The 72089-nt window shown below is 44.1% G+C and overlaps 1 long non-coding RNA gene across 1 annotated transcript; it reads right to left on the bottom strand.

Annotated features, from left to right (window-relative positions):
* Window positions 1-15524: 15524 nt before the first annotated feature.
* LOC102025076 lies at window positions 15525-28288 on the bottom strand. Its single transcript, XR_259413.2, has 3 exons — window positions 28109-28288; window positions 26858-26926; window positions 15525-16182 (listed from the first exon to the last, which is right to left on the bottom strand). It is a non-coding gene; the product is annotated as an uncharacterized LOC102025076 (long non-coding RNA).
* Window positions 28289-72089: the final 43801 nt, after the last annotated feature.

Below are 72089 nucleotides of genomic sequence, written 5' to 3'. Positions count from 1 at the left end.
CTTTGGTGACACTCTTCACTTTCGAGGAGCTGACCTGGTTCCAGCTTTCTCTTTCGTATCCCTTGGTCTCAGTTACCTTCCCTACCTTCCTTACCCCACCCTCTCTTTCTTTGCTGAAAGAAGTTGTGCTTCATACCTCGGGCCAGCAACATGCTAGAGATAATCTTTAAAGCACTTACCTGAAAGTTATTTCCTCCTTTCCTGTCTCCCTCCCTCCTTCCTTCCTTCCTTCCTTCTTTCCTTCCTTCCTTCCTTCCTTCCTTCCTTCCTTCCTTCCTTCCTTCCTCTCTCTCTCTTTTTTTGTCTTTTTGAGACAGGGTTGCACTATGTAGTTTAGGCCGGCCTTAAACTTACTTGGTAGCCCAGGCTGGTCTCAAACTCACAGCAGTCCTCCTGCTTCAGCCTCCCAAGTGCTGGGATTACAGGTATGTGCCACCATGCCCGGTTTCCTTCCTTCCTTCCTTCCTTCCTTCCTTCCTTCCTTCCTTCCTTCCTTCTTTTTTCCTTCCTTCCTTCCTTCCTTTTTCTTCCTTTCTTTCTTGCTTTTTTCTCTTTCTTTTTCTTTCTTTCTTTCTTTCTTTCTTTCTTTCTTTCTTTCTTTTTCTTTTCTTTTCTTTTCTTTTCTTTTCTTTCTTTCTCTCTGTCTCTGTCTCTGTCTCTCTCTGTCTGTCTGTCTCTCTCTCTCCCTCATCTCTAAACTCAGAAAGATGGATGCTGCATCAGTTTTCTAGTGCTGCTGGAAGAAAGTACCACAGATTTGGTGGTTGGAGCTAGAGCTCTGCTGGACAGGGCCCTGTTGTCTTCAAGGCCCTGAAATTCCTTCCTTGCAGCTTCTTGGCGGTGGCTGGCAACCTTCAGAGCTCCTTGGTTTACAACAGCACAACTCCAATTTCCTCCTCCGTCCTCACACAGCTACCCTCCCTTGGTACAGGTCTGCACCCAAATTTCCCTCACCTTATAAGGATGCTGGTCACCAGATCCAGGTCACCAGGCCTCATCATAACCCAATAAACCATTATTTACATTTGGTTATGTAGGGTGCGGCAGCACACACCTGTAACTCAGTACTCTGGGAGGTTGAGGCGGGAGGATCATAAGTTTGAGCCCAGCCTGGGCAAATGAGTCATCTAACCAACCCTGTCTGAAAATAAAACATAAAAAAAATGGCTGAGGATATGGCTCATGGGAAGGTCCTGTGTTCAGATCCAAGACTTGCAACAAACCAAACCAACTAAAAACAAATCAACAAGGAACTTGATTATTTCTGTTAAGATCTTATTTCCAAAGAAGGTCACATTCACAGACACTAGAGGTTAGGACTCTAGTGTATCTTCTTTGGCGTCACAATCCAACTAGTAGCAGATGCCCTAAAATTTTGCTTGTTTGGTATTTTTCAAACTACACTCACAATGTCTATGGAACACAGCTTTAGAACATCTGGTTGAAAACACACATTAGGTGCAGATCTGAGTTTAAGTCTTTCCTTTGCCCATAGGCCATGACTTTGGACAACTGACTTAAATTCTCGAAGCTTCAGCTGCCATATCTTGAACTGGCCCCACCTGAGCCAGGTGTGGTGGTGCATGCCTGTAAACCTGCAACAGCAAACAGAAACACCGAAACAACACCCAAGACTTGGAGGCAGATTTATCTACATTGATGGGCACTGATTTGGGATCATTCCCAAAATATCAGGCCCTGATCTCTGGTGGTCCAGGGCTTCCAGGGATAAGCAAGCAGGAAGTACAGAGGCAGAATGGCTTGTCAGTTGGGGACTGGTACTTCCAATAGGCATCACAGTGACCAGCAGTTTCTAAGAAACAAAAGTTACGGGAACTGTAACCGGAACCATTACCTGGGCAACTAGCAAACCGAAGTATACTGGCTGGGGGGTTGGGGGCATCTTCTACAATCCCAGCTCTCGGGAAGCTGAGGCAGGAGGATTGCTGCAAGTTTGAGGCCAGCCTGGATTACTTGGAGAGTTCAGGGCCAGCCTGAACTACAAAGTAAGACCCTGCCTTGAAAAAAAAAAAAAAAAAAAAGAGAAGGAGAAGGTCCTACCCATTCCTACCTACCGCATGTTTGCTACATGTTAGGTTAGGTTTAACACAAGACCTGGCCAGTACGACAAAAGATAGGCTTCATTGTTATGTAAGTAGACAGTCTCTCCTCCTCTGTTACAGTTTATATCTCTTTGTTCTCCCCAAAGCCTCATGGGTTTATAGGTGGGGCTTCTGGGAGGTGATTTCATGCGGGGGGTGATACCTAGGAGTGGATTAGTCCACACATGAGCTTATAGCTGCATGTGATGTTAGGAGGTGAAGCCTGGCTGGCGGAAGGGGTCACTGGGGAAGTGGTCCAGATCCACCCCTTCCTCTCTCTGCTTCCTGCCTGCCCTGCCACGGACTGTTCCTCCTCTGCCTCTGCAGCCTTGCCTTGGAACCTGCCAACTATAGATGGAAACGTCTACGAACTATGAGCCAAAATAAACCTCCCCTCCTTTAACTTGCAGGTGTCTTTACTGTGTCTCGCAGTGGGAAAGTGACATAGACAGCCTCCCTTGCGTGCAGTCGCAGGGACTCAGCAGGGAGTGGCGTTGGACCTGAGAGTTCCAAGCGCGTACCTGCCAGACACGGAGGCCCCCGCAGCCAGCACCGTAGACCTCTGCACCGCAAGATGCCAAGTCAGCTCTAGATTTACCCAAGAGACAAGCGGAGATTTCCTTTCCTTGTGTCCCTCCTTGAACCCGTCTTGTCTGTTTGCCGAGCTTAAAGTGTTGAATTCCTTTAAAGAGGAAATGGTAGGAAAATAGGATTTTGGGAATGAGAGGGGGAGGGAGGGAGAGCGAATCATCTCCGCGGGACACTCTGCACACGGCCCCTCCCCACGCTCCCCGCTGTGCACCTCGGGGTGGGCTGGGACTCGCTCCTCCAGAGTCTGGGGATCCCATGCTCTCTGAGGCTGGCTCTGAAGTAGCTGCTGCTGAGGACAAACCATCATTTGTTGTTGGGAAACAAAAAAAGGACAAAAAAAAACACCCCAGTCTTTTATCTCTGTGTTCCTCTGAGTTGCCGGAGCTCTCAGGGTGGAGAGAGGGAACAAGCGGGGTTTTATCTTCTGCTCTTGCTGGGCAGCATGTGACATCAAAGCGCTCAGAGCCCTGGGCTGGGGGTCAGGCTGGTGCTCCCAGTGAGCCGGCTGCTTTTGACCTTGGCTGAGGAGGAAGTGGAGGAGCAGGAAGTTTTGGTGGAGCGGAGGCTTTAAGGAGCCTGGTGTCAAACTGAGGCCACCCCTCTGGGAGGGGGACAAGCTGCGCTCTTCCCATTCAAAACGGCAGCTGCCTATCGGAAAGGAGGGAAAACAACGCATGGCTCAACAGGACAATAGTCGCAGTGGTTGCCATCTTTTCTTTTCTTTTTGTCTTTTTGAGACAGAAAAGTGTGCAGTTCAGGTTGGCTTTGAGCTCCCTTTATAGCCCAGGCTGGTCTCGAACTCGCAACGATCCTCCTGCCTCAGCCTCCCGAGTGCTGGGATTACAGGTGAGCGCCACCACGCCACATCTTTTCTAGGTGTGGAGGAGGCGGCAGGACCCATGACCAGCACTGTACCTATATAATTCACTTAGTCCTCACCTGAGCCTGACTTTATAGTAATCGTTACCTTCATTCCACCTACAAGGGTAATGAAACTTAAAAATATTAATTTTCCCAGTTGGTTTGCTGCATGCTGTGTTGAATTATCACACTGGACTCCATATATTTTTACAATTAATATAACAATAAAAATACAAATTGGAAATTTGGAAAGTGTTAAGTACTTATAATACATTCAGTGAAAGAATCCAGCTAAGAAAGCCATAGAGGCTAATGGATTTCGTTCAGGTTACACTGAAGCAGGATTTAAGCAGAGGTCTGTCTGACACCAAAGTTTTCTTTTAACCACAAGTTTAAGGGGTCTCCTAAGACACTTAATTTTTCACTTTTAATTGAAGTACACAGAACATCTTAACCATTTAAAAATACACTGTTGAACAGTACTAAATGCATTCCTTTTGTACATCCATCACCAACACCCATTTCCATAATTTTTGCTTTCGTAAATTGAAGCTTTGTATTCATTAAATAATGGTTCCCTTTTCCCTTTCTCTCCAGCCCTGGAAACCACCACTGCTTTCTATCTCTATGATTTTTGACTTCTCTAAGTATCTCATGTAAACAGAATCATATGGTATTTTTTTTAGGACTATTTTATTTCAGTTAGCACAATATCTTCCAGGTTCATCTATATACTATCACATGTCAGAATTTCCTTCCCTTCTAAGGCTATATAATATTCCACTTTACAGCTATTCCACTTTTTGTTGGTCTGCTCATCTACACTTAGGAACTTTGTATGATGCCTCTTTTAAAATCTATTGAGTCTTAATTTGTGGACTAATATAAGGTGTGCCCTTAAAAATATATCTTAAGCTTTTGAGACAAGAGTTACCCTTATATCTACTATATTTAGTTGGTTTATTATATTAAGAATTCTATTTTCACTGGGTGTGGTGATGCACGCCTGTAATCCTAGCACCCAGGAGGCTGAGGCAGGAGGATCACTGAGAGTTAAAGGCTAGCCTAGACTGCACAGTCAAACCCAGCCTGAACCACATAGAGAGACCCCACCTCAAACAAAGAAACAAACAAACAAAATAAAACAAAACAAAAAAAGGAATTTTATTTTCTAGCAGCTAGATGTGCTAACACATATGTGCAGTCCCTGCTCTGGAGAGGCTGAGGCAGGAGGATTGCAAGTTTGAGGCCAGCCTGAGCTGCATAACAAGACTCTGTCTCAAAAAACATTCTATTTCCTTACTTATTTCTTGTGTGGCTGTTCTAGCCATTATTGAGAGTGAGGTATTTAAATCCTTTAGTTTAGAACTATTTTTTCTGCAACTTTATGTTGGTCAGCTTACGGTCACTGTCACAAAATGCTTGAGAATAAATTTGTAAGGAGGAAACACTTATTTTGGCTCAGGGTTTCAGAGAGTGTGGTCCATGGTTTGTTGGTCCATTGCTTTGGGGCCTGAGGCGAGGCCATCAGCTTCATGAGAAAATGCTGTAAGAGACTATGGACACAGGTGCTCGATGGGGAATGCTATCTCCTTGAAAAAAAAAATTGGGAAGTAAATTTGGGAGTTTTATCTCCCCATAGTTCATATTCCTGACATTCTTTGGCATTTTTACTATATAATTACCCTCTTTTTTTTCTGTAGTGCTTTTTTTTTTTTTCTAAAAAGAGAAAATCTTTCTGGAGAAATCCATGCCAAGTTGCAGGCCCATCTCACCAAAGGCCAAGAGCTTTCCAGTAAGAAAGGACTCCATCTGTAAGGAGGGAAGCCAGTGCTGTGGGCTGCTGCTCAATCTTAGGAAGGGCCTAGAGGGTCCTTTTGTGTCTCTTATCCAACTCTTTAATGTATTCCCAAGTATTTAAGTTCCTGCCAATTTTTCATGCACCTGTCTGGAAGTTCTCCAAGTAGATGTCAAAGTCTCAATCCTAAATTCTATTTCAACATCATAGGGCACTTTAGTCAGAACTCACGCTATGATGCCTGGGTGGTTTTTGCCATTTCTTTTTTTTTTTTTTTCTTTCTCCGGTACCGGGAACCGAACTCATGACCTTGAGCTTGCCAGGCAGGCACTTTGCTGCTGAGCTAAATCCCCAGCCCTGTTTTTGCCATTTCTTGTCTCTATCTGTGGATAAAATTTTCTCACATGTCTGAAATGCATAAGAAAAAATAGAATAGAGCTCCTTCAATATTGTCCCAGTGCTACTGAGCTTTCCATTGCTATAGCAAATACCTGAGATAATGTATCAAGAAGAATAGTCTACTTCAGCTCATGAAATAATAGTCCATGACCAATTGGCCCTGTTGCTTTGAGCTTGTGGTGATGGAGCACATCATGGTGGGTGCCTGTAGTAGAGCAAACTGCTCATATTATGGCAGCTAGGAAACAGGAAGAGGAAGGGATAAGTGTCCCATAATCCCCTTCAGGGGCACATGTCCAGTGATCCAAAAACCTTCCACCAGGTTTCACCTCTTAAAACTTCTGCCACCTCCCTAGACAGATAATTGGATTCATCTTTCTATATTAAAGTTAGTAGTCTCACCTGAACTGTCTAAGGAATAAGATCATCCAAAAAGAAAAAGCTACTCCTGTGCACCTGTGGAAGACTTGAGAATTCTCTTCCAAAAACAAGGCTGCAGTGCTGCTACAGATAAGTAAATAAGATCTTGCTAAAGCTATGACATTTAGATGCTTGATAATTTATCCGGCAAACCTCTCTAACATATATTCTTCTCTTCAAGAAGTGTGGAAGTCTGACCTGGTCTTCACAACTGGGCTAATAGTAAAGTTTCTTTCTCCCATCAAACAAGCATCTCAAGGTCACTCATTCTTTTATCATTATTTGCTGACAGATTTTACTTCTCTCAACCCAGCCACAAGCCACAACACCCCAAGGTACTTGGAGAGTATATAATGCCTTGTAGGTAGGGACTACCGTCCTTTCCAGCTTGAAGAAGCCACAGAAGACAGAGACCACCAGCATTCCTTCAGTACTCCATAAAGATCTGTGGGATTTGTTTTCCCAAGGGGAAATGATATAGGCAATAGAACATGGCAAAGCTAGCCAGGAAAGTGGGTGGGACCTGTCAATCACAAGATCCCAGGGCAATGCCAGGACCCCTGTGTAGAACTTCTCTTGAGCTCTCATGAGATATGGATAATGTAAAAGAACACTGGATGCTAGAGGAAGCTCGATACCATGACTTCCCATGGTATCCCACTGTGAGTTTCTCAGGCATGTATTTTATTTTGCTTTTACCTTCTGTTTCTCTTGTTCCGCCCACGTTCACTCTGCAGAGGTGATTTCTCCCATGTCCATTCATTCCTTGATTCTATCCCACACTTTTCACCTCCTAAGAGTGCCCTGGGCCAAGGATCAGGCCTTTAACACATAGACCTCCAGCCAGGGGGGGATTTGATATCCAAACTATAGCACTCTATAAATCCCATGTCTGTTTCTCCCAGGATTTTAATTTCTTTTGAGACTTTGGGTATGTGCAGTTTCGTCCAAGTACTTCATCACTCGGCAGCCCATGACACTTCTGTTTCTGAGAAACTATGTGCCATTTCTAAGTCTTGGCCAGTTTCACCTATTCCTTCATCTTCAGTCTCTACCATTATGAAGCGCTTGACTGTATGATCGGCCCTCTGCTAGTGTTGCCTTCAGAGAAATTCTGTGGGATAGGAACAACAATGGTTCCCAGTTTAGAGTTGAGAAAACAAAGTTCAGGGTGGTTCAATGACCTGTCCATGCTCACATGGCTAAGTAGAAGGGTCAAGATTTGAACCCAGGCCTAACCGACTGCAAAGCTCATTTAGTTTATGATTTACTTCTGTGGCATAAGGGAGAAAGACCTGCTGTGAATTTCTAGGAGAAAAATACTGCAATAAATGTATTTTGTCAGGTGTGAAACTCTTGAGGATGCCTGAACTGGAGAGAGTGATTTATGGCTGGGGACTCAGATGAGACAAGCTAGGCCGAGTTAGTGACATTCTCACAAGGTACTATTTCTTTTTTTTTCATTTGATTGCTTTTTTTTTCAAGGACTTCTCCCAAGGTAGAGACTATCCTGGGGCCTTCCTGGTATCTCTAAAAGCAAGAAGTTGCATGCTTTTCTGGGAATCATCCTTTTAATGGACTCTGTCCTGCTGGTTTTGGGATCAATATAGAAAAATATGACATTTGATCTTTAGATCCCCCTCTCTGCCATTTTTGTTATTCTTTTTAAATTAAAGCTGCTGGCTGAGGACATAGCTCAGTGGTAGAGCATCTGTCCAGCATGGTCATTTGATTATTGACCATCTCCTTAGTCTAGGAAGTAAGACCTAAGAGTGTGGTGGTGATGCTAGATCTTGGTCATTTGTACCATCAACACCTGACACCTTCCTTGGGTCATGTGGGCCTCCAATAAGTAGTTCCTGACCAAAGAGACCAGAACCCCTCGGTGACTTTTGGTATCTTCCTTTCTGCTCCCTCCACCCCGCTGCTCACCGGGGGTCCAGAACATGCATCCTCACACTTCTGTGGAAGCCTGTAAGTGTGAAATCCAGCGAGCAAGGCAAAAGATGCTCAATGCAAAAGATGTTTTCCTATTCCTTCCCTATATTCCCTTTCGGTGTTCTGTATGGACTCTGCTGAAAAGGTGTGCAGGGTGCCTCCCTGGAGAGAAGCCCTCCCAAGCTTGTCATAAAACTTCTTGGGACTCACCTTGGGTAGCATCAGCATAACTACTCCGCGGTCAAACCAGTGGAACTGAACTTGCTGGTCAAGATGCACAGCCCCAGGATGTTGCTGTCCTCAAACTTGATGAGCAGGATTTGAACCACTGAAGTAGGACTCCCTACCTCTCTAACCAAAGTTTCCTCTAGACTGTTTCAGCTTTTGTGTTGGAAAAAGAGTTGTCCAGCTTTTGCAGCTAGGATCCTGGCCATGTATGAAGGCCTTTTATTACTCTTCTGCTCTTCCCGGCAGGCATAATGGCCACATATTGGCACTGGAAAGTTGGCCTCCCCCTGCAAAGTCTTTTCTAAAAGCCAAAAGACAATAGTTGGCCTCAGACCAAATGTGGAGTGGAAATGGCCTGGCTTCTTGGCAGCTGCCTGGTTCCTCTGACAGTGGCCCTGCGGTGGAGATATCTGGCATCAGGAATGTCTTGAGCTCACATCCTGAGAAAGTTTTTCTCTGCTGCTTTTTTTGTTGCTGTTGTTTACGGGGTGATAGTTTTAAAGATTCTGTGTGCATCTAGGACATATTTTATGTCAAATTTTTAAAACTCTAGAACTAACCAAGACAGATTTCACTCTAGAAACAGCATGTCACTTGTAATTGAGACTTTTTATAACTCAAGGTTGAGGAAGAGAGATTGAGTTACATCAAGTGTTTTATAACCGCAACTATTTTGGAGGAGATCTTAATTTAAATAGCCTGCTGGACATTTTCCATGAGGCTTAATGGGAAGGTTTTATGGCCGGGATTTGGAGTCATCAAGCCACATAGACCTCATTTTTCTTCCGAGGGGGACACACAATAAAGGACAGTGATAACAACAGAGATTAAGTGTGTGGGCTCAGGTCCTGGTTCAAAACCGCAGGTTATGGGTTGTGACTTCAAAAAATTATCTCTCCGAGCCTATCTGTCAATGGGAAGGGCAATTTTGCTTTGTGGAGTTGTAAGGACAGTTTCTAGTATTCTATAAGGAGTGATAGCAATATATTTAAATTTAAAACTTTATTACAGTAAACTCACATTGCCATTAATCCCCTTCAAAATGCTTCCCCTCACTTCACACACACATATCCCATTTTTATTGCCACTTTCTGAAGCAGTTTGGGAAGTCCTTTTTCACGAGTATCTTTATGAGGTGTGTGATCAAAAATACAGTGGAAGCTGCTGCTGAGTGTCACACACCAGAGAGGCGGGCTTCTGAAAAGGACACCATGTCCTCATTCACCTTATGCACCTGACCCGGCCCTGGTTGACTTCTGGATCTTCCTCAAAGTCATGCTTTTCTCGTGTTAACCTATCTTCTGCTGCACAACGTCAGCTGTGACCATTGTAATGGGTGAGGAAGGGTGTCACATTTCTCTGTGCCCACAGAGCAAAGACTAGCAACCTGGGACATTAGTCGATTTATGTCTAGTGCTCGTAGGTGTGGGAAAAACTTCAGGATGTTGACAGACTAGCATGATTTTTTGGGAGAAGGGCTGGAACTGCCTGACCACAGCTCAGGGCATACAGAACTCATCACTTAAAAGCTGGCAGGACTCAGGCTTAATCTGAGTGCTAAGACAGCTGGACTGATTCATCTTCCTTTCTCACTGTGTTCTCCTGTTGTAGCTTGTGAATAAAGGGCAGGGTGCAAAGTTAAATCAAACTATCCATCAGCCTTGCTGTAGTCCATGACAATCCAGTGAGCTGCTTTCGGACAAAGCATTCATATGAACTTTGCAAAGGCTGTGTATGAGTAACTCCTTTTTGGGGGCATTTTGACCCCCTGTAGTATATGCCAAAGGCCTTGAGAAGGCCTGCAGGGAAGAAGTCCTGGGTTTTATCTTTAACTTAGCAGTTCTCAAACTGTTTGACCTGGGCAAGTTTTTGTTTCAAGCAAGTGTAGGGGCAAAAATGAGGTTATCTTTTGTTCCTCATTATGATGGTCATGGCTGACCCCTCCATAACAGACGACAGGCTAATATGAGGAAAGCTTCACAAGTTTGCTTACTCATAGTTTGAGCGGCATAGAAAACTTCAGAATGAAGCCCCAAAGACTCGAGGAAAACTCTACTTTATGGGTAGTTTCAATGAAGCATGGACTGCTATGTAGAATTTCGACTGGACGAAGGAGTGAGAGGTAGAGGGAATAGAGCAAGGGGGAATTCCAGCAGGGCCTGTCTCTCCTGCTTCTGCACCCCTCTGTGCAACGCTCCTTCCTCCTGGGTATGGGGTCAGGCTCCTCTGGAATGAGGGACTTATCACCTGTTGTCAAGCATGCTACCTTGAGAATTTCTTTACCACCTGCTCCAAGACAAAAAGGGCAGGGAATGGAGCAGTAGTATTTGTACATTTCGCATCTTGACTGGGAGGACAGGGGCTCCGGGTTTTGTAACCCACCTTGGGGTAGAGGAATTCTGGTTTCTGTGAGTCACTTTGGGGGGAAATGAGGGGCAAGAGACTGGAGGGCAGAAGATCGGAGAGAACTTGGCTCTGAGCCCTTTCAATGTCTTTTAGTTCGAAGTACTCAGCATACAAAAGTGGTACGCCTTGGGGTGTCCTCTTCTGAGCTCTAGCATAAGTATCACCACCAGAAAAAACATGGCGGCAATTCATAGGCCTGGAGATATCAAAATATTTAGTGTCTAGATATATAATTATTTAGACATCAATGGCCTCTGACAGGGAAAAATAGGTTAAATGCCATATATTAGTCTCCAAATCTTTTAGTTTATTGCCAAGCCCAACCTAAGCTTGTGTCATATGCTGGCTCTGCAGATATCTCCAACACGACCTATGGGTAACACAAGCTGCAGCTCTGGTGTATAGTGGGAAGGGAAGCCACTACCTGCACACAGCTTAGAAGATGGCTCCAGGAACAAGGCAAGGTTGGATTTTATTGTTTTACAAATAATTTTATTGCAAGTTTGGTTGAAGGTGGTCTTTCTGGGTGAGTGGGTGAAGATAATGATACAACAATGTAGGGTTGGTCGCATAGGTTTGGATATTTTATTTTAGTTGCTTCTGCTGAGTGAGATTGGATATGATCACCTGAGGACGCTACACGTGTGTGGACACTACTACTTTCTCACTGTTGAGTGCCCATTCTATGTCAGTGCCCGGGCCACGCCCACCCTGCGTACTTGGAGTGTGCCTCACTTCAGGAAGCACAGACGAACCTCACACCGTATAGAGCTGCAGAACTTCTTCTGAGACTGCTGAGGACGTATCATCAGGAATGGCACCCACTCCTCTGCTGGATTTTAGTATGTGGCAGAGCAAGGACAGACGACTCCTCGGAAATGGTGATGCCATCTGGCAGCTCCTTCTAGAAGTGGCTCACCAACTAAACATTACCGGGTTCCTCACTTGAGATGTTAGTGAGAATTGCCTCCTCAGTGTTCTATAGCCGTGACGAGGAGGAGGCCAAGGAGAGAAACCATTACCGGGTTTGGGGTGCTCATCTCTACCTCTGGAGTTAGATTCCGAGTTCTTCTCATCTTGAACAAGAACTGAACAAAAAGCTGTAGCAAAGTCTGTTCAAGAAAGTACAAATGAAGAGTAAGGGAGAAACTGGCTCTGCAGAGGGAGCTTCGGCCAAGTAAAACAAGGAGAAAAAGCAAGAAAAGGACACCTTGGAGAAAGCCCTGCGGGTGGCGGTGAAGAACGTATGGTAGCAAGTTCTTTTTGGCATCTGTACCTTTTATGCCATCCGGATCTCAAGGAAACCCCTGAGAACTTCTGCATACGGGTCCAGGGAGGCGGTGCTGGGATCCCAAGTCTCAGGCTGGCGTCAGGTCTACGCCATCCTGTGGAAAACCAGCTCGCGTTCTTGCGAGAAGTCCAGGTGTGGGGCTTTGAGAACTATTCTGCCAAGTGTTCTGGGATCTGTAATTAACAGGTCACACCTACTTCCCCGACAGTTTTACCGCCCTAATCTGCTATCTCAGCGAGGAAGGCTGCTTGTTTCCTGGGGACAGCGCCTTCTAGAAGTGGCAAATTCCTTGGTAATGACCATGGTGAGCAATGCTTTGCTGTGCCCTGCTTCTAACTGACTTAGGAGGTGGAAATGTTTTGAATGTGTTTATTTTACAAGTAGAAAATAAGAAATGTCACCAATCAAGTTTTATATTTTAGGAAAAAAGTGATAAATTTTGTTTCCACAAGTGCTCAGTGCAGAATGAACGGCAAGTTCAATCATAAAGTGGAACTGAGATCTTTGATAACAATAAAGGTATAGTTCATGAATTAAACAACATGGGTTAAAGAATAAAACCTCTACTTTAATCCTAATTTCTGAAATTGTGCAACCAATTCAGGCAATATTTTCTGAGATTTTTTTAAAAACCCTTTCCATTGGAGAGGTACGTTTATCTCCAGATTATTTGATTCTATTTGGAAAAGCCCCAGATTAATGGGACAGTGGTTTTGAAAGAAGCTGAATATCATTACCTTACCCTGTATTTAAACTGTTCTGTTAAAAGTTGATATAAATTGGGTGTGGTGACCCATGCCTATGATCTCAGCCACTACAAAGGGTGAAGCGGGAAGATCACAAGTTAGAGGCCATCCTGGGCAATTGAATGAGACCCTGTTTCAAAATGAAAGAAAAAGGACTGGGGGTGTAACTGAGTGGTAGAGTGTGAGAATACATGAAGTCTTGGGTTTGATCCCCAGCACCAGCCCCAAAATCAAAGTTCTTACAATTCCATTACAAAAGTTAAAAACAATCTAAGATCTTGGATAGTACAAGTTTAATATTAATGTTAATATCTAAACACTAGTTGAATGAAAGCAGGCCTATTTATTTATTTATTGTTTTTTTAAAGACAAAGTCTTGCTATGTAGTTCTGGCTGGCGTTGAATTCATTATGTAGTCTAGGCTAAACTAGAACTCCCAGTGATCCTCCTGCCTCAGCCTTCCAAGTGCTGTGACTGTAGATGTGTGCCATCACACCCTGCCAGGGTTAACTGTTTTAAATGGCAAGAAAACCTGCATTCATAAAAATCTGAAACCTAGACTATATTTTAAGGGAAAAAGGCAACATATTGCAAATGAAGATAGTTCAATAACATACACTTACTGAAGTCCATATCAGTTGCAGTATGAGCTGGGTGTGGTGGTGCACGCTTATAATCCCAGCCTTTGGGAGGTTGAGGCAGGAGAACTGCCTCAAGTTCAAGGCAAGTCTGGGCTACATAGTGAGTTCAAGGCCAGCCTGAACTGTACAGTGAGACCCTGGTTCAAAAAAAAAAAAAAGAAAAAGAAAACCCCACTGCAGTAAGATATTAGATCCTGGTGTTAGGTAAAAGTTCTTTGTTTTGGACTAAACTGTTAGGCCCAACAGAGCAGGCTAAGAACAAAAATGGACTCATGAACTCATGAACAAAATGGACTCATGGAGCAGACCAAAGTTCAACTTAATTGTTTATCTGACCTCAGAAATCAGGATTAGGTGATAAGAATCAAATTTCCAGAAGTAGTCAGTTTCAATTGATTTGATAATAAAGTTCCCTCTGCCTTAGTCTTTTCACACACACAAAAAATAATCTAAAGTAACTTGCTGTTAATTAATCAGTTATTTTCTCTCTTGTTTTGTCTTTCTCTTCTCCCCATACAGGGAAAGTGATTTTGGCGTTTGTTTGTTTGTTTATTTTTTAACTTTGAGATGGGGGTCTTGCTATGTTGCCCTCACTGGCCTTGAACTCATAATCCCCCCACCTCTGCCTCCTGAGTTGCTGTGATTACAGGCACATGCCGCCTGTCCTGGCTGCAAGCAAAGTAACTTTAGGATGACCAGTTTGCTTTTCGTTTTCTGCTTCTGCTTTCTCTTGTCACCAGTGTGCTCTGCTCAGCTCACTGGAACACTTACTGCTTCCTGGAATGAAGTGCTACTCAACTTTAGAATCATAAACAAGGCCAATTAAGAGCTTCAAATTTAGCTTCTGTTATTCTGTCCATTGATACTGGAAATCTAAATGGTAGTATGAACTGGTCCTTGTCCTTGAGCTCACTACCCAGAAGGGGAGACCACGATGAGAGCATAAGTCCAAATGCAGTGGGTGCTGTGATTGCAGAGGTGCAAATGCTGCCATCAATAGGACTCTAGAAGAGAGGATGCATTCATTATGTATCGCTTTGCAGTAGTGACCCACACACAATGGCTTTGGGAAATAAATATTTATCATCTCCCATAGTTTCAAAGGGGCAGAAAGCCTGGCGTGGCTTACCTGGGTAACTCCTGCCTCAGGGGCTCTCATGAGGCTGCTGTCACAGTGTTGGTCTTGGGTATAGTCACTGAAAGTTTGACAAGCCAAGGATCCACCTTCGTGGTAGCCCATTTGCATGGCTGTCGGCAGAAGGCCTCAGTTCATTGCTACAAGGGCATTATAAGCTTATATCTAGATGTCCCCCCAAAGCCTTTGTGGTCACAGATGAAACATTTTGGAGGTGGCTGGATCTAGAATGTGTCATGGTGGGATTAAGAATGTGATGCTGGGATTGATTCATGGTGTGATGCTAGAATTAAGGGTGCCCCACCCTGAGTGTGAATGATACTTGCCCTAAGGGTGGATAGCGTGGATAGAATATAAGGGACAGAAAGAGGGCTGCTGTTGTTGCTTGCTGCTCTACTGCCTTCCTGTCTTCTGCCCACCATCAACTGTTTTTCCTCTGCAGTCCCCCTCTGCCAAGCCACCCTGCCTTGGAACCAGCTGACTGTGGATTGAAGCATCTACAAACTATGAGCCAAAATAAACCTTTCCTCCTTTAACTTTAGGTACTGGGTATTCTGTCTCAGCAATGAGAAAAGTAACTAAGACAGAGGGCCTTTCCAAAAAGTTACAACATTGTGGCTAACTTGTCCCAGAGAGAGTGATGAGAGAGAGAGATAAAGAAAGAGGCATAACCCACAGGGGTGATGGTCCATTGATTACACAAGACAACCCCAATTCACTGTGGGAGAAGACCCCATGAGGCCAGGATCACGGATCTCAGAGTCTACCACAGATGTCACCTAAACCTAGGGAATGTGCTTTGATAAATTATTACACTAATATTTAACATGTTTTTTACTTAATTGATAATCAGAACTGGTACTTTTAACTGGAATACAAATGTCTGTATATGAAAGGAGAATGACAATAGTACTTAGTACTGACGCAGTATTTTTATTTGGCAGACAGTGCCAAAGCATGCTTATCATTTCACTGAGAGTGTAGGCAGTGTGGTGTTTAAACATCTGGACCCTACAGTTCCCAGGTGAGTTTTTTTTTTTTAATACTGGCAGGTTAAGGAAGATTACTTAAGTACTCTGTGTCTTGGTGTTCTGTCTGTAGCAAAGGGAATAGTATGTCCCTCATAGGATTGTTTCAAGGTAAGGCAAACTGAGCCACCAGCCTCCTACCTGTGGGAACACTGAGGTTCACATGCCCCCCTTTCCTTTCTCCTTTCCTCTCTCCCCCACCTCTTTCCTTCCTCCTTCTCTCCTCTCTTCCTCCTCCTTTTCTTTTTTCTTTCCACTGGAAAAGGTAAAGCACAGGCACTACTAAAACTGACGCAGTAGGAACCCTAGAAATCCTAGCATAGCGTTCAATGTCCTCCACTCCAGTGGGTCCTCCAGCTGTAGTTCATTGGTGGGTGCTTGCCATGTGCATGGCCCTGGGATGGATTCTGAGTCCCACAGAAAACCCAAACAAACACGAGTGGGTCCACTCCCAAGGCACCAGTTGGTGAGGCTGTGTCAAGTTGCTGTTATACTCTGCCATCATTACTTCTGGGAAAATAAAAATTATGTGGGGTTGGGGAGTGTCACTTATTGGTGGAGTGGTTGCCTGGAATGCACAAGGACCTGGCTCAGAGCCCTGTATTGGGAAAAAAAAGAAAAGGAAGTGAGTTGTATATTGTAATTTTTGGACTCATGAACTATTAGACAAATACAATAGTCCCCCCCTTATCCACAGAGGATACATTTTAAGATCCCCAGGGAATGTCCCAAACCAAATACAGTTCTGCACACTACATATTATTTATGTTTTTTCCCCTAAAAATGCATGCCTATAATAAAGTTCACTTTAGAAGTTAGGCATAGTAAGAGATTAACAACACAAATAATAAAATAGAATAATTATATCAATATACCACAATAAAAGTTATAATTATATCAATATACCACAATAAAAGTTATTTAAAATGTACAAACTATTTATTTCAGGAACTTTCCATACAATATTTTTGGACCAAGATTGACCATGAGTAACTGAAACTACAGAAAGTAAAACTGTAAACTGGGTTGGATGGGCTGGGAGTGGGGGTCAGTGAGTCTGGTTACTCCCTGCCTGGCCTGGATCTGCTTAATGGCTTGGAGCAATGCATACTTTATCCATGGGACACGAAGGCTGACCAGTAGGCCACCCCTGGGTGTCCCTCTGACCCCATGCCATAACCACTGAGGACATGCCCTCGTGACCCTCGCACCCTCTGAATCCCACCTGTTCTTCTATTTGGTTTAATGTGGCTGAGCTTGTGGTGGGAGCTCCCGTCCTCTTGACTTCTTTAGCATTGGTCAAAATGTCCTTGCAACCCCCACCACCAGCTCTCTCTATCTTTAGAAGAGAGAGGGCTTGGACGCCAATGCTGGAAGATTCTCAACCAGGTCATCTGCCCAGGCCTTTCCAGGTTACTGTGGGCCTGTGCCACAGTACTCCTGAGTCGCTGGTTGGCATTGTGAGAACAGATTCTCATGACTAAACAACTGAGAGCCTTAGAGAGGTTTATCTAATGCTGCACAGTGAGATAATGTATCTCTTCTTCTTGTGCAAAGTTTTAAAAAAATAAATAATAAGGACTTGGGATACCAATGAGAGGATGTATTAGTCAGAGTAGACTAGAGAAACAGACATAACACAAAATATGCAAATGTAGAAGAAATTACAAGATTGGCTTATGATGGTCAGCCACAGAGTTGGATGAGGAAGTGTGTGCGTCTGCAGGCTGAACTGCATGAAGAATTCAGTCCAGGGTCTGGAGCTCACTGCAGTGTCCATGCAAGTCAGTATCAGGAGTCCAATGAGTCTGTGATAGAAGGCTGCAGAATCTACACCGGAAGGCTGAAGCTGAACAATCTGAGCTAGAAGCCAGGAGATGATGTCTAAGCTGAAGGTGAAGACTGGAGCAGCAATCAATCCTTTCTCATTTCCCTTTTATTGTAAGCAGGTTACCTGCCCTGGGAGAGGGTCCTTTACACCCACACTATCTCCGTGCCCTCCTCTTGCACAGGCTGAAGATGTTTACAAAGTGAGGACCCTGGCTCCCTGCTGAGTCACTTAGTTTAATTTTTAAGCTTCTCAAGTTGATATAATGAACAACATCCTAGAGGGTTAAGGGCATGTCCTCTACACCCTAGGATGCAGAACTGCTGAATTACTTAGTTAAGCTTCTAGACTTCTCAAGTTGACACAATGTATCAGCCATTACAGAGGAGCTGTGTTTAGAATGATGCTTCTCCTCCTACTTTCCCTGCTTCTTTGGAAATGGCACTGTTAAGGCCTTATAAATACAAGCAGGCCTGACATAGTGAGAAATGTATGTTTCCTTGCTAGCCCCACCTCTGGCATATGCTTTTGGAGACCCTGGGAAGCCCAGAAAGGAGAAGTGTTTTTGGAGGCTAATGAGATGACTGATGCCTTGGATACCCCTAGAGTGGGGCTAGTTCCACCCTGACTTCTGACCTCTGACCTCTGGGAAAGGGGTAAGGCTGAAAGTTGAGCTAATAACCAGTCACCAATGATTTCACCAGTCCAGCCCTTGGTAGTGACACCACAGCCCCCATAAAGAACAGTTGTGGAGGGCTCCCTGGTTGTTGAACAATTAATCACCTGTATTTACCTTTCCATGAGAATGAGAGACTTCCCATAAGCAAGATAAAGAATGTTCTCACAGTTGGAGATTCCAGGCGTCCATGGCTGAGGGGGACTGGGGTCAGAGGTGGCAAGACAGAGCTGTGTTTTATATCTTCCAGTCCTCCCTTCCTTCATTGAGACCTCTTTGCAAATCTTTTCTCCTTAGAGAAACCTGCTTAAAATGAGGAATTAGGTATCCACCTTCTATCTGTCCAGGGGAAAATACATTTATTAAACTTGCCATTGAAAGAACACCACTAACCAATAGGCAAAATAATCTCCCTTTGTGTGCCACTTGGATCTATTTACTTTGTTTTTTTGAGACAGGGCCTTTCTATGTAGTCTAGGCTGCTTTTGGACTCACTATGTAGCTCCGGCTGGCCTCAAACTTGTAGTGATCCTCCTGCCTCCGCCTCCCAAGTGCTGGGATTACAGGCGTATGCCACCACTCCCAGCTGGATCTAACTGTTCACTTAGTTATTTATTCAGAGTGGTGCTGGGCATTGAACTCAGGGCCTTGTGCATGTGAGGGAAGTACTTTATCACTGAGCTACATCCTCAGCTCCTTCACTTCTGACTCTTTTAGGTGGCATTGGAGAACAACATAAATACTGGTCAGATTTTAATTTTTGATGAAGGGAGCATGGCTTCTCAAGCATTCTGCAGCTAGGAATCATACAGTATTTGATGATCAGAAACCCTGGAAGTCAACTTTTTTTTTTTTTTTTGCCCAAGGTGCAGGTAATGTTACCAATTTGCTGAGGTTCTTTTGCTCAATTTAGATAGAAATCACAAACTGGCAAATTGCAGCTCCCTCAGCATCAGCCAGTCTGAGCTTTGAATGCCTGCAGCTCTGGGCTCTGGATGTTAGCTTCCCTGAGCCCGAGTGCTGCTGGCTCTTAGTTCCCAGTGCTAGCAGCTCTCCTCCCTGCAGTCCTAGCAGCCGGAGCCAGCAGCCTCTGTAGCTCTCCCTTGCTCTCTCTCTGCTCTAGCAGCCCTCAGTGCTATCAGCTTTAGCTGCTGGCTGCTTCAGTACCAGCAGCCTCGGTGTTGCCAACTCTTACTGCAACTGCTCAGCCTGCTGTACTCAAGATGGAAATCATGGACAGGCAAAATAAATCCACCTGGAAAAGGCTTTGTTAGGATTTAAGCTGCAGTGTAGGGCCAAGCAGTATATAACCCGCTCTGATAAGAGTGTTAGGAACGTTGCTTATGTAGGCAGAAAGGGCAGATTCATCACGTGAAGCGTCCTGCTGGTTAACTGCACATCTTCTGCTATCATCCCAGCCGCAAGGGCATATGGGGTCTGCCTTCCCTGGCAATTGTGGGCAGGGTGGCAACCTGGACACTGAAGCACTTGTAGAGGGGTAGAGTCATCTGGAGAGGCTGCAGCACATGCAGAACTCTTCAGGAGAATCGGTCCTCCTCGTCTGTGTCCATGGGGAAAGAAGCGTGGCATAAAGCTGAAGAAGTGAGTGGTGCACACCTATAATCCCAGCACTTGGGAGGGAGGCTGAGGCAAGAGGATTGCTGTGAATTCAAGGGAGGCCTGGGCTATCTAGGGAGACTCTGTCTCAAAATCCCCAAATAAGAAAAATAAGTGAATGAATAAATAAATAAATAATAAACTTGAAGAAGTAAAACTGAGGAAAAATAAAAGCAAGTGGTAAGGAGGAAAATGTTCTTATATTTTCCCCTTCTGGGACTGACAAGAAAAGTTGATCTGAGAATGCCATCAGAAGGCAGTAACGCTCTCTGGCAAGGTGTTGTCGCGGGCTGGTTCATCTCCCACATACCACATCCCTGTGGTAATCGCCAAGTTGTGCTGTCCGAGGCCCTGGGAAGGTGACTGTTAGAACATAACCTTCCTGGAACTTCCAGATCATGCCAGTTAGAGCGCTCTGTGCGGGTGGTTGACAGGCTGCTGCTTAGCTGGGTGCAGTGGCACAGGCTTGTGACCCCAGCACCGAGAGAGGTTGAGACAGGAGGATTGAAAGTTTGAATCCCGCCTGGGCAACCTAGTGAGACCATCTATTAAGTAAAAATTAAAGAGGCTGGAGATACAGCTTAGTACAAAGGCCTTAGATTCAATCCTCAGGAGGGTGGGTGGTGAACAGACAGTATCTAAGAAATGCCCGCACAATCCATCTCAGTTACATCAAGGTAGAGAGAATTCTGGGTGGGGCCCCTGCATATGTTCATATTAGGTGACAGACTGTCCTGCAGGGCTCATAGTGCAGGCAGCATTGCATCCATTATTATTTTTACCTGTTTACTCACATTTTAGTTGTGGACATCTGCCCCAAATTGTCTCATGTCAAAACTGGGACTCAAACTGATTTCCTCCAACTCCTACTGAGCTGTAAGCTCAGATTTCAGTGTTAAATTGTTGCTTATTTTTAGCAGGGAACATGGGTGCACAAACAAATAAGCAAGACAATAAACCATAATACTTAGCATGAATGCAACGAGCAGTACAACAGAGGAGCATGTAGATGGTGTTAGCAACTCAGAGTTGACCTGATGCTGAATGAGAGCTAGAGGTAGAATGGGATAAAGATGGAGAGGCTCAGAAGAGTGATTACTGCTCTTATTTAAGTGTACTTCTGAAAGAAGAGGCCACAAACTGGGCTGCCTGAAGACACCTTGAATTTGTCCTTCACGGCGTTTACAATTACTTTGAATTAGCTGCAGTATTCACTTTCCTGGTGCTGGGACAGAATACCCTACTCCTGCAATATGAAGGAGGAGAGGTTTACTTTGGCTTATGGTGCCAAGGGTTCAGTTCATGGTTGGTTGTCTCCAAGGCAGAAGCAGTATAGCAGATGGGTGTGGTGGAGGAACGCTGCTCATAACACGGAGACCAAAAAGGGTAGAGAGAGAGGGGAAGAACTGTATATAAGAACACAGCATTCCAATCCAGGCTTGGTAGTGTATTCCTGTAATCCTTGAACACTGGGAAGCTGAGGAGAAAGACTATAAGTTCTAGCTCAGCCTGGGCAACTTAGTGACTTAGCAAGACCCTGTCGCAAAAAAAAAAAAAAAAAAAAAAAAAAAGATTTCATAGAAGCATCAAGATTTTTTATTTCTCTTTGAAATTCAGAAGATCTGTTAACATGGGATTCATGGTTTCATGTTGTGTCAGTCAGTTACCCCACACAGCCTGGGCTTGCTGAGCTCCAACACTGGGTCCACCAGGCCTGTTCTGGACCCAAGGAGTTGAGAAGATAGGATTTCCATAGCCATAGAGACCTGTCAGCAAATACATCTACAGAGTTAAAGGGGGTAGAAAAGCCTGGTTTAATTCAGTAGGTTAAACACTCAAGGAAATGCTATTTGTTGCTCTCCTTTACTACTTAGATTTCATGTGTAGTGTGCAGTGAATTCAGAAAGAGCTATGCTTCTGACAAGAGAATAATAAAGTAGCAGCACTAAGGACTTGGATTCTACTTGGATTCGCTGTGCCCCCCGACACTGGAAGATGTATGCCAGACAAATTAACTACCTTGTCATTTACTTCCTTTTCCAATCCCCATAACTTTGACTTGTGATCTCATACAGAGGCTTTCCAACAATTTTAACTCTCAGCTGCACTATAAAAATTTTCATCACATGTGTATGCATTTGTAACTAAAAATTTTCAAAATTCAATTCATACTTTTATTTATAATAATTGAGACCATCACCAAGGAAGGCTTGAATTAGGCCCAGCACCACAGAAACGAAGACTATTCTGACATGTATTTTAGAGATATGTTAGTGACATATATGATGATGATGATTTTTAATTTTTATAGTTTTTTAAAAATTAGAAAATATATGACTTTTAGGATGCTTTACATTTAAAAAAAATCTTCATTCACTGCTCTTTTTGGTTATTTATTTGTTTGCTTTGAAACAGGGTCTTGTGGTCTTGTTTTGTAGCCCAGGTTGGCCTCAAACTTCAGGTGATCCTCCTGCCTCAGCCTGCCAAGTCCTGGGATTAGCAGCGTGTGCCACCACGCCTGACTTTGTTTTAAATATCTTTGAAGTGTACAGTGCTATTCAGATTGCTGGACTGATGTCACTGCCATCCATCTTCATTTTCATTTTTTTAATTGTTTTTTCTTGGTGGTACCAGGAATCAAACTCATGACCTTGCGCTTGCCAGGCAGGCGCTATGCCGCTGAGCTATCTCCCCGGCATTTTGCCATTCATCTTCAGAACATTCTCATCTTGTGAAAACAAGAACTTGTACTCATTAAATTCTAATCCTCCGTTCCTCCTCCCAAGCCTCTGGCAACCTCTGTCCTTTCTGTCTCTATGAATTTATCCCCCCAGGTATTGTGTCTGAGTAGAATCAAAAAGTATTTGTTCTTCTGTGGCTGACTTAGCTCACTTAGCATAATGTCCCCAGGATTCAGTCATGCTGTGGCGCATGTCAGAATTTCCTTCTTTTTTTTAAGACCGGCTATTTTAAGAATGGATATTTTGTTTATCCACCACCCACTGATGGACATTTTGGCTGCTTTCACTTTTAACTATTGTGGATAATACTACAATAAATGTGGTATACAAACCTCCATACAACACCCTGCTAGCAATTCTTTTTTATTTTTTTGAGACAGTCTATATAGTCGAGGCTGGCCTTGAACTTGCTATGTAGACCAGACTGGCCTTGAATTCATGGCAATCCTGCCTCGGCCCCCCAAGTGCTGGAACTACGTATGTGTTCTACCATGCCTGGCCCTGCTTGCGGTTCTTTTGGGTCTATACCCAAGAGTGGATTTTCTGGATTTTCTGGTAGTCCTGTTTTGTAATTTTTTAAAGAAAAACAATAACTTTTGTGAAGATACAGCTCCCATGAAATAATGTGCTGCCTTACAACATTCACCTGTGTCCTGCACCGGGACTCTGAAGCGGTCTGCTGAGTTTGCAAATAAGAGTTCTTGCAGAAATCTTGTTACCAGGGATATCAGGAGCACAGATCTACAGAGGCATTGTTAGGGCAGAACCAGCCTCCAGGGCCAATTTACCTCCATGACCAGGGTTAGGAAACCCTAATATGCGGTTGAGAAACGATCTCTTCCTTCCATGTTAGGATGCTTATGGCCTACATGTCTTACAACGCAGCTGCGTAGTGGAGCCCTTCTCCACATATGCTTGCAGTATGAAGCCAGACAGCAAAGAACAAAGTCCTCAATCCCAACTGCAGCCATCCATATTTACACTAAATAAAATAGAATTCCCCGCCGAAATTAAAACCCCGTTTTATTTCTAAAAATTACATGTAATGAAGGTTCACTATAAGATAATGAAAAATATAGATCCATACAAATAAGAAAATTAAAATCCTTTCTAAAACCATGTAATACTACCCAGTTTTTGTTAAATCTATCCAGGATATCTCCTAAGCATAAATAAATATATTTAATGCAATTTTCACTGTAAAATAGAGACATATTATAATTTATTATTTTTTAACTTTCCCACCAGGTTTTGCTGTTGTTTTTTGAGACAGAGTCTCACTATGTAGTTCAGCCTTGCCTTGATGTCACTACGTAGCCCAGGCTGGCTGTGAACTTGCGGCACCCCGCCTCCTTCAGCTTCCTGAGTACTGGGATCACAAGCAGGTACCATCACATTTGGCTACACTGGAGTTTTGCAACAGCACTTCTTTTCTTTTTTTTGAGACAGGCTCTTACTGTGTAGCTCAGGCTAGTTTTGAACTCACTATGTAGCCCAGGCTGGCCTTAAACTCACAGTGATCCTCCTGCCTCAGTCTCCCAAGTACTGTGATTATAGTTGTGCACCATCACGCCCAGCAATAACAATATTTTCAATTTAAGGGAGAGTCCACTTTCTCATGTCATCAAATACTGTGTTAGAGTATCAGTTTTGATGGTTTCCGTTTCAAATTTATGTGACCCAAATGAATCCCAGTTTCTGAGCTGCTGCCAAGAGAAATTGGTCCACCAATGGCCTCTGCTAAAGGGTTATTTCCTCTCCTGCTCCCTCCTAGCTGATGGTATCTGTCATATGGGCAGTAGTAGGCTTCAAGGAGGCAGTGAGGGGGCAGAGGCAGGGCGAAAAATAAAATCCCTGCTCAGGGAAGAGCAGGACCAAGGATGATCTCATTGCTACATCTGAGCAGAGAATGAGCAGGAAGTCAGAGATCACAGAGGGTCACAGGAGAAAGGAGGTAGATAAAAGCTCAACAGGAGTCAGTGCCTTGAAAGGTCATAAACAGATCCACTGGTGTGGGTAGCAAAAAGCACGAGTATGGTAAGCTAGGCAGTTGATGCAAATATGTAGAATAGTGTTTTCAGGTAAAGACTTTGCAGATAGATGACCATTTGAAAATTGGAGCTTAGACATGATATAACTTGGATTGGTTAATCTTCTGAGCTGTAATTTCCTTGTCAGTAACATGTGCACAATAATACATCTGTCACTGAGTTGCTGGAAGAATCTATTGAGATAACACAGGCAAAGTTCTTAGTATAGGCCCTGGCATTTAGAAGCACTAAATAATGCAGTTTCTATTATTGCTATTCCCCCCAACATACCTTATATTGTATTCCATTTGAATCTCCGGGCATATAGTTTGTGAGCTTATAAACACGTATGTTGTATTCTGGAAGGTTTTCATGGGTTTGGATTTTTTATTGACCAAACTTCTGAAGTAACTGAATCAGTTTTTTAATCTGTGATTTTCTTCTAAATTAAGGATAATTTCCAGCTTATAGAACTGAATTTTCTTTTCCTTTGTCTCCTAAAGTCTTGAGCAGTTATAAGAACCACACACTACAAAGGAGCATTAGCAGTAGTGTATAAATTGGTGCCTCAGGAGATAGTATTCTCACAGTATGTGAGAAAGAAAGGAAGCATCTCGAACTTTCTCTCTTGCCCTGACGGTACAGAGGGGAGAGGGTGGGCTCACTTTTTAGTCATGTCAACGTTTTACCTCTTCCCGTGCCCCCCTAGAGATGATCAAGGACTACGTGGCAGGTATAAATAGCCTTGCTGAGAACATCCTCATACCTCGAGCGGGGCCCATAACTGATGTTGCAACGAGAGTCCTGATTTAGCTCTGAGAGAGGCACTGCAAAGGACTCTCAGGAGGACGGTATTTATATCCATACTGACAGATGAGGACTGTCACTGTACCTCTGGCAGATGGCTCGAAGGCACACCCCTGGGTCAGTCCTCTCCCCGCCATAGCTGGCGACCCATGCAGAGTGCTTTCTGAAACTCTCATCTTACATGGGCAGCCACGACGTGGAGCTGCTCTGGTGAAACACTGGTTACTAGGGAAAGAACCCAAGGTACGAGGGTCAGCAGACAAGCTGTAGAGGGCATGTCCTTTAGGGGCTTAGGGGCACAAGTCTTTTGGCATCACTGAGCCAACCGCAGTTCGAACTTCTGTATTCAGTTGCCATCGTCTACTCTGACGTAAGAAAAAGGAAATGAAAACTGACTATTACGATCCCTGTAGAAGAGCCGGGCAAATTACAGTTGTCTCTTTTCATTTTTTAGATGCTTAATTAATTCAAAAACCTAACATATGCCAGGGATGGTGGTGCACGCCTGTAATCCCAGCACTTAGGAGGCTGAGGCAGGAGGATCACTGTGAGTTCAAGGCCAGCTTGCACTATACAGTGAACCCTGTCTCAAAAAAACAAAACAAAACATTATAGAACAAAACCCTAACACATTCTCAGGTCAAGTAATAAGGAACCAGAAATTCTAGGATTAGTTTGAGTTATTTGATTAGGGTTAAGAGACAGTGACTAATAACACATATAAAATAGACAAACATGTAAATTATATATTATTAATTATATACTATATATGGATATATCTTTGTGAAATTTGAAGTGTAGTAGAGACAAGGGTCCAAGTTTATGCTCTTCCTTTCTTTATGTTGGTTCTTTTTGAGACAGGTCTCACTGTGTAGCCCAGGTTGGCCTTCAACTCATGGTGATCCTTCTGCCTCAGCCTCCCAAGTCCTGGGGTTACAGGTGTGGGCCACTATGCCTGCCCCGTGGTTTTTCCCATTTTGCTCTTGTGCCTGGAAGGCAGATGCCACAGTTCATTAGCTAAAGCTCCACCCAGGTCCCCTCTCTGTAAGGTGACTGGTATGTCTGGGCCCCGGACCATCTCTGTTCCCACCTCTGAAGGGTCAGGGGCAGCCCGTGGGAGGATAAAAACCAAGAGGAAGTTAATATGCGACTTAGGACTTGTATTCGGAATGCATAAAGAACTCTCAAACTCAAAGGTAAAAAACAAAACAAAAAACCACAAGCCAATCAGAAACAGGCCGGCAACTTGAAACCACCCAGATGAAGGTAATCATCATGCATCACAGACATACATTAATCATAAAAAGAAAGGAAACTTAAAACAGAAAAATGCTCAGTAAACTCATGAAAAGGTGTTCAACATTGTTAGGGAAATACAAATCAAAGCTACAGTGCGATGTCCCTACACACGTAATAAAGTGGCTAAAACTTAAAGATAAACCCGAAGTGACAGTGCCAGGTGCTGATTAAGATGCAGAGTGACTGGAACTCGTCGTTACTGGCGGGAACACGGAATAACAGAGCCATTTTAGCAGCTAGCTCGACGGTTTCTTCCAGAGGTGACATGTACTCACCCTAAGACCCAGGAGTGCCGCTTTGGGTGTTTATCCAAGTGAACTGAAAACTTCTGTTCACACCAAGACCTATATGCAAATGTTTAGAGCAGTGTAAGTCATTAATACTGGAAACTGGAAGCCATCCAAATGTCCTACAATGCTGAACGGCTAAACAAACTGCAGTGCATCCAGACAGTGAAATTCTACTGAGCAAAAAAAAAAAAAAAGGAACTAACTTCTAATACGCATAACAGCACGGATGAGTCTCAGACACATTGTTATGGTTTATATTTCGATGTCCTCCCAAGCCTCCTGCACTCCCAGGCAGGGCTTTTAAAAAGTGATTAAATCATAGCAGCTCCGTAGCACAGTGTGACGTTTGGAGGGGCAGTGTTACCTGCTTAGTTTTGTAGGGAGGCTCAAGTCAGATGGCTGAGGAAAAATGTCCAGCAACTGGTACATTTCCACCCCTCTTCTCATCCCAACTCAGTCTCCTTCTTAGTGTTTACTGATTGTGGGCTGACAGCATTAATCTTTTTTTTTTTTTTTTTTTGGAGGCAGGGTCTCACTATGTGGTTCAAGCTAGCCTTGAACTCACTATGTAGCCCAGGCTGGCTTGAATTTGAGGCTATCCTCCTGCCTCAGCCTCCCCCACCACACTCAGCTAGAATTAACAATTTGAAGATAATTGTATTTAAAACTATTCTTTTTTTTTTTCCTGGTACCGGGAATCGAACTCATGACCGTGTGCTTGCCAGGCAGGTGCTGTGCCTCTGAGCTAAATCCCCAGCCCCTTAAAACTCTTCTTAGTGCTTACTATATGCCAGACACTGTTTCAAGTCCTTTGTATTTGTCAGTCCATATGTTGGCTGGAGGTGGTGGTACACACTTATAACCCCGGCATTGTGGGAGGCTGAGACAGGAGGACTGCAAGTTTTGATGACTGAGACCATGTCTCCAAATGAAAAATAAGAAAAAGGCTAGGGATGTAGCTTAGGGCAAAGGCCCTGTGTGCAGAACTGAAAAAAAATTAACAAAAATCTTATGAGGGAGGCATTATTATTATTATCTCCATTTTTTGGAGCAGGGTCTGCATATGTACCTTAAGCTGGTCTTGAACTCAGTATGTAACCCAGGTTAGCCTTGAACTTGCAGTGATCCTCCTGCCTTAGCCTCCCAAGTGCTGGATCATAGGCGTGTACCCACATACCACCATTATCTTCATTTTATTCACAGAGACACTGAGGAACGAGTGAGTATGTGAATTACCAAGGAAGCTGAACTTGTATCTCCTGGTTGAGAAGCCTTTTTTCATGAGGCTGTCTTCCTTTCGGGTGCCCCTTTTCTCTTAGCGGCATTCGTTCGTTTATATTAACTTTCATAGTTGACACAACACTTTTGAAAGCCCGACGGGATGTGCAGCCGTAAGAATTTGGGTGCGAAGTAGTAGCAACGTGTATGTGTCCGCGTGGGCGACACTGTGTGTGGGCGACGCTGTGTGCGAGCACCTCTAGCAAGTCCAGGGCAGTTAAATGCTGCTCTTGTGAGGCTAGTGTGGCTGTGCTCTGTTTCCACGCATGTGACACAAAGCCCTCTTTTCCGGTCTTGATCCTGACTGGCCTTTGGAGGTCCAGCGAACATCCTGCCTCTCCTTCTGATGACCTTTAAGCAGCACCCACCCCATGCTGAGCATCGCCCGGTCTTCACTGACTTGAGGGCAATGTGTGGTGGCCCGGAAGTGGGGTTCGCCAGTCAGGATGGAATAGGAGCAAGTCCGAGGGTGCTGTGTGCTCTAGAAATATAGGAAGAGCAGGAGAGAGAAGAGCTAAAGGTGAGAGAAAGGTGGGTGTGGCGGTGTATGCTGTAATCTCAGCACTCTGGGAGGCCGAGGCAGGAGGATGGAAAGCTTGAGCCCAGCTTGGACAATTTAGCAATTTAGTAAAAAATTGTTCCAAAATAAAACATAAAAATGGCTAGAGTTGTGGCTCTGTGAGAAGGCTCTGAGTTCAATCCCCAGTATGGGGGTGGCGGGGAGGAAAGGTGAGAGAAGATGAGATGAAGTCCTGCGAAGTCTTCGGAGGCCAGGAAGAGTCAGAGGCGTGGAGAAAGAAGTTTGAACAGTAGCTGTGGGGAGGAGTGGACTTGGAATGGGGTACGGTGGTGACTCTCAACGCGGTAGCCAATCACCTGGATTTTAAGAAATACGAATGCTTACCTCCTGGGTTACTGAACTAGTAGGTTTGGGTTGGCATCCAGCTACTGGTGTTTTTAAAATCTCCCAGGCGGTTCCAACGACAGTGCTGCTGAGAAATGCTGAAAATAATTGCTAAATAACACTGGAAGGCTGTTTTGATTATTCCAATTTACATAATTTCCACTGGCTTTTAAACTTTTTCAGTACTGAGTGTCAAATTCAGGGGTCCTGTACCACTGAGCTATACCCCAGCCTCTTTAATTTTTTTTTATTATTATTATTGTTATTGCTATTATTTTGTTTTGACACAGAGTCTCACTAAGTTGCTGAGGCAGAACTTGAACCTGTGATCCTCCTGCCTCAGCCTCTAGAGTGCTAGGATTACAGGATATGTTCAGTTCTATAACTTTTTGTGCATCCATTTGTGATAGGTGAATGTAAGAACCACTACACTACGGAAACTACCCATGTTCATCCGCTTGTTTGTTCAAACACACTATTAAGCACCTACATGGGTCAGTGACTTTGTACACAGTGAAAAAGTCATCTTAGTGCATTGTTACTATTTGGCTCCCATGTTGTGGATTAAATCCTTCTCAGGATTTAAGTGTCATAAAAGTTAAGATATTTGGATATTTGCTATATATTATTGAAACTTTATGATGCTTGTAAACGGTGGACCTTGTTATAGCCCACATTTTATAGGGGAGATTGAGGCACAGAGAGCTGATATAATTTGCCTAACGTCACACAGCTGGTATCTGCCAGAGCTGGGCAGCTCCAGAGAGAGTGGTAGCTTTAACCACAAAGAAAGCCAGGCACTGTGGTGCACACCTGTGATCTCAGCACTTAGGAGTTCATCTTTCTCTCATGCATTCTTATCAAGTGTTCCACATTTCAGTAGATAATGTACACTCCATTATAATTTCCTATTTATTTATTTATTTATTTATTCATTCATTCATTCATTCATTCATTCATTCATTCATTCATTTATTGAGACCAGGTCTCACTATGTAGCCCAGGCTGGTCTCAAACTTGCAGTGATCCTCCTGCCTCAGCCTCCCTAGTGCACCACCATGCCTGGCTCATCATCAAATTACTGTCAGCCAGTATTATTTCATGGCACATTTTCCCAGGCCAGTACTGACAATGATCAGTCAAAGACACTGATGTCTTCCTTTTGCTTCATGGTGATGAGAAGACTGACCCAGTAGATCCTGTGAAGGACACAACTCTGGTCTCTTTGGAAGCTTAGAGCTGAGCCTGGCTGCACAGTGGGTCCTTGTCCTTCTGGTCCTGTGTTTGGGGACCCAGGAAGCCTTTATCCAGGCTCCTCAGGTGTCTGGGGTTGGAGGCTGGTGGAGCAGGACATGGCCTCCCTCTTCCTCTACTCAGTCTTTCCTTCACTCACATGCACTTCCCAGCTCACATGCCAGGGGCGTGAGGATCGCAGGTGTCTCAGCATCAAGGACCTGCGGCGCAGCGCAGGACAGGGGCGTGGGAGGAATGGGCTAGAGAAGACGGCTCCTATGTGCCTGTGGAGGGCGCTGCTTGGTTTATTCTCTTTTGTTTTGTTCCCACTGTTCCCTTGATCTGCAACTTCATTTTTAACTTCCAAAAAACTCTTTTATTTATTTATGTATGTATTTACTTATTTATCTATCTATTAATTAATTATTTATTTATTTTGCCTCTGCTGTTTCTTCTTCATAGCACTTTGATCTTGTTTTATTGATGCATTTCTTCCTTCCTCTGTCGGGGGGTCTTGGGTTCTCCCTGTACTTCCTGTTTCCGAGAGCTGCTGGGGTCTGTTGTGTGTCTTGCTGTCTCTGCCCACAGAGGCCTGGTCCCCTCTGGCTCTGCGTTCCTCCTTGAGCACGAGCTGCTGCAGACCCCAGAGGGCTCCCCCTCTGCCGGTGGCTGCTGTGGGACGATCAACCAAAGGGGGCTTGAATACAGAGAAGCGGCCAATCTCTGTTGCGATTGGGTTTCTCTGGATAGAAACCTCATCATTCCTGTTTCTGGGGCAAAAAGGGCCTGTCGTGGTTACTTTCTCTCGCTGAGACAAAATATCTGACACCCAAAATTAAAGAAGGAAAGGTTTATTTAGCTCACAGTCTGTGGAGATTTCAGTCCATACTCGGCTGGCTCCAAGGCAGAGTTGCACATGGCAGAGGGCAACAGTTCATGGCGGTGGAAGACAGCAAAAGCCGCAAGAGTGAAAGGGAGGAGTGGCTGAGGGAAGCAGCCTTTTTCCCTCCTTACACTGTATGCAAACTACCCGTCCCAGGGCAGGTGTAGCGCTCCACCCATAATTCCAACAATGGACCATGAATCAATCATTACTCTAAAACCACACCCCATGACTGCATGAGACTTTGGGAGGACATGCAGACACAAACCGTAGCAGGGCCTCCCTACCAAGAGATTGTTTAGGGATATTTGGATACCCCGTGCTCACTGACTAAGCATTCTGAACACAGGTCTTTTCAGGCACCCCATACTCAGTTGCAATACTAATAAAGGCAAGGTCTCATATATCATTTCATCTATCCACTTCATACTGCTTACCTAATCCTCTCAATGACCCTATAAGATAGATTTTTTTTTTTTTTTTTTTTTTTTTTTACTATTTTCTTTTTTAGTATCAGGAATCGAACTCAGGGCCTTGAGCTTGCCAGGCAGGTGCTGTGCCGCTGAGCTACGTCCCCAGCCCAAGATAGATATTATTCTTATCCCAGATTCTTTTGAAGAGGAAAATGAGGCATAAAGAGACTGAGTAACCAGCCTGAGATCACACAGTTACTAAGCTGTAGAATCAGGATTTGAACCCAGGACTCTTAATGGATGATATATTTCTGTGTTACTGCTTCCTTGATAGGAGAACAACACAGGCTGGTATTTGGACAGCGTTATGAAGGGATTTTGTCTGTTTTATGCACTATTATACACTCAGATCCTAGCACAGTTCAAGGCAATACATTTTGGTGGAATGAATTTATAGTATCTTTCCTACAGAAATGGGACTCACCTCTCCTGGGAGTGGGCTATCTATACAAGGGTCTCTCTCTCTCTCTCTCTCTCTCTCTGTGTGTGTCTCTCTTTCTCTGTCTTTCTCTGTCTCTCTGTCTCCTTCTTTCTGTCTCTCTCTCTGTCTTGCTCTGTCCTCTGTCTCTCTGTCTCTCTCTGTTTCTCACTGTCTGTCTCTGTCTCTCTCTCACTCACTGTCTCTCTCTGTCTCTCTGTCTCTGTTTTTCTCTCTCACTGTCTCTCTGTCTCTCAGTCTGTTTGTCTCTGTCTCTCTCTCTTTCACTCACTGTCTCTCTCTGTCTCTCTGTCTCTGTTCCTCTCTCACTGTCTCTCTGTCTCTGTTTCTCTGTCCCTTCCTCTCCTTTTTGCAGTGGTGGGAATAGAACCCAGAGCCTTGTGCATGTTAGCCAAATGCTCTATTTTTGCATCCATTTTTGTGATACTAAAGATTAAGTTTTGCAGAGTCACACCCCCAGTCCTTTAAAAATTAAAAAAAAATTGATACAGTGTCTCACTAAGTCATGAAGTTGTCCAAACTGGGCTCACATTTGCAATCCTCTTGCCTCAGCTTCCCCAAGTGCTGGAATATCAGGTGTGCAACACAACTGGCTGGGACTCGAGTCCAGGACCTTTACACTGAGTTATATCCCCAGCCTTTTTCTTTTGAGATAGGGTCTTGCTAAGTTGACCAGGGTGACTCCTAACTCTCCCTCCTCTTGCCTTAGCTTCCCGTGTGGCTGGCGTAACACCGTGCCCGACGTCCTCTTGTTTGTCACCGTTCATCTTTCCTTTTGGGCTGAGGTCAGAGAGTAGATCTGAGGCTGAAGGAGAAGTGATAAGGGATACTGTACTCATAACGGGCTCATAAGCTCATTCTTTATTCAAAGATCGTTACTATTACTTAGTGGGAGGGAGCTTATTTAATTTTTCTCAATATTGTGCACCATGAATCAGAATTCCTGTTAGTGTCTACGATCTGAAGTTCAGAAACCACCTTTGACCCCCGTTTCCCATTAAAAATAATTTCCCAATCATTGTTCTCCTCACAGAATGGCCCTTAGTTGACAATGAATACTTAAAGCATGTGTTTCCTGAAATGAAATGAAATGACCGGAGGACTGTGGCAATACACTTGTTTTACATGTTTGAATGGAAAAAATTCTGAGGCATATTTCAGGACTTTATTGCCATTTTGACAATCTATCTAGAAACACTTTTTTAAAAAATGGGTCCCTGCATAATTAGAACCTGAAGCTTTATTGCCAGTGTCACTAATATTTATTATAGACTATGGAGCAGAAATAATTGCCTTCTATTTTGTTTGTTTGTAAACCCAAACTTCTTAATAGGTCATATATTTATATATATATATATTTTTTTCTTTTTTTTTTGTTTTAGACAGGGTCTTGCTATGTAGTACAAGCTGGCCTTGAACTCACTATGTAGTCCAGGCTGGCTTCAAACTCGTAGCAATCCTCCTGCCTTCTCCTTCTGAGTGCTGGGATTACAGGTGTGTGCCACCACATCTGACTTAGGTTACATTTAAGAAAAACCACTTAATTTTTTTTTTTTTTTGCTTGCTTTATAAGAATGGTGACAGTAGTTTTTTCATTTTAGCATTATTAAAGAAAGCAATTCATTGGAAGTAAATATAATATAACGGGTAAATGGAACAAATTCTTAAAAGAAAGCAGCAGCTGTCAAGAATTGCTTGGTTGTGAGTTGCATAAAACCATTCCATCTGTGTTAAACAAAACAGGAAGTTGCATGGAAGAGAACGGAAGCCCAGTGCAGAGAGGACAAGAGATGACTGAAACTAGGAACCTGAAAATCAGGGCCTGAGTTTGCTCTCCGTCCCTCCCTTTCTCCTTCCCTTCTTTCCTTTCCTGGCTTCCTTCCTCCCTGCCATAGTATTTAAGCACCTCCTAAGACAGGGCAGGGCCCCATGGAGCCGGTGGAGAAATAGCAGGCAAGAACCCTCTTATCAAACAGCTTCTAGTCTCACAGGAGATAAACATGAAGCAAGTCTAATTCAAACAAGCAAAAGCTGTGTTCTTATTAGTGAGTAACCCTAAACTTTGTTGCTCCCTTTTTCTCATTTTCTTTCTTTCTTTTGTGACGTTCAGTCCAGGGCCTTGTGCACGCCAGGCGAAGGTTCTACCGCTGTGCCAAACCCAGCCCCTGAGAGTGAGATGCTGTCATAGCCATGCTTGACAGTAGATGTGAAACGGTGCAGGCACAGAGGAAGGTCTCGGGCACAGGGCTGAGAGAGAATTAGAATAGAGCGGCGAGGACTTGGTGGGGACTGGAGGCTGCTGTGAGGGGCGTCTTCATGGAAGCTGAGACCTGAACGCCAAGAAGGAGCCAAGCACAGGAAGACAACAGTGCCAGCGACCAGACTGAGGGCTCTAGCGAGAAGTGATCGGGAGCGCTTGAGCTACAGGTTGGGGGCCAATGGCTGGGGTGTGGTGGTCAGTGAGAGCTGATGGGAAGGGGACCAGAGACCAGGCAGGGGCTGTGAGGTCGGGTCTGAAGAGCATGGCTTTGTGCAAAGCACTATTGGAAGCCCTTGGAATACACTGAGCAAAGAAGTGGCTTGATGTTTTGGGGAAAGGTTAGGAGAATCAGCCCAGGGATGCTCTAAAACTGAGCTACACCACCAGGTCCCCTCCCATCATCTGCTCCTTTTCTGAAGCATGGTCTTGCCAAGTTGCTCAGGCTGGTTTTGAACTTGTGACCCTCTGGCCTCCTGAATCACTGGGATTATAGGTGTGTGGCACATCACTCAACTCTTGTTTACTTTTTCTTTTTTTTAGATGACCACACTGCACTGTGATGTGCTTATGGTTGAAAAACAAGTTTGCAATTTTTACTGATCTGTTTTTTGCTGTGATTATTTTTTTAAAGTCCTTATTTTTACAAGATGAAACCTTATGCAACCATCATATCATTTATAGACCAAATGGTATGTCTGAGATTTGCCTCAAAATTAGAGCTAGAGGTGAAACAGGGCTGGCCGTGACTGGGTACTTATGCACGGTACTTCTACTTTTGTGTCTGTCTGAACTTTCTAAGTAATAAAAATGTTAAAAATAAACAAGATGAACTACAAAGGCTCCCTCTGCCTGCAGCTGTGTGGAGATTACAATGTAGAGGGGTAAAGAGCAGGAGACCAAGTAGGCCAAGCCTACCCGGGTTGCAGTAATGGGTGTGGTTAGGTTGTGCGGGGTAGACAGAGAGAAGCAGATGGATTTGGTACATGTTCTGTAGCTAGTGCCAGCGGGGCACACTGATAGACTGGGGGGGGCACGGTGTGTGAGGAGAAAAGGGGAACCGGTGGGGACTTCACTGTTTAGCTTATCAACTGGTTGGTTGCTAAAATGCTAATGACCTTGATAGAGAAGACATAGGAAGGGAGGGAGGTGTGAAGGAAGAAATGCTCTCTCGGCTAGTGGGACTCCTGTGAGCAATCACTGCACAAACTCTCCCTGCGCAGCTAAGGTGCTGGTCTCCTGTCTTCAGAAAGAGCCAAGGGCCATGATACCACCCAGAGGAAGAAGCACACACACCAGTTCGTTCTGCTTTTCCTCCTATTCAAAGTCTTCAGAGTGGCTGAATTCAATAGGAGAAGATATTTCCTCCCGGCAGCTATAGGGAGGAGATGTTGCCTACGACAAATCAGAACACAGACTGACTAGGACCCCTACGCGCGCAGTAAAAGTCCCCCAGGAACCACACATATCCAGAAGTGCTCTGCCGTTCTCCAGGCTCTTCTAATGAGCACAAAGTCCAGACAGTGAGGGAGGCTGTGGGAGCTCGGGTAAACACCTCTTGCAGTAACTGCCTCACCCACATCCCGTTCTTTTATAGCTTGGGCCCACCCATGACCTCGCCTCCCCGCTGAAGCTCATGGGACCCGAAGTGTATGCCCCCTCGGGTGTCTGTCCTGGCATCCTCTCAAAGACTGGCGTTAGGAAACTCCTGCTCCTTGTGAGTGCCTAACAAGGGAAAATCCTGGAGAAAAAGTCAGTCTTGGGGAGCTGGGGTGGGAGCAGAGCAAAGCAGTCTCAGTGAGAAGAGAGACTCAGGGCACCACAAACCTCACCACAGGCGCATCTTTGCGACGCGTCCCCGGCCCATCCTTGCCCATCCTTGGCATTTCCGCCTCCTTATTTCCAAGTGCACATTCTCTCTTCAAAGCCCAGCCTCCCACGCCCACTCCATCCTTCATTTGAGTCTTTCATTCTATTCCCAATGGGTTTCCCCTTGACTTCACTCGGATCATTCCCATAAGACGCAGTACTATTCCCACCTTTAGAAAACAAAACTGCTTTCACTTCTGTCACTGTCTTGCAGCACTCCTCCGAGATACCCATTCCCTCCTTCCCCAGGCTTATTTTGTTACAGCACCGCAAAATGCAGAGAGGGAGACAGGAAAGGAGGGAAAGCAGCTGTAAGGGTGCGTTACCAAACTGACTTCCTCTCAGGGTCAGGCGTGAATGGTCGCTGCGTCTCCCAGGCGCTTCCTAAAGAGCCACCTGGATGACTTCATCTCAAGACCAGCTGCCCCAGGGGAAGAGGGGCGAAGTATCCACTGGTTCTCATCTGGATTGGTCGGAGGTTTGTTCACCCCATGGCTTGCTAATTTCCCCTCATACTGCAGTGGCGCCTACGTAGGCAGTGAATGGGCCTCTCTCATCAATAAGGAATCTTCACAGTGGAAAATGGTAGACATGTTGAAGCAGGACTTTCTCAGGTTGTACCCACAAAAAGTCAGCAGGAGCCCACAAGAGGAAGCACAGGGGCAGAACAAACACACGAGGCTCCATTCGAGCATGTGGAGGAGCTCCTAAGGGGAGTGAACAGCACCCCCACCCTCTCTGACCTGCGTGGCGTCTCCACACGAAGCGCTGAGAGGCACAGAAAGCTGAGCAGCCCACTGCGGGTTGTGTGGGGCAGTCTCTTCCGGGCCTGTGCTCCTGGCAGCACGGGGTGAAAGGAGCTCAGAGCTTCATGAGTCAGTGTCTTGGCCTTTACTACTGCGAACAAGAATCCCAGTCACAGCCAGGCTAAAAGAATTTTGTCAGGAGCAAGGGGTTGAAGTCAGATATCGAGTGGACCCTCCACATGCCACCTCCTGAGTGACCATAGGACCTGGTGGTTGTTGCCAAGCGTCGGAGAGATTTGGTGCAAGGCCTTTGACCGGGGGCCTGGCACCAAGCAGATGCGGCAGGGGGAATAATGGCTGTAATGTTGGAAGGCCCTGTTGGCATACAGTGCAGCCCTCCACCTCCGGTGCAATGGAAAAGGAAGCCATCTAGGGTGTGAGGTGCCGGGGGAGGGAGCACGGAATTTTGGAACTCTGAGGCAGAGTTTGGTTCAAATCCTAAGTTAGCTTCTTGGGTCCTCGGGGGAAGTTACATGGCTAAACCTCAGTTCCCCACCTTGAAAAGTGGCATAATGATGTTTTTGCTTCATGAAGTTGTAAGAAACGGATCAAGCCCCAGGCCCGACAGGTATTCATTAGCAGATGGCTGTGATGGTGAATCCTAATAGAGAACATCGCTGCGCACATAACAGAGACTGTGTAGCCGAGGGGGAAGGGTGGCCGCCTACATTCCTGACATCGCACCAAGTTAGTAATTACCCGCTGTGTGAGGGCAGAGGCTGACCTTGCCCCAGTCTGAGTTCCGATGATTCAACAAAGGACGTTAGATCTGCCATAACAAGGGCCCCTTTCAAACCTATACAAGTTATTAATAATCCTGGACACTAGATTAGTGTCATTTTTTTTTTTTTCATTTTGTCTTGGACATCCTACCCTTTTGTTAAAAGTAGTATATACTAAATTCCCATTACAAAAAGACTTCTTTTCTTTTTCTTGCTTTTTTTCAGGCTTGGTAAAATAGTTCTCGAGTTTGTTCAAAGTTCATGGGAACGGCACCACAATGATTCGTTCTTGCCAAAATTGCTTGAAATTGCTTAAGTGGAGTTGAGTCACACGGAAATAATCAGATAAATCAAGACCATGGCACACTCTGTAAGACAATTGCCCCACATTCTTCAAAAAACTTGAAAAACAAAATAAAAATGACAAGGTTGGAGATAAGTAGGCTCAGATGGAAAGAGAATAAATATACACGATAGCAAAATTCATTATATGAACCTTGAAAAAACATGGTAGCTACTCACAAAGGAAAAAAAATCCATCTGTGTAATACATTATTAGACAACTGGGGAAATTTGATTATGAACTATAAATCAGATAATATATTGAATCAATAGTAAATTCCTTGGGTATGACAGTGCTATTGTGGCTATATAAGAAAATACTCCTTATTTTTAGGAGATACAAGTGTAAATATTTCAGATTGCAATATCATGATTTCTGTAACTTCCAAAAAGATAGACAAAAATATATAAATGTGCATATATATAGATATCTATATATCTATATATATATATATATCTACACACACGCAGATACAAATATATAAAGAGAAAGCAAATCTTTGGAAAATGGAAAATGAAAATGTTAACTATTGGTTGATCCATGTGAAAAGTTTGTAGGTGCTCATTGAACTGTTCTTTCCACTGTGGGTCTGAAACATTTCAAAATAAAAATCGAGGGAGGAAATATCAAGGGAGGAAAACAGGTAGCCAACCTGCAGGTCTTCCTCTCGCAAACGTTCTGCTGGGGGCGAAGCCCTTGAAGCAACGTTGCGAAGACAATTGGTGCCACCATCCTTATGAGACTGAGAGCTCACCCAGACAGAGAAGATGTACCAGCCCTGGCCAATGCTCACTTTGGGACATGCTCCCCTCTTTACAGGCCTGTGGCTGAAAGGCTAGATTGGGAGAGAGAGAGATGTGGAGAGAAGCCCTACTATAAAAATGCATCTGTGCAAGGTTAGTAGAAATCTCCCCTGCCTATGTGGTGAGCACTCAGAAGTCTAGGGTAAAAGGCTTCTGAAATTTTCACTTGGAATTATGGGAGAAAATGCCACTTATTTTCGTACTGTATGCTATATGAATTATGTATCTCAGGAGGAAGGTATCTATTTCTTTTTAAGAATGGATTTGTTAAGGACAGATGGGGCCTGGGGTCATTCTATTTGGAGCTTAATTATCACGTGCTGGAGCACTCTGAGATCTTAATGACTTGATTTCTTCATATCCACCGGTGTCAAATTTAAAACCGACCACACAAAGTGTTGGGGGCAAAAAGTAGCCCAGTAAACAAACTTATTAATAGAAATGAAATCCCACATGTACAAGTCAGTGGGGATATTAAATTCCTGTGATAAGTTAACACGGATTAAGCAAAACTTTTTATAGTCTAAGTTCTTAGTATCAAATTTTGAAGCACAGCAACATCTAATACTATAATTATTTATATTAACCATTTCTAATAGTGTGCAAATGTTTCTAAAGTAATATGTTAAAGGGAAACATCGATTTGCTCCATATATAATTATTGGACACCTATCTGGCTCCTAATATGGGAATAAAGCCCCACGTGCCTTCCTGGTGTCTTCACTACGGTCGAGGTAGACTTGAGTGGTTATATGATGAATTATAAGGGCAGTGATTGTTACCCAAGAATAGTCTGCGGGTCTGACCCCTGGAATAGCTTAGATTTTGTGACTCTCAATAGTGACAGAAAATTACTAGATTTAAAACTAGTTTTCGATAAGTTTGTAGCTTTTCTGCATTTCTTCCTTGTACAAAGGCTATGGGGAAGCTTTAAATAAAGTTTTTTAGATCACTTCTTAACATACTGGTGATTGGTATTTTTATACTCTCACTTAAGTCCTCCTCCTCCATTCCAGACAGGGTGAACAGCAGGATTGAGATTTTGTGTGCGTGTGTGTGTATGTGTGTGCGTGCGCGTGCGTGCACGAGACAGCGAGTGGGAAGAATGAACTGGACAATCTGCATGGTCCCATCAGTATGGCTACACAGGTCAGTGGTTTCAGGCACCAACATGAGAGTCAGATTCTTGAGTTAAAGTCTAGGCTCTGCCCCTTGGTAGCTGTGTGGTTAAGGAAGGTAAACTACTTAAGATTTTCTAATCCCATAGCCCTTCTCCATTTGCCTGATGTTCTAAATAAAATGACGCAGGTGGAAGCGCTTGGTGGACAGTAAGTTCTCCCTAGATTTTAACTATTCTGTGGTTACTGTAAGTATTACTGTTGGTCTAGCTGATCATTCATAACCTATCCTATTCTGGGCAGGCTCACTGGCTTTTTATTCTTATTTCTGAAGTGGAATGCAGACACGTGTTTGAATTCAAACCTAAGGCATTCATCTTCCAGCCTGGGGTATATGGTAATTAAAGTGATAATCTCATAGAAGTAAAAAACATGAAACTCTACCTGCTGTATGAAAACTCAAATTTGGTATAAGAATGGATGTTTAAGTGTATCAGAAATTAAAATGTGGAAGTATAAGTTATTTAAGAGACAAACATGAATTTGGGAACTGTCATTTTCCTGAATGAACATCTACGTAGTAGATTGAGACCCTTGTGAGACTAATTAAATTTGCTTCAAGTCCACTGGGATTTTTCTTAGTGATTCACTAAGCTTCAAGTCCACTGGGATTTTTCTTAGTGATTCTGGAAAATCTACATCAATGTGCTTTAATTTTTTTTTTTTTTTTAAATGCTGAGGAGTGTGGCAGAGATAGATAGTTGTCACAATATTTATTTCCCCTTCTTTTTTGGTTAGAGAATCCTGGTTTTCATTTAGACCCGTGCTACTCAGAATAAAGACCACAATATTCCAGGCTCCTTCGTGGTTAGAAGTAGTCATGTGACTAAGTTCTGGCCAAAGGGCTATGAAAAGCTATAAAAGCCTGGAAAGCAAGGTGTATTTTTCTTCTGTTCCCCCTTCTATTAGCTGGATGTGGATGTTGTGGTGAGTCACATGGATCATGCACATAAGGGTAATAGTCTAAGAAGGGTAGAAGGAATATGAGCTTGTGACACTATGGAACAACCCAATTATATGAATGAGAAATAAACTTCTATCTTGTTTAGGTTGTGATTACTTGTGTTCCATGATTGCAATTGTGTCCACAACCTAAATAGACAGAGGTAAGAATGATGTGTCAATAGAAATAGCCCCTCCATCTAAATCTTTTGTCTTCAGTCCTAGAAAAATGCTGACGTGTGTGTATGTGTGTTTTTCTTCTTTGTGTAAGTGTTCATTCATTCATTCAATAATGCAGTATTTATATTGAGGAGACCCAACAATCTCATCAGGCACAAGCTCATATATACCTCTGTATATCGGTCCCAATTCTTCCCTTAAATGAACACATTTATAAATAGCTTCAGTAGTGCTGTGGTGGCTGCCTTGAAGTTCTGAATCAATTCAACACACTGTCTTTTCATTTTGACTTTGAGGAAGAGCCAGAAGTTGCATGGCGCCAGATTTGGTGAATAAGGTGGATGAGGACGCACTGTAATGTGTTTTTGAGCAGCTTTCCATTGGATAGCCCTTGAAAGGAAGATTTACTGTATTTTTTAAAAACGAACTTTGGAAATATGAAACAGGACTCCCTGCTTTAGAAGGTAACCGAATGGTGAGTGTACTCGAAGCAAGGTGAAGTGTTTGAGGGGGATGCATGACAACGTGTCTTATTGTAATAAATTTTAAAAATGTAATCATTTTCTATTTTTTGATCACCCCTTATTGGTTAGAATCTGAAACTCTAGAGCACTTTATGGTCGTATGAACAGGATAAAAAGCAAGAGAAAGCTTCTGCAAGCCTAATGGCCTCCCTTTGTATTATGAATCCATGAGTAACCCAGGAAGTAGCGTCTCTGGAAAGACAAGCAGTGAGAACTGACTTCCTAGGGGCTTCTGCACTGTCTGCGGAGCACCTACGCCCAGGCTGTCTGTCAGTTCAGAGCAGCCTTCAGCTCTGCGCTGGTACCCACCTCCCAGAGTTATGCCCTGCTCAGAGGAGGCCTCTGTCACCTCCCAAACCTGACCGTCTCTCATCCCTTGTGTGAGGCGGGCAGCCAGCATCGCTGCCCCAGTTTCATAAACAGAGCAACTGAGTCATTTTCCTATTGTTACCGGACCAGAGTCACCCGCTGAGTCATTCTGCGGTCCTAGAACTGGATCCCAATGCTTGTTCCTGGCGACAGGGACAGAGCTGAATTCCTTCAAGGGTTCCAGAGGAAGCTGGCACCGGAGGGTTCAGAGAGCAGCACATTGACATGCAACTGAATCAAAAACAAGGATCAACTCTCTGGACACCTGCAGGCCTGAAAAAGAAAGGGGAGAAAATACATACTTGTCACATCATTATCACCATCATGCCGGGGTTCCTAACCGCTCGCCAAATGTCCTGTAAATTCTCGAGTTCATGCGTTCTTCATCTTGTAAAAGAGTCATTTATGTGAATTTGTATCTGAAAGGAAATTAAATTTATTTCCTTCTCTTCACAAAAGAATCTTCAAAGTATCTGGCTGAGAAAAAAATGAGCTCACTTATGTGATAAAATTAGAAACGCCAGCCATTCCAAACACAAGCTGTTCACATCTAGTAAGATGGTGCTTTTCATGTAGCATTTTCTGCATCGCTTAGAATTTCCCAGTTTCTGCCTTCTATTTCTCTTTGCATCCCATGCCACTCGCTTCATCTGTCTCCTCCCGATGCTCCCAGGTAAGCAGCAAAGGAGGTGAGAACGGAAAGGTGGCTCTGCTGGTGTGCCCTTGGTTTTAAAAGTAGCTCCAGCATCAATCTGAGGGCAAGTTATAGCTTTTGAACAGTAGGCTTGGTGATTTTATTCTTTGTTTCAGAGCTATGGGAGAAGAGGCAGTTTTGGAAAGCAGAAAAAAGCTTTCCCACAGAGAATCAGGAGCCCCCAGGACTGTCTTAGAATTGTCACCTGCACTCACCCTCAGTACCTCCCCAAGACCCCATGAGTTGTTCCCTGAAGATGGGTCTTGGGAATCTGCAGTTTTACAGCTGCCCTGAAGTTGTTAAAGCCATGAAAGCTGGAGTGTCTGTTCTCTGAGGTATCCTCGGGCGATCTCCAGGGGCTCTTGACACCCCCCGCCCCATGTATGCATAAAGTGTGAGGTTGTGCACAGGTATTTTCCTAGGGGAGGTCCCGGAAGGGGTCTATGACTCCAGGAAAGATTAAGGCCCAAACAGTGGCAAATAAATGTAGGAAAAAAGTCCAGTCTTACTAGGAATCAGAAAAACATGAGTTAGACCAGGATTATCACTTTGCACCCATACATTTTTGAAAAACCAATGGTGGCTGGCAAAGATGTAGAAAATAGGGATTATCATAAACTGGCCTTTGCCCAGGTGCTTTGAGAGCAGCTAGCAAACCTTAAAATACATTTTCTTTACCACCTGGGAGATCTGCTTTTAAGTAGAGATCAACTCTTGAACACATAAACATGACATGTTTAAGGATGTTCTTTGAGGTACTATTTATCATTGCAAAAACATTGGAAACAACCTGGATAGCCATCAGTGGGAGAGAGTTTAAACAAAATGCAGTAGGATCAATGATAGAGTACTATAAAATAAATTAGAAGGAGTGATCTAAATCCATATTAATGATTATCCAAATAGTAATACCTTGTACGTAAGAAGGGTTTACTTGGCACTATTTTAAGGGCTGGTTTTTTTGGGGGGAGGGACACAAATGTAAGCAGAGTGCAGCTATAGGTTTTCTTTTAAAATTTTTTTTCTTTTAAAATTTTTATCAGTTTGTGTTTGTAGTACATTACGATTACATTCATCACAGAGAGTTGGTACAGGTACAGAACACATTTTAATGCTTTTTACTTCTCCCCCTCCTCTCTTTCCTTCTCCTGGTTCCCTTCCAATTTGCAAAAGATCTATCTCCCTGTCTCTGCATATATTAACAATAAATCTGGATCTCAAAAAAAAATATAGAGCGAAAAAAGCTCATAATAAAATGATACATTATAATGCTACATATATTTAAATCACAAGATAATACTTACATGGTTCATTGATACCTGTATGTGGTAAAATCCAAAACACAGATTTCACAAGTATTCACAAAATTCTCTAGGACTGTTAAGGAGGGATTTGTAAGAGTGGGAACACAAATATATTTTCTCTACCTCAGCCTTATAAGGTATATGCTATCTGTAAGAGACCTGTAATCAACAAACGCTTACAGAGCACTCATAAGACCAATTGGCAAGGCAGGGCAATGTGGATGCTCAAGTGCCCCACGATGGGCAGGCAAAACAGACAGAATACTAGGTAGGAGGAGCTCCTTCTGGGTAAAAGGCCTGTATGGTTCAGGCAGGACTGAGACGCAGAGAGGCTTCTTGTAGTCTTACTGCCTTAGAGCTCCCAGAGATGTCACTCCCTGGGGAAGAAATTTTAGCTTGGGGGCCACCTTGGAGAGAGTCAAAGATTGTCTCTCTCTCTCTCTCTCTCTCTCTCTCTCTCTCTCTCTCTCTCACACACACACACACACACACACACACACACACGCAAGCTAAGATCCATAACAGAGATTGCCGTTAGCTTCCTGTGACCTCAAGATTTCAATGAATCCTTCTGAAGAGGAACTGGGAAGACACTGGCCTTCTCCAGCAGGATATCTGGAAGTCTCATTTGGCTAGAGAAAAATGTATTACAAGCTCTTTAGTGATTGAGAGGAAGTGACTAACTCAACTGCTCTCAGTTCTGACAAGCAAAGAAGAATTATGAAGTTAAGTGCTGGTTATTAAATTTGGGGGAGAAGGCTATGATATCATCTCAGAATTCACGGCATCCAGGGAGGAAAGGATTTGGTGTTTTCCAGCAGGTACGTTAAAGTCAGATTGGGGAAACACAAATAATGCAGTTTGATTTAACTCTCCTGCCCGCCTTCTGTCCGGTTTCCTCTCCTTCGAAAAAAAGAACAGGATTGGGAATAAACATATTTGTGGCTACTCCGGGAAGTCTCCTGGTAACTTAGAGCCCCAAGTTAGAGCTATTTCTCTGTCCTCTGCCTATAGGATTAAGTGAGACCCACAGAAACCTCCGCATTTGTTCGCAGCTCCACACACCACCCCCGCAGGATCCTCATCTTCCGTGTATGTGAGGCACAAACATTCCTGAAGCCCGGAATGACTTCTCTCTGAGCCTGGAAAAGCCTGATCATCCTTCAGCATAGAGTCCTTCTGGATGGTCCCCCCCGGAAGAGCAGCCGCGGGGGCGTCTCTACACGCAGTTACCCTCCGAGGCTGCTCAAGGCTTTTCAACCACAGGGCACGGTGGACACACAGAGCAAACAATGGAGGGGTCATTCCCTGTCAATGAAGGAAGCGCATACACAGCCTTCGGAGGAAACTCTTACAAGGATTGGATTTCGGTGGGTGATGTGAAGAGGCTCTAAGAAGATTTGCTTGTAGTGTGGATACCATCAGCCAGGTTTCTGTGGCTGAGGATTTTATGGGTGGCATGGTGACCTTATTTTTTTCTGCAGGCAGACAAAATTATAAATTATGCAGTGACCTGACTGTGTTCCATTTTACTGTGGCTGAGAGTAAGCATGCCTGCGGTTGGATTCTGTGAACTGGTCACGTTCAACAGGGAAACAAAGTGGCCTGGCTGTGAGTGTCAGGTGAGCTTGGAATACTGCTAAGGTCTACCTGTGATTCTTTCCAGACGTCAAGGGTTGCTTCATTCTTTCTCTGCATCTATAATGCACCTGTCATTGGACGTCAATATTGTTCACATGAATAACGTGACCTAGTCTTTATATCACTTCGCACATTGCATTATTTAGAAGATAGTGCAATTAGGCCACAAGATCCGTCCCAAGTGACCTTCTCTCACGGTAGAGCAGCCATGGGATGAGGGTGGGACTGATCCACCCCCATCTCTGGGATGGACCCCAGTTTGTGTACAGCAGCCAGTGACTTGTTCAGGGATGGGTGTTGCAGCCTGGATTCCATGCAAGCAGACTGAGTGTCACATGCAGGGGGCTTATGATGTGGGCTCATTGGCTGTAAGGGAGAAAGAAAGGCCTGGTAGGAGGGCAAAATTGACCTATGTTATGCTTGAAAAAGAGCCCTCACCTGGCCCCTTGGAGTGGGGCCAGGTTCTTATATTCACCCACTGAGCAGCCATCAGAGGCAGTTTCCTCTCAACAGGGGCCACATCCATGGGTCCTGCAGCTCCTTGGGCCAGGGCAATGCCTGCAGAGGAGCGAGGTGAGAGCCATCAGCAGCTACCACTCCCCTAGCGGTGGGGTGGGGTGGGGTGGGGATATCTCAGATCCGAGGGAAGATCTGGCTGACAGGTACAGGAATGGGCAAATGTGACCAAGCTACCTTTTGGTCCTGGTGATAATTGCACCGTCTAGAGTCTCTGATGACTCTATGTTGGTCCTTGAAACAGATCATGACGGGAAAATTTACACCGGGGGAACTGGCAAACATTACAAGTCAAGGCTTTCTTTGCTCGGGAGAGTCAATTGTAACACACATGCTGGCTAGCACGATGGGAAACCTAATCAGATCATTCCTGAAGCCTGTCCCATCGCTGGACTTTCCAGTTACCTACTGGATTCTCCTTCTTGTATGAAGTATTTTGGCTTCAAATTGCAGCAGGTTATAATTTACCTGTTCACATACCTGTGTTCTCCAGTAAATAATATGCTTCTAAAATATCAGGGTACACATTTATCTTAGAATGCTGAGGGTCAGAACACTAGTTCCCAACATATACTGAATAAATGGACAGACTGAGCCTTGCACCGAGAAGGGCTGAGCAAATATCAGTAAGAGGGAGCTGGACCTCCAAGATAAGTAAAGGTTGTTTAAACAAGTCCAGTTCTTTGGGTATGGATGAGAAAAAGGAAAGAGTACTTTGGAGCACTTCTGTCTTCTCTCCCTCTCCTACACACACACACACACACACACACACACATACACACACACACACACACAATCAGTCTCACTGAGACACAGAGACATTTTTAGCAGTGCAACTTGCTTGTCCATTGTGACCCTAGACAAGTTCCTGACATCCCTGAGCCTCATTCTCCTCATCTGTAAAGTGGGCGAAATGATGGCTCCCTTGGAGTGACACACAGGATGCACCTGGCCCAGGGCAGAGTCCAGAAAGGAGGTGACTGTCTTTGTTGCAGCAGATGTGGTTCCTCTTATTACTGTTGCAATAACCCTTTCTGAAATCAGTGTTTGCTTCTATCAAGAATGTAGGCAACGCATCTCAGTTTTATTTGGAGCACCTGTGACTTTTTCACCATGGAAACCACAGTTCTTTTCCTAACACCTAATAATTGCTGCAGCCACTTGGGAACACTGTTTCTCCCATCACTCTCTGAAAGGATGGATGGTCATTTGCCCCTTCACAAGGTCTTGTTGAAAACACCGGTAAGGCTGGGCATGGTGGCACACACGTCTGTAATCCCAGTGCTCAGGAGGCTGAGGCATGAGGATCGCTTCCAGCTCCAGGCCAGCCTGGGCTACAAAGCAAGCTCAAGGCCAGCCTAAACAACATAGCAAAACCCTGTGTCAAAAAGACAAAAAAGAAAGAAAGAAAACACTGATAAAGGAACACAAGTATCATTATATGATACTATTAAGCTATTTGATACTATAACAATAGAACTGATTTCCTTTGAAGTTTTATGTATTTTTTGTGGTTTAAAGGCACCATTCTGGCTAGGCGTGGTGGTGCACGCCTGTGATCCTAACACTTGGGAGGCTAAGGCAGCAGGATCACTGTGAATTCGAGGCCAGCCTGCACTCCATAGTGAGACCCTGTCTCCAAAAATTAATTAATAAAAATAAATAAAAGCATTATTCTGAAAAGGGTTCTTTAGGATTTACAGCCAACTAAGAGGCGCTGGCACATAAAAGGTTAAGAGCCATTGCCCTGGGGCCATACCCCTTCATTCTATTCCTCAGCCTCAGACCCAGAGTGCCCTGAAGTTGGGAAGGGACCGAGGCCACCCTCAGCAAACCCATCTGTTTGTGGAGAGAGCTGGGATCACCCTGTTGATTGGTTTTGGTGGCTGGCAAAACACAACAAATCCAGAACCACTTGTTCCCACTGGAGGAAGCTGGCTTTATTAGCAGTGTCTTATTCTGACTGGCTCTGTCTCAGGCTGTGGCTCTTGGTTTATGTCTAGTAAGTCTCCCTCCTTCTGTCCCTTCCCACCATCTCTCTCGTTTCCCCCTTTCCTTCACGTTCCTCTCTCCGCTTTCTCAAGGAGGAAGCAGCGGGCGATTCTGAGTTCAGCCCCTGGACTCATCGCGGACGTCCTTCCCTAGGCCTGGCCTTGCATTCCCGACACTGTCACTTGCCGGCCCTGGGCGATCTGTCGCCACACAAACGCACACGCGCTGTCTCTCTCTCCCTTACACACACTCTCACCTCGGGAGATTATATTTATAACGCCCTGGAGCGCTGCCAGATGCCAGTGTTCATTTTGGGAGCACACTTGTGTCTCTCGCTTGGAACACACTGAATTTTCCACTGGCTCAGAGTGTCGATGTTCTTCCGGCAGAGAGGAGTGACAGGCTCTGGGGCACCGGCCGTGTGTCAGGGCACTATCAGCTTTCTGCTCCAAGGGTCGCGCTCTCAGAGCATTTGTTGAAGGACTCGCAGCCACATTTGGCCCTGGAAGCTTATGCTGTGCTTTTTCAAGTAAGATCTGGCGGCAGCCAGAAAGGGCATCTAGAGTGTGGAGGGCAGGTGTGCAGAGGGAGCAGAGCCTCCAGGACTTCGGATCTGTTTCCTGGGCCTGGGGCGAGGGGGAACTGTTAACACCAGCTAGTCTCTGAAAGGATAAGGTATAGCTCTCATGGAATTAATCTGATCTCCCTTGCAATTAGGAGCAGCCACAGAAGGCTCTCACCTGTCAAGACTCGGACTTAGATGGACCTGGGCAGTGCTCCTTCTCTTCCCTATACTTAGCTGTTCCATGAAATACCCTTAAAAGGGTCAAAGACAGTCATTCTCAATTAGAGCCGTGGCTTGCGGTACTCACTCCTGTGAGAGCTGACACACTGGCTTTAATTCACCTGGAAGTGCCAATGACTAGCTTAAGATTTTTTCCTTTCTTGCAAATGGTTTTATTAAATGAGAGAGAGAAGCTAGGTGTGATGGTGCACGCCTGTAATCGCTCTAAGTATGGTTTCTGCAGTTTACGCTTGGGTCTGCCATTCATTTTGAGTGAATTTATTTGCAAGACAAAGGGTCTTTATTTAGATTCCTTCCCTTTCTTCCTTCCTTCTTCTTTTTTCCTTGTGCATATGGATATCCAGTTGCTCCAACCCTGAAAAAGACCAGCCTTTCTCCACTGAACAGCCTTTGCTCCTTTGTCAGAAAATCAGTTGGATCTTTACAGCTGTGTAGCTCAATGTCCAGGCTCTTCTTTCTGTTCCACTTATCAGTGTATCCCTTCATAAAACCTGACTGTCCTGGTCCCTGGAAAGCTTTCGAACGCTGTGAAGGCGCATACCTGCAAGAAGCACTATTAGTAGATCATTAATTCTTAACTGTGTGCAGAATTCACAGGTATGGTAAGCATTTCCTTAGCTCTGACTCTTCCTTGCGGTGGACATTAGGGGATGTGATTGTGTGTGTGTGCAGAGGAAAAGCCCGGCTACTGGGTCACAAGTCTACCAGGGAGTGGTAGACTTGGTCTCTCCCTTTCTGTTGATTTAGAGGACAAGGTTAATGTCTCCTCATTCTGACTTTAAGAACCTAATCGTGACACGTAGCCATATAACACTTAGTTGTATATATCCACTTTCTTTATTATTCTCTTTCTTTTTTTTTTTTTTTTTTTGAGACAGGGTGTTGTACGTAGTTCAGGCTGGACTTGAGCTCACTTTGTAGCCCAGGCTGGTCCAAATTCGCAATGATCCTCCTGCCTCAGCCTCCTGAGTGCTGGGATTACAGGTGTGTGCCACCGCACCCAGCTTTTTGCTTATTCTCAAAGTAAAAAAATTCTTCTTACTGTTCAATGTGGAGATACCTCATGATCGTCATCACAGTACAGCTGACATTTATCCTGTGCTTCAGGAAGTGATTCTGAGTGTGGGTCCTGATCACCACTCCTAGCATCCTCCAGGAAGTTATTAGAATTGCAATTCTGGGGGCCCTACCCCAGACCTCATAAACTGAACCTCTGAGAGGAGAGCAACTCGTCTGTTTTAACCCTCCCCAATAAAAAGATGCATGTGCAACTGGAAGAACCAGTTCCTCTGAGTGTGCAGTTTCTTTTAAATTTAGTAGTAATAGTCTCACACGCATTCTCTCAAATGGATAGCACCATAGCCAACTTCCACTGTAGAGCTGGAAGGACAGAGGCTTTTCCATGTCCTGGAAGGTGTCAGGAGCCAGGCTCCTCTCTGGGCTCTTGGAGTTACTCTTTTTCCTCTATGTTTTGTGGCTGGTCATAGGATGCCCCAGTCTTGGTGGTCTGCTGGGTCACCCCAGAGTACTTTCCATGGCCCTGGGGAAGGTAGCATCCTGGGTTGGCTGAGTGAGGGCCTCGGAACAGCTGCCACCATGCTCCACGGCTCCAGGTTGCTGGGTGTGCTCTCTGCCCCACCCGCATGCACCCCTGTCCCCCTCCTCTGCAGCCCCAGGTGTCCAGAGCAGCTGAGCCACTGAGCATGGTGTCTTTGGAGAGGAATTTTATAGCTCAGGAAGACTGCAAAGATGGAAGGGCTTCTTTTTGGAAATGGGCTGTCGTGGGGAATTAAGACAGAATCAATTACGCTGTACCATCAGGTACAGTCTGGCCTGTGTGCTTAGGGGATGGATGAGTTTCATGAACAGGACTTTGTGGCCTTTAGTAATCTTTTTTGGCTGGGAGGGGTTGAGGCATCAATACATAAATCTTTGATGGGAGAAAAAAATCAGTTTTAGTGACATAAATGTATACGTTAGCAGTATGACTATAACAACATACTTGAAATAATTAGCTAATGGAGAGGAAAGTTTTATTTTAGCTCACAGTTCTGGAGGGTCTAATCCAAGGTCACATATCTGCTCTACTTTGGGGCCCTGATGAATGTGCTGGGTGGTGATGTCTGGGAGTGCACAGCTGGGAAAACTGTTCCTCTCAAGGACAGGAAGCTAAGGAGGGAGAGGGAGGGGCTAAGGTCTGACAGTTCCCCTCACGGGCAGCTCTTAATGACTAAGGACCTCCTACTGGGCCCCATCTCCTATGGGTCCCCCAAGCTCCCGATAGTGTCTCCCTGAGAACTAGCCTTTAATACATGGACGCTTAGCTAAACCACCATAGAGTAGGGTTTTTTTTTTTTTTGTTTTTTCTTTTTTTGAGACAGGGTCTTGTGGTGTAGTTCAGGCTTGTTTTGAACTTACTATATAGCGCTGGCTGACCTTGAACTCATGGTACTCCTGCTGCAGTCTCCCACGTGCAGAGATTGTAGGCATACACCACCACATCTGGCTTTGCTTTTGTTTGTAAATACATTTCTTCCATTTGTTGTTATTCCATTCAGAGTAACACACATAGACTCAGAGTCCGAATTCTTTACCTTCTATGTTGCTGTCTCTCCAGGAGATGCTGTATAGAGTTTGGTAGCAGCCAATGTGGCAGTAGGTTCTAGTTACATAAACAGGGTAGTAGGGGTAGTTACTGATTGTGTGTATCCCCCCTTCTGTGGAACATACACACATACACACACACACACACACCAGTTCCTCTTATGTCATCATAACCTCTGAGAATCTTCTGGATGTATAAAATTTACCTTTTTAAAAAAATTCAGAATAAAGACTAACATAATGGATGAAATCCATTCTGGCAGTTTAGTTGTTTGAAACAAGACTGGCCTTCCTATTTCTGCAAAAGCCAATTTCCAGAAATAAAGCTAAGTGGGCAGTGTCAAGCCTATGCCTCCCTGCTGAATAGGAAATCACATTACATACATTAAATGATATCTTGAAGGTACGCAGACTGCTTGAGAAAAGCTGCCTTAGAGTCCCAGGTTCCTCATGTTAACATGAAGCTAAAATGTGAATTCAGCTCTGGTAAATTTAGCTGAAAATGAGCCAGCATGACCTTGTCCCCTAATAAAACATCTCCTCCCTAATAAAACATTTCTTCCTTCTCTCTTTTAACCTTGGGCAGCGTATGAAGGACAATGTCTTTCCTTTGTAATTTTCTAGTCTCTAAAAAATGCCCTACCCTCACGCATTGCTCATGGGAGTGTACAGTGGTGCAGCTGCCATAGAGATTAGTTTGGCAATTCCTCAAAAAGTAAACATAAAGTTATATGTGTTTATGACCCAGAGTATTCCACACCTAGATATGTGCTAAAGAAAATAAAAACATGTTCATACAGAAACTTGTGTGTGACTGTTTATAGCAACATTGTCCATAAGAGGCAAAAAGTAGGAACAACTCAAATGCTCGTCAGCTGAAGAATGAGTAAACAGAATGTGGGGTAGCCATACTTCGGCATATTATTCAGCGGTAAAAAGGGTGAAGTGCTGATAGATGCTTGAACCTGGATGAACCTTAAAAGCATGGTGAAAAACAAAACAAAGAAACAAAAAGCCATTGTGATAAGTGAAAGAAGCCAGGCAAAGGCTGTATTTTGTATGATTACTTTTTTACGAAATATGCAGAACAAGTAAATCCGCAGGCACAGGAGGTAGATTAGTGGTTGCTGGGGACTTGTGGGATAGGGGAAATGATGAATGATTGCTAGTGATATAAGGTTTCTTTTGGGGAGGTGATTAGAATGCTCTGAAGTTAGTAGTATTTTACAACCTTGGCCACTGGATGTGTACTCTTTGAAATGGTGAATTTTATGGTATGTGAATTATATCTCATAATCTAAAAAAGTCTTGATAAGGCTCTTACATGTCTCCATTGTTTTGTGTATCAGTTAAGGTTCACTAGAGGAACAATTTAAAAATATATATACATATATATGTATATATATGTGTGTGTGTGCATATATATATACTATATACTATATAAAGGATTTACAGGTAGACTCACAATGGCTGCTTGCGGGATCAGAGGTGGAAGAATACAAAATGGATACAGAGGGCAAGAAAGGACATAAATTAATAAGAGGAACAAGTAGTGGCCTATAGGGAGACCACTCAGGCATGTTCAGAGACACCACAAGAAGGCAAGGATGGTTGGAGTGAGGAGTGTGCAGGCTTGTATTCGCTTGCTGGTACTGCCATCATAAAGCACCACACTGAGTGATTTCAACAACAGAAATGTATTTTCTCACAGATCGGGAGAGCATAAGTCTGAGATGAAGGTGCAGGCAGGGTTATTTCTTCTGAGCCTGTCACCTTGGCTAGCAGAAGGCTTTCTTCTCCCTCTGTCTTCCCATGGTCTTTCTTTTATGCATGACCGTGTCCCAATTTCTGCTTCCCATAAGGACAATAGTCTGAATGGATTTGGGTCTGCTCCCCTGTCCTCAGGATACCTTAAATACCTCTTAAAAGGCCCTATCTTCAAATATCATCCATTCTGAGGTACTAGGAGTTAGGGCTTCAACATATGAATTTTAGGGGGCACAATTCAACCCACAGTAGAGCTGGGTGTGATTGTGTAGGGTGTTGCTGGTTAGAGTACGGAGTTTTATTTAAGAGGAATTAGGAGGCACCAGACAGTTTTATATGGGAGACTGCAGATCTGATTAATAGGTAGGAACCAGCATTTCCCCCAGAGATTCTGGTGAAAAGAACTGAGGCAACCATGACCCTGGACCCAGAATTAACTTTCTCTTTCATTCCAGGGTCTGGATTTAACTTTCTTCACTCTACTGATTGTCCTTGTTTTTCTTAGCAGAGTCTGCATAAAAAGAAACCAACACATCCAGAATAGCATGACTTACTACTCCAAACAAATTCTGAAAACCATAAAGTTCAACTCTACACACACATCTTGTAAACCTCTGGCTATTTATGCCACAAAACTCTTGGGGTGGGAATAGTCCAAGAGCAAACAGCCACTGTTGACTTATTTGCAGCCCAGTGGTGATCAGTATGGCTCTATGTGCTGTGGGATTATTGTTCAAATAGTTTTCTGCACGTTAGTGATTTTCTGTGCTCATCTGTGAATTTTGTTTTTTTATCTGGATTGATATCTCCAACCATAAACAAGCGGGAAATTTTGGTTTGAGAAGTATCTCCTTACTTTGTTAATGGGCAAAGCCAAAACTGGAAAAATGAATTTTGTTTTGTAAACACAGGAGAGCTGCTGAGTTGGTGCAAAGCACTACTCTTGCACTACTTTGCAGGGACAAGGTCCCCATGGTGCTAGAGTTTAAAACAGTCTTAGAGGAAGAGAGACAGCAGCTCTGCTCATTGTGCAAGTGCAGTCAATGTCAAAGTCAAATCATAAAAATTATTTTAAACAGCTGACTGCCACTTACTAATGGCGAGCTACCTGCTTCAACAAAAACTCTTTTGAGTTTAAAGAGAGAAAAATCTCGCTTCTTCTCTCCATGTATTTAAGGACAGCAGCAAGATTAACATCTGAGTCACAAATAGCCCACGAAACAGATGACTCCTCGTCCTATGACTAGATGTTGTTATAGCAGACAGAATTCTAAGTGAATCTCTTTCCTCTTTTGCATTTTAAAAAGCTATTTTCTTCCTCTGGTTTGGTTCTCTGGTTAATGCGCTGAGACAAGCTCTTGGCATCCAGATGGAATATAATCTATATTTAGGGTGTTCATTAGTGTTTGTGTTTGAATGTGCTACGATTTCCTAATTTCCAGACCCGTATGTGGTGAGAGTGAATTGCCATTCATGTAGTTGCTGCATATCTTATTTTTCATGGAGATTTAAAAAAAATCGTATGTACTTCCTTTCTATTAGTCACGTATTGATCGGGGGCTGTTAACTTGATAACAATAACCAGCTTTCAGACTGCTTAGTCTTGGTTCTGGGTTTTCTTGGTGCCCCTTCCAGGCTGGTCTGAGCTCCATTTAATTCTTTCTTTTTCTCCGTCCTTCCCTTTGTTCCTCTCTCCTTTCCTTTTCCTTCTTCTTTTCCTTTTCCTTTTCTTTTCTCCTCACCTCCCCTCCTCCTACCTCCCCCTCCCTTCCTCTTTCCTTCCCCTCTTCCTTCCTTCCTTCTTTCCTTCCTTCCTTCCTTCCTTCCTTCCTTCCTTCCTTCCTTCCTTTCTTCCTTCCTTCCTCCCTCCCTCCCTCCCCCCCTCTCTCCCTTTTTCAGTGCAGGGGATAGACCAAAGGCCTCTGCACTGAGCTATACCCCCAGCCCTTTTTATTTTTTATTTTTATTTCCAGATAAGGTCTTGCTAAGTTGCAAAGCTGCTTGTGCTAGGCTCTAACTTATGATCCTCCTGCCTCAGCCTTCTAGAGTGCTGGTATTAGCGTCCAGTATCACACCCTACAGTACTTTCTTTTCAGTATCTGGAAGTTTAGCAACTCAGTTAACCTTGAGAATGGGAGAATGAGAAATGGAACAGGTTCATTTTAGGCTAAAAGGTTCATTTTGCCTGGGTACTTTTTTCCCCTTGGAATAGGAAATTATTGTTATTCTAAGACACAGGTTCTCCTGTGCCAGAGGGTTGGAGAGTCTGTTGCTAAACTTTTCTAAGAAAATGAAGTGCTAATGTTTGGGATAGTAGGTTGAAGAGAAGTACTCTGCTTTGTTGTCAATACTTCTCAAAACTATGTCGTAGAAAGCTTTTAGGATGATTATAAAAATCGCAACTCCCACGTGCTGGTGCAGAGAATATAAAGCAGCTCTCTGTTGCTGACCATCCTGGCACCTGGTGAAGGGATCCTCTCCTCCCTGCAGTGCGCTGTGACTGCTGTCAGAATCAGGGGGTGAATTGTGGGCGGATCTTGGGGTTCTAACAAAGAAAGCATACCACGTTCACGCTTGTTCCTGTGCGGAGCAGCTATTTGGACCCAGTAGGAATCCTCACCCGCTAATCTGTAAACAGGACAAGATCTGGGGTTCAGTGCAGTGGCTGGAAGCACTGGATTGTGTTGTTCCTCATGGCCGAGGTGGGCTGTCATGTGTTTTTTGGATCAGCACAAAGGGTCAGACATGGGTGTCTCACGTCTGCTCTTTTACACATTGATCAGAGCAGGCTTCTTGCTCATGTGTCACATGATCCCTGGCTGGAGAGCACGGGGAGGGAGGGCCAGGTGAGCCTGGCATCTCTCAGTCCCCCTTCCTGGTGTTGTTCCATCTCTTGTCTTCTACTTCCAGCTGGACTATGGCCACTGCTGGCCACCCTCCTCCCTCTGTTTCTCTCTGGTTGCTTCCTTAGCCTCTTCCAAAACTTGTCACTTAACTACTGCCAGTCCCCCAGGTTGTGTCCCATGGTACTAATAATGTATTTGCACTTTCCTTAGTCTTCCTGGATAGTTGCATCTGTTCCATGGCTTCGGTGACAGGCTGTGTTGCTGATGGCTCTAAGACAAAGTCAACATTTCCAGCCCAGAACTCAGTCTCTGCGTCCATGGACGGCTCAGACCAACCATGGCGCTCCCGCCCCTGAGGCTGTGCCTTCTCCTGCCGTCTTCATCTTTCCCATATTCCAGGCTCTGATCCAAGCATTTGCCATGCTTACCTCATTTAACCTTTTCCAAGGTCCAACACAGAAGTCACACTTAGTATCCCTGTTTTACACATCCGGGGCACCGAGTGAGTTGGTGTCTTACTTGGGGCTTGACAGCTCCTTGCGTGCTCAGCTGGGATTTGAGTGCTGGCTGTCTGTACCGCAGCCCACACTTGTAACCATCCTGCTGTGAGTTGTTGTTGAGCAGGCGCTCCTTCTCCTCTGCCTCCTGAGTCCAACCCAGTGTCAACCGGCTCACTTTTACCTCTCCAATAAGCTGACCCTTTCTCTTTTTCTCTGCCTTTACACTCATTGTGCTGACCCAAGCCATTCCCTCTTGCCTGGACACGCACGCCGGCTTCCCGACAGCTCCTCCTCCTGGCATTCTCTTCCTTTTCTCCTTTCCACTCCTATATTTCCCATATTGCAGCCAAAAGAATATATCATTCTCCAAAACAGAAAACTGACTGCCAGTCCACTGACTAAGGCACTGCGATGGTTTCCCACCATCCTCAGGCGCAGTCGGACTTCTTTAAAACGCCTTAGAAACCATACCCTGGGCCTGCTGCCTCCGACCTGTGCTGGGGTCATGCCACCAATGCCAGTGCCACCCCTCACCTTGCGTGGTTCGAATGCCCACTCTTTCTGCACTCTTTTCTCCCCTGGCCACTAAGCTGTCTGACCCTCGTGCTTGAAACACCCTTCGCCTTCCTATCTGGTTTCCTCCCAGCCATCCTGCCATCTCCACTTGGGATCTCGAAACAGACCCTGCTGTTTGGTTGTGTGTTCTGGCATAGCTGCATTTCCTCTGCGCTGGGCTCTGCTCCAAGCTCTTTAAATATATTAACTCACTTCATTTTGCAACAATCATTTGCAGTAAGCACAATTAGTATTCCATTTAGCAGATGCGGCACTGCATATGTCATAGCGCAGTCAGGAAAACGGGTGTCACCCTGGTTGTCTGTTGCCAGGAAGAAATTTGATACAGGGCTCTGGCGAGGCCGGAATTGCCTAGGGCAGAAAGGCAAATAGTGGATGGAAGGTGATCCGGAGATTAACAACAGCAGGAAGCTGCTACTGCAGGTGGGAGAGACAGAAGAGGTGATGTCACCAGGGGTGGGATGCTGGGTGGCCCAGCAGGGACTGGAACCCTAGAGGAGATGAGGCTACTGCCCCTGAAGTTACACTAAACAGCATGAGGGTGCAGCCACCCAGACGCTCCCCTCTCCTACCCTTCCAGATCACCTCTGCTTTCCATGGGCCCAGCTAACCAGACGTGTGGGGCAAGGAGCCAGTTCTCGACTTGGCAGGGGGCCTGGGAACTGTGGTGTGCTGGGGTCATGGGAAAGAGGGGAATGGTCTGAGAACAGGCAGGCAGAAGACAGACCCAGAGAGGTGGTAACTGATTTGCCCAAGTACACAGCCTCTGAACGGCTGGGTCTAGCCCGTATGGCCCCGGGTGTGTTCCCCTGAAAACCTAGGGGAGTGAGCCAAGTTGCTGCACCTCTGATGTGTAACAGTCACAACCCCCTGATGCTATCTTACCCCAGAAAGAACGGGCATCATCAAGAAACCAAATGACAAAGCTGGAGAGGCTGGGGGGCCCTTCTACACCATTGGTGGGAATATGAACTAGTACAACCATTGTGGAGATCAGCATGGAGACTCCTCCAAAAAATAAAAGTAGGAATTCCATTTGATCTAGCTATTCCCCTTCTAGGTATCATCCCAAAAGTGTAAAAGCCATCATAGTACAGACAACTATACCTATGTTTATAGCAGCACAATTTATAATAGCCAAATCTCAGAAGCAGCCTATAGGTTCTTCAACAGATGAATAGATAAAGAAAATGTGTTTATACATGATGGAATATTACTCTGCCATAAACAGGATCAACTTGAGGGATTTGCAGGAAAATGGATGTACTTTAAGACTGCAATATTAAGTGAAATAAATCAGACACATAAGCTTAAATATTGCATGGTTTATCTTACATGACAAACATAAATTATAAATAAAGAGCAAAATAAAAGCTAAATAATAGAAGTAGGGAGATAGAGCATTCTCAGATGGGAAGGGATCAAGAGATGGAAGGAGGGGGATGGGAGGGAAAGAAAAGGGGATGGAAAGGAATTAAGATGTGCTTTATACATGTACTCCCTACAGGGAATGTAAACATTATGTACCACAGACACGTACTAATTAAAAAATAGTTGTATCCTCTGAGCAGGAATATGGAAACAGACGAATTAAAACACATCAGCTATTCTAAATGGTATCTGGCATGTCATAAGCACAGTAAGTTGGGGTCTCTGCTACAGAGACAATGATCTTAGGGGAAACCAGTGGTCTTGGGGTGAGAGCCAGGCCCAGTGTTGTTCTAAGATCTTTCTCTATGAGTTTTTGCTGTCTCTCTCTTATGGATGATAAAATTTAAGCCTCAACTGTCTGATTTGCTCACAGTGATGTAGCAGACATGGGAGTAGGACTCCAGAATTGGACTCCAGAATTCGAATGTTGGCCGCCATATTGAAATTCCTATGAGGGTCTCCATTTCAGGACTTCTCCCAGCTATGCTGCAGTGACAATAGGGACATGCCCTGCACATTCTTGCCTTCAGTTCTCTGGCAATATTTGCTTTATGAATTATTCAATGGCCTGGTGCCCATGGAAAGTGGATGGCCCAGAGGGCATTTCTAGACTTGCAAGTCAGAGCGAAGTGCCAAGCTGGGAGCCGGGAACTACCTCTCTCCATGAACTGATTCCAGGCCTTCTCCACAGTGCATTTCCAGGCCGCCTCGCTTTGTCATTTTACCCAGCTCTGCAGCGTCTTCCCCTTGTCCTCCTCGCCTGAGGAGTCATTTATTTTCTACTCCCCTGAGCACTCTGTAGTGATCAAGAAAAGGCTGAGTTGGAGGGGCACCCTGCTGCAGAAAGACATAAGAGAAAATGAAACGGGGTTAAAGATCACCATGAAGAGATCTTGGGGGATTTCATAGTTCAAAAAAGCACCTGTGGAGCTAAGACTGAGCACAACTGTACATCTTGTTTGGGCAAATTAGTTCTAGTTGTATCTGAGCGCTTGACGTTGTATATGCAGTGCAAATGAGCCAGTTCTCTTTGCCTCTGTTTCTCTACATAAAGAGGAGGGCAAAGCCCCTTTGCACCAAGTGCGGGGAAGGTACTTCCCAGTCATCAGAGAAAGGCCGTTCCAACTAAATTACTGAAGGGCCTTTTGGCAGGAAGATATTGGATAAAATTAATGTTTTATCTGTTGCAACAAATATAAGGTTTGGGATGTTGTTCTTTCTTGACATTTCTCTCATCTTGCTAGCACAAAAACTTAGGCATCTTGTGAGAGGCCAATATGCATTTATCCCACAGATAGTATGAATTACGTACCTGGTAATGGTGCCCTCTTCGCTTTGGCTGTTTACAAAAGGCAGAACCTAGCTGTCTGCCCACTTCTGGAAGCAAGCAGGATTTCACAGGAATGCCTTTTATGTTCTAACTTCCCCACTTTGCTGTTCCAGTCTAGCTTATTTTCTTTGTCCTTTCCCCCGCTAGCTTATATTTAACTGATTGCCCCTTGCTGAATTGAATGAATCTTTGCAAGCCACCCTTGGTCCTTCCCAAGATAATACAAGTAAACTCAAATGTTTTGATCTAAGATTTGATGCCTGCATTTGTTTTAGTGGAACACTTTGAAGTACTGACACGTTTCAATGTTTGTATCATCATTTTCTAGAATGCACTAATGGAGCAGAGACCAATTGATGGCAAAAAGCTGTATATTAGAAACCAGAGGTCCTAGCTAGAAGGATTAGTAATTTTAGATTGGCCAATTAAGAACTACATGTTGACAATGGACTTGGTTTGGGTAATATTTTTAAATGAGCTTATATTTTACTAATACAGATACAAATAGTCCGCAATTCATGAATTTTATTTTATTAACCACAGCCAGTCTACCTGTATTTGAAAAATAGTTGTGTAGACATGTGGTGGAAATAGAGTCCTCACTGGGTCCCAGAGGGTGTCAGAGGGGACGTGGAAGAGCCCAGCAACAGCTGCACAGATGGCTCTGGAGGCCGAGCACTGCAGCTTGGGAACCTTGGTGTATTTGTCAGTTTCCACTGCTGTAGTGGGATACCTGAGGCTGAGAACTTTATTAAGAAAATAAATGTATTCAGCTATAGTTCTTGAGATTCAAGGTCTTGACAGTGGTGTGAGCTCCATTGTGGGCAGGGCCCAGTGGGGAAGGCTGTGAAGTGGTGGGATGGTGTGTGTGAGGGAGAGATGGCTCTGCCAGACAGAAAGCCAGACAGAGAGATTCCGGGTCAGGCTTGCTCTTGGAACAGCTCACTCCTGAGATAAGTGACTCAGGGTCCCATGGGGACAATCTTAGTGCGTTCTGAAGGCAGTGCCTCCTGCAATCCAAGGGCCTCCCATTATCCCCACCTCTGAGAGGCTCACCACCTCCATGCTGCCAGGCCAAGGCCCCGTTGCCAACACAGGAACCCTTGGGTGATGATCCTCATCCATCCTGAGTGCTCACGTTGTTTATCCTTTGCTCAATGCTAAACTAACATCCTGAGCTTTTGTAGCAAGTGTTTCCTTGGCATGAAAAATGGAAAGCAATCAGCCTAACCTCAGACTTTCATGACATTTCCCTTCAAACTTTCTAGACATACATCAAAATCACTTCATTAAATTTGAACAACGTTGACATAAGTGTATGTTTACCTTATTTTAACTTTTTAGGAAGTTTTTCTGATATATGTTATTGTTATCAATTATATATATAATTTATCAATTTTATAATTTTATTAAAGTATCAGTATAAGAAAGCAAACATCTCAGTTGACCCAGGTGGTGAGGGTTTGTAATCCCAAGTAGTCAAGAGGCTGACGTGGGAGGATTATCATGAGTTTGAGGCCTGCCTGGGCTACATAGTGAGTGCAAGGCCAGCCTAAACTTCATTATAGCGAGACCCTGTCTCAAAAACCAAAACAAAACAAAATGAAATTTTGAAAAAGGTAAGGATCTCTTTTTGTGAGACAGACACTGTAGATAAAAGAATGCCTGAACTGAAGTCACACTGCAAGCTAGAGGTTGATTTCTGCAAATGAATTCTGCTGCGTGGGATCTATAGGATTTTTGTGCTTGATCCATGGAATTTATTGAAATCAATTGGGAAGCAGTGTTTCCATGGTTAACCGCAGGAGGGGCCGAGCTTAAACCCAACATTAACTAACCTTCAATAGCAGGCTCTTGCTGAGGCTTCTGGCAGGGCTCCCTTCTGCTTATCTCACTGTAGATTTGTAACTCAGCCCTTGACATGGGCTAAATCTGAATTATCATCCAGCCTGGTCTCTGGGGGTCCCTGAGGAATTTCTCAGAGAACATAAAACTTGTTTTGTGAAGTGAAAACCAAGCACCCCCCATTTGGCTGGGAGCGAAAAAACAAAAAGAAACAAAACAAAAACAAAAACACAATTGGCTAGGAGAAACGAAATGGAACACAGGCAGTCTTTCTTTCCCGGGAGGTGGCGCGGGCCACGGGAGAGGTTGCAAGGTGCAGAGAAGGCGGCTGAGTTTATTTTTAACGACAAGCCCAAGGCATACTCTGTGTTCCTTCCTTTTATAAATAGACTTTTAGCCTCTTGAAGCGTTTTGACTCGATTCTGCCTGTGGGGTAATACCTCCTTTGCGGCTGGCAAGGCTCGCTGGACCTTTTCCCATTCCGGGCCTCCTGGACAAACAGAGGGATGGAAAAACCCAGGGTTTCTTCGCAGAGCGCGCGATTAGCATAAGCACACAGCTCCTGTGAGCAGAGAGCCCTTGTAGAAGCCCTGGCCGCGAGCTTGGAGCTTGGAGCTTGAGCCTCCCTGCATTTTTTCAAAACTTCATGGTTAGGAAAAAGTCTTCTAAAAATAGTTTGGGTTAGTAAAATAAAGGATGTGGTCTTTTTGAAGTCCATCGCAATCATGTTAGCCCCTGAATTTATGAACGGAGCAACACGCACGCACATGCGCAGAGCTGTGTGATTGATAGGCAGATCCTCGCTAATCCCTACACTTGCGGAGGTTTAGGGGGTGCCGGGTGCTGTTTCCCATGCACCAAGTGCTCAACAACCGAGTGTCTCAGGGTAACAGTACTGTCCCATTTTATAGACAGGACTTTTAAGACATTCAACGTCACTTAGAGATTTCATAATAAACACACACATTTAGATGAGATCCTACTGCAGTGAGCCACGCTCACAGAGGTGCATGGTGGCCCTGAGGACGCAGGCAAACACACCCCTACGGACTCCCACAGGCGTTTTAAAGGAGAGCGGACGAACGTTTATGCTTCTGAGAGCTAAACAAGCCGATCTGACCGTAGTAACCGCTCTTCAGTGTGCCCTGGCCTGGGACTGGTCCCCCTGGTAGAAGAGACTTGGGGAGTTGTGTGTGCGCCCAGCACAAACACACCCTGCTCTGCTTCCCTTCTGAGGACTAGCTACTCAGTATGTGTTGCACACAGGACGTTCTGTGCACGTGTGTATACATGTGAGCGTGCCAAAGTGTGGGGAAAAATACTTCACAGACCTGGGAAGGTTAACATTTTATTAGGGAAAATGTCAATTATCTACTGAAGCAGAACAAAAGGCCTAATGGACCCGACTTTCCACGAACCTGCTGCCTGCCTCAGGGTTCACTGCCGGATGGCCTGTCCTGCTTTAGTATCTGTGCTTCCCTCACTCGCCTTTGTATTTGGAAGTAAATCCTAGATGTTGTATCATTTTATCAAAAAATATTTCAGTACAAGTCTCTCCAAGGAATGAACTGTTTTTCTTAAAACCAGACAATACTGAGCCAGGCGTGATGGTGCACGCCTGTCATCTCAGCACTCGGGAGGCTGAGGCAGGAGGATCCTTGCAAGTTCGAGACCAGCCTGGGCTACAAGGCGAGCTCAAAGCCAGCCTGAACTGCATAGCGAGACCCTGTCTCAAAAAAAAAAAGACAATACTGCTATTACATCTAAACAGAAATAAGAAGTGTCAGGCTCGACTTGGGCACGACTTGCCTATCACCTAACCTGTCGGTGGGCAGCCACATTTTTCTCAGGGAAAACCCATAGCTCAGCACAGGTGCTGCGGCCCTTGGTGGACACAGGACAGGATGTCGTAGACAAAAAATAAAGCCGAGCGTGGAATCTTCCCAGAGCCAGGGCATGTGATGACATATGCATTTGCTCCAGACACTGAGAACTTTGCCCACGGATGCAGCAGACACTCTGAGAGCTCTGACCACGGTGTGTGCTCAGACCTTCTCCTGTAATGTCCCAGGCCAACGCCCCACTTTCCAAGCCCTGTAAAAGGCCCTATTTTCTTTGTTCCTCACAGAGGGTCTTTTCTCCCTCCATCTGCCCGCACCCAGGGACATTAAGTCCTATGCCTTGTTGTTTCACAAAAGCCTATCCAGTGGTCTCGGCCTCATGTCGTTCGTTATGTAAGTCCTTAATGTCATCACAACCCGTCCAATCAGCATTTGACACATCAGCGGTCTCCCAAACACCCGCAGTTTTCTTTCTTGTCTGTTTGAAATGGGAATCAACCAAGTTTAAATACAGCACTGGTGGTTATGTCTCTGAAGTCTCTTTGAATTTGTAAGCTTTCCCTTCATTTCTCTCTCTTCTCTTTTTTCCAGAGCAAAGATTTGCTGAGGGCATCTTCAGGATTTAGTTTAGCATCCTCTGCAGCAGCATGATTCTATTTTTTTTTTTTGTGGTGCTGGGGATTAAACCCAGGGCATTTCCATGCTGGGCAACACAAGCGCTCTACCACTGAGCTACCCTCCCCAGCCTTACCCAAGAATTCTTTTTGGGGGGCAGGTACCAGGAATCAAACTCAGGACCTCATGCTTGCTAGGCAGGCACTGCACAACTGCTAAATCCCTAGCCAAGAGTTCTTTCTTGGAGAGGTCAAATAGTTGCATATTTTTTTAAGGAGGAATCTTAGGCATAGTCAGGCTCAGAAAGTCAGAGAGAAGCTCTATGCTCCTGGATTTCTTTCCTTATTTTTCTAGTTGTTATTTTAATTTTTTTGAGATAGGCTTTCACTGTGTAGCGGAGGCTGGCCTTGAACTTACTATGTAGCCCAGGCTGGCCTTGAACGTGTGACAGTCCTCCTGTCTGAGCTCCCCAGGCACTGATATACAGGTGCTCACCACCGTGCCCAGCTCCAGATTTCTTAACATCCTGGTTGATGAATGAAAACTAAGAAACGTAAGTATAAAAGCATATGTCTTTCACTTGTGCACAGGTAAAGGACGCTCACTTGAAGGTTGGACTATACAGAACCCCAGGGAAAGGGGGCTTCAGGGGGACAGTTTCTCAACCAGATCTTGGAAGGGCAAGAAACTTGAACTGGTGGCATAGAGACAGAGACAGACATAGAGACAGAGACTCGGACTCCCAGGTTTGGTCTCGCCTGAGACCATGTGGCAATCAGCAGCCACCAAGCAAGTTGCTGATTAACAAGTCTGTTTCATGGGCTTGAAAAAGTTGTGTTTGACATAAATGGAGTTTAAATAGCTGGGAAAAACAAGTGTTTTATAGATACTTGCAAAATGTTAAATGTCCCTGTCTTCAACGGGTTGTGCAATGAACATATTTGATTCAAGTACTTTTTTTTTTTTTTTAAGACTCTGCTTTGCTGAAGAAATCAAAGTGCAAGGCCTTGGTTTACAGCCTCTGTCTCCATAGGAATCTGTCATGCCAAGGTCATTGCTAGGGAAAGCGGCCCTGCCCTTGAAGAGGCCTTCCCAGCAGCTTGTGGAGGAATTGGCAAAGCTGTGTCTCCTAGGCTACTCTGCCCGGGTGCTTTTCCTTCTGTGTGTTTTGAAAGCTCCAGAAAATTCTAAAAATCATAAGAAAGACTTACACTTCCTTGGACCTGTCAGGGCTCAGCTTCCTTTCCCCAAGTGTAAGTGGTTTGATCATCCCGGCCTAGTCCCTGCTGTACCTGAGCTGGCTGGCTGAGGGCTGGAGTCAAGGTGTGTCTAGCTATCTGGGTGACCTCCTGTGGGTCACTCAAAGCTATAAGCCCTGTCATCTTCACATGTAACAAAGATTGTATCACCAGCTCCACCTACCATAGGAGGGTATTGGGAGAATCCGAGCAAAGGGGTCTTTGCAGGGGAAACTCTTCCACTAACCTCTACAGCATTATACACTCGCCCTTGCTGCCTGCCTCATCTGACCCACACACCTGTATTCACTCACTCCTGTCTGAAAGCGTGGACAGAATCACATGGGTTTTAGAGTTAAATAAAGCTCAATTGCTTTGTAGCTGTATCATTCTGAGCACATCATGCTATGAATATTGGTTTCCTCAAAGCAGAGTTTATCATAGTGAAAACTAGGAACAACTCCACCTGCCAGTAACATGAGACTTTATCCATAAACTCTGGTACATCTAGATTACTCTCCAGTAATTAAGAATCGTATCACAGAAGGCAACTAGTTTTACAGAAATAAATGATTCATGAAGTATAAAATAGTATGTGCTATAGTTTAGAATGAAAATATTTCCCAGAATTCTCCTCTGTGTGGGAGGAGATGGGGTCAGAGGGCACTGTATACATCGGTGGATTCATCTATGATGAATTCAGGAGTTGCATGTGCTGTTGGAGGTGGGGTCCGGTTGGAGGTGGTCACTGAGGGTGTGACCCGGAAGGTTGCATTTTTGTCCTGGGCTCCTTCCTTCCCTCTCTTTGCTTCCTGGCCACTATGTGCTTTCTGCCTTGGAACCAAACCAACCATGACTATAAGCCTAAATAAACCTTTCATTCTTTAACTTGTAGGTGTTGGATATTTGGTCCCAGTGACGGAAAAGTGACTAAGACGGCACTGTATTTATAGCTGATCCTCTGAGAAATAAAAATAAAATCTCATCTATAAAATAAGAGCAATATTACCAGCATTTACTTATTTATACTTTTATTTATTCCCACCAAACTTGACCAGTGTTGCTATCCCAAAGCTGAAATCACTTAGGGAAATACCTTGCAATGATTTGCAGCCCCTTTATCTCAATAAGTGGCAGATCTGTTTCTCTCCACCAGTCTTGGAAACTGGATTGGAGCATAATGCAGCTGATAGATCTTCCTTTCCAAAGAACTCTTCGCCTAAACTTCTGCAGACAGCCCTGTCTGCTAGCTACCTTTCCCTTGAGCGTTTTGGGGTTCTACCCTAACGCTTTGTTCATGGCTTAAGCATGCTTGAAGTGCTTTTTGAAAGTTGGTAGGCAGGGGAATTAGAGAATGGAGCTGTTTTCATAAATTACTTGGGATATATTACTTCATATATTACTGGGGAGCTGTTTTCATATATTACTTCCTCAATAGCACCTGTAAAAGAGACCCAGATGTTTGAAGGACTGGAAAAATGAACTCAAGTCAACAACATGATGGAGGGAGCAAAAGACAAAATTAGGAAGGAGTTCCTATGGAAGGCCCAGGGAGGGAGGAGCCCTGGTGCTGCTTAGATCCCCGCGGAATGCAAGACTCCAAGTCTTGCTGCCCTGGGACGGATCACAGGAAGGGTGCTGGCAAAGAGCTTAGGAGCTAGGACGCTGGAGCAACTGTTAGAAACACTGAAGACCATTAAATGGCAAGAGGCGTATTTCAGAAGAGACACACGGGGAAGACAGAATGGCATGACTTTGAATGTGAGTTAAGGGTACAGATTTCTAATGAGTATGTGCAAATGTGCACTTGAGGTCCTCTGACTCCACAGAGAAGATGTAGAAGCGGTAGATGGAGGTGAAAGGAAAGTACTACAGTTCTAGTGATATTTCTGCATCTACTACTTCACAGTTCTGGGCTATTGTAAGGGTTGGCTAGTAAAACCCTTTTAAGCCCTATCCATATGGCCAGTCTCAGCATGGCGTTGAGTACAAAAGATACTTTAGAAATAACAAAGTTAGGAATTGGAAAGTGACATAATCACAGATGTACTCAAAATTAAAATAAGTAATAAAAGGCAAGCATATATGGCTCTGTCAATTAATTTAAAAGACTTGCCCAAAATGGTCAAGTTACTAGAAAACTGTAATCAAGTGATATTGACTCAAGAAGACTAATGATCTAAATCTTATGATCTTGAGGATATTAATTAGATCTGTGATTATGAAACAAGGCACAATTTTTACAGGTGAGACTTACCAAATTTTCATGGAAGGTATAATCCCAATCTTTCATGAAGTATTCTGGAGAACATAAGAGTATATAAAGAAAGAATATCCTTAAGTCTTATTTTATGAGACCAGCATAAGCTTGAATCCAAACTAAGATATTAGGGAAAATTGAAAGCTAACCACATTTCTAAATGTAAAACTATAAAATCTAACAAAATTTAGGAAGATCAATATTTAAAAAACAAAAATATAAATACTGGACACTAGGACCAGGAAAGCAAGGGTGGTTCAATTTTAGAGAAATCAGTTAATGTAATTTACCACTTTAACAAATTGAGAGGGGGGAAATACCACACAATTACTGCAATAGAAGCAGAAAAATTATTTGCTAAAATTTAATCTTTCATGTCAAAAAATCAGGAAATACAGAAGGAAATTTTCTTAATAGAATAAAATATATCTTACAAACTTGTAGCAAGCATAATATTTACTGGTAAAACTTTATAGGTATTCATTTTAACATCAGGAATAAGACAAGATAGCTACTTTTTATTTCCAATCATTATTTGTACATATCAGTCAGAGCAGTAAGACAAGAAAAGGATTATAAAAACAAGAGAAACTATCACTGTTTACAGAAATATGACTGCCTTTATAGACTTGAAGACAAAATATAAGCAAATAATTTTTTTTGAGTCAGGGTCTCACTATACAGTCTAGGCTGGCCTTGAACTCACTAGGTAGCCTAAGCTGGCCTTAAACTCTTGGTAATTCTCTTGCCTTGGCCTCCCGAATGCTGGGATTGCAGGCATGTGTCACCATACCTGGCTACAAGCAAATAATTTGAGCCCAATAAGAAGTCAACAAATTACTAAAGGCTGCAGGACCAAAAGTTGGAAAGAGTAAATTGGAATCCTTTGAATACTACTTCTATGTCCACTACCACATCTGCTATGCTTTAGATGTGATCTACCCCTCCAAAGCTCATGTTGAAACCTGTTCCCAGTCTAACAGCTGTGGTCTGGTGGGGCTCTCCAAAGATGTTTAGCATGGGAAGAGGGATCTGTACCTTCCTCACTCTCACTGGAAGGATTGGACCAGCTGCAGCAAGGATGGGTTACTATAAAGTGAGGTTAACCCTTGGGCCTTGCTTTCCACATAAACCCTCTCATCTGCTCTCTGCTAGGTGTTGCAACAGCGCATGGCCCTTGCTAATGTCATGATCTTGGACTTTCAGCCTCCAAGCTATGGGCTAGATTAAATCTGTTTCCTTTATAAATCACCAAGGCTCAAGTATTTTGTTCCAGCATCAGAAAACGGACTAAGACAACATCTAACTGGGAACAACTTCACAGAAGGGGAGCCTTCCACCTTCTTCCACGTCCAAATCTTTTCATTTCACACAAACTCTCCTCTTGGCCAACTTGAACATGGAACCACACAGGGAAGGGAATTCATACCTCATGAATTGCAGTCACAGACTAACCTCAAAAATCATGTGAAAAGTACTGTAATGAAGGCAGTGAGTTATTTGGTGCAGACAGCCACAAAAACTAACCAACCAACCAGTACGGGTTGAGTATTTTTTATCCAAAATGATTGCAGACAGAATTATTTTGGATTTTTTTAAGCTTTGAAAACATTTGCTTAAATATAATGAGATATATTGGGGGTAGGACTCAAGTTTAAATGTAAACTCATTTATGTTTCATATGTAGCTTACACACACAGCCTCAAAGTAATTTAATTTTATACAGTACTCCAATATATCTGTGTTTTGACTGAGACCCATCACATGAGGCCATATGAGTGAAAATATTTAGTTGTAGCTTTATGTCAAGGCTTAAAAAGTTATGGAGTTTGGAGTGTTTCAGACTTCAGAATTTTTGATTAGGGATGGCTAACCTGTGATGGAACAGAAGAAAGAGTCTGAAAAAAATTCTCATCTCCTTATACTAGTCACAAAATTAAATTGCACGTAGATGAAATCCTAAAATACTAAGTGTGAAGACCAAGCTTAAAACTTTCAGAAATAAAATATAAGAGGATTTTGTTTTGACTGCTAAGGAAAATTTACAGTTACTCTCCATAGCCACATCCGTGGATTCAGCCAAATGCAGATGGAAAATATTTGGAACAATGCTTGTGTCCTCACTGAACGTGTGCAGAGCTTTTTCCTTAAACAAAACAGTGACAGCTATTTACATAACATTTACGTAGTGTTGGGTATTATAAGTAATCTAGAGATGGGAGGATGGGCGTAGGTTACATGCAAATGCCATGCCATTTTACATAAAAAACTTGATCTGGGCAAACCCCCAGGTATTCTGGAGGCCCAACCCGGGCCTACAAGTTTGAGGCTACTTAGCAGACTCCACCTAAGGAAGAAAATAAGGAAGAAAAGAAAAGAAGCAAAGAAACTCAAATACCCATACATTTTGCTATCTGTAGAGTGTTCTGGATCTAATTCTCTGTGAATGTACAGGACTAACTGCATTAAATAAGAATGAAAAGGGAAAAAAAGAGAAACAAGGAGTGAGATACTCTAGGCTGGATTCTACTAAAAACTTCATGACAATAGATTCATAAAAACTAAAAGGACAAGCCACACACTGAAAGAAAAAAGTGATATTTGCAATGCGTAGCCATCAGTGAGGGATTATTATTTATAATATTTAAAGAATAGCTTCAAATCAATATGAAGAGCTCCAGGCTAAGGAAGGGAGATGGAAATTCACAGAAGACAAGATCAAAACGTGGCCAGTTCCACATGATGAAGCAAGGCTCACACTTAGTGAGCACTAACCATTTGTTGCCCTACAGGCTTTATTGCACCTTAACCATATAGGCCAAATGCAGTTATTGGGCCCTAGCCAGATGGCTCTAAGTGCGTTCCACGGATTAACACACACAATCCTGGCAATAATTGCACCAGGTTTTTACAACTAACTTTCCTCTACCAAATAGGGAAAGTAGGGCCAATGTCACACATCTAATAAGTAGTAGAGCCAGGATTTGAACATGAGGGGTTTGGCTTGCAGATCTGGACTGTCAGCTGCTATTGTTTAGTGGGATTCAGAGCTTCATTTGGGGACAGTGAAATGACTCTCTGCAGGTGAATGGTGGTAATGGATTCAAAACGCTGTAAATGTGCTTAATACTACCGAATACCAGTGAGCTGTACATTAAAAAATGGCTAAAATGGTTACCTTATGTATATTGTACCAGGCTAAAAATATGAACAAAAATAACAACAGAAATAAACATCACGCTGAAAGGCAACTTGTAGTATTATTAGAAGTCTTTCAAAGAGGGGTTGGAGGGGGATTATTTCTGTTTGTCTGTCTGTCTCTCTTTCTGCTATTTCCCACCACTAGTTTTCTGCTCTTAAAACTCTGAGAAAATGTCACAGTCTCAATCCCCAGGGGCTCCTCTGTCCCCCGTGGGTGTCTTGGTTTCCAGTGGTGTCTTCATTTGCTCTCTAAGGGCCTGGCTTCCCCTCTGCTCTGCACCCATTGCCTGTGACGATGGTAGACCCTGGGGTGTCTCTTTTCCCCTCCTGAGCAGACCAGCACTCTGAGTGTTCTGAGCACCGTCCACCTTCTCTGTCTCTTTCCTTCCTTGCCCAAGCTTTGCATATCTGTTTTCAGTTATTGCCTCCCTGCAAATTCTGATTCCTTCCTGCGCTTGGAGACTGACTTTGACTCTTTGACACGACTGTAAGTGTAACCAGGAAAAACTCAGCTATTCAGCTTTGCAAGAAGGGCCAACTTTTCTGTTAAGGTACAGAGTTTTGGGATGGAAACCATGTTGTAACTTCATAAAATGGTTTATCAGAGCTGGACTTGCTTGTTATTATGAAGTCAGTCTGGAGCCCTTAGGGTGATCTCTCTATATGCCTATATATGGATTCACCCATTTGCCTGCAGATACAAAGAAAACCCCTCAAACTGCTAGCATAGGTCACTAGGGGAAGGAGTTTTCATTCTTGGGGTCAGTGACAAGGGTTGAGGAGAGAAGGAAAAAAAATTGCTTTCCATTTTCCATCTTTTCTTCATCTTGAATTTTAAGAACTAACCACGGGTCATTTTGACAAAAATAATGAATATTCACAATTAAGGCTGAGTCCTAACAGGTGTAACACGGGCCCAGCATCTGATCCTGAGCATCTCTTCCGGAGCACACTGCAGGGTGACCGTCCACAGGAGGAGTGACCTCACCCGTGCCTGGGTCTGCCACA

Source organism: Chinchilla lanigera, unplaced genomic scaffold (genome assembly GCF_000276665.1).
Source record: "Chinchilla lanigera isolate Chin_1 unplaced genomic scaffold, ChiLan1.0 scaffold00004, whole genome shotgun sequence".
In the NCBI taxonomy this organism is placed as follows: domain Eukaryota; kingdom Metazoa; phylum Chordata; class Mammalia; order Rodentia; family Chinchillidae; genus Chinchilla; species Chinchilla lanigera.
The sequence above is the reverse complement of the archived record's forward strand: the minus strand, read 5'-3'. Positions and strand labels throughout refer to the sequence as shown.